The 72,089-nt window shown below is 38.1% G+C and overlaps 1 long non-coding RNA gene across 4 annotated transcripts; it reads left to right on the top strand.

Moving 5' to 3' along the window:
• The first annotated feature begins 30,206 nt into the window (after positions 1–30,206).
• LOC122054760 lies at positions 30,207–59,256 on the top strand. Of its 4 annotated transcripts, none has more exons than XR_006132841.1 (5): positions 30,207–30,342; positions 30,534–30,604; positions 30,690–30,867; positions 30,943–31,028; positions 59,046–59,256. It is a non-coding gene; the product is annotated as an uncharacterized LOC122054760 (long non-coding RNA). The 4 variants fall into 4 exon arrangements; XR_006132842.1 differs by lacking the exon at positions 59,046–59,256 and adding an exon at positions 57,957–58,001; XR_006132843.1 differs by lacking the exon at positions 59,046–59,256 and adding an exon at positions 31,956–32,066.
• Positions 59,257–72,089: the final 12,833 nt, after the last annotated feature.

The following is a 72,089-nucleotide window of genomic DNA, read 5'->3' as shown; positions in this document are numbered from 1 at the left end:
CATAGGAGCCCTAGCGCCGACCCTTTTTCCTCTTTCGAGCGCCGACAGCCGGCCATTCACCTTTGCCCTGGCTTGGATCGCGCTGCCCTCTCCTCCACTGTGTCTTTGCCGGCCTCCGTGGCCTTCTTCCCGATATCTCTGCTTCTGCCCTAGCGCTGGTGCCGCCACCTCTTCCTCTTGTTCTCTGATCGCCAGCCGCCTCCTCTGTGCCAGCCACCGAGTGTCACTCGACCCCTTCTTCACAGGGTCAGCGATCGAGTTTTTCTTCTTCCCCTCTAGGTATTTTCTAGTTTATGTGCCCTAATCACTGCTTGCTGCCACCAGGTTCTGTCGAGCCACAACCAGCCTCTTTTTTGCTTACTGCCACCACCGGAGAAGAGAAAATTAGTTACAGACTTTTTGTACACTTCAACTAGAGATGTGGGTTTTGGTAAATTAGTGCTAGAATTCCTAACTAGTTGTGTTTGGGATTTGTACATGCCAACCGTTCCTGGTTTCCGGTAGTAGATTTCTAGCAGCAAGGTTTTCAGTTGTGCATCAACAGAGAATTCTTCGACCTTGGATCAACAGTGATACATCAGGTGAGTTTTAGAGGTGATTCCATTCTTTGAATTTCATTAGTAGTAATGGATTGTATCAGTTGATTAATTTATATTGGATTGATAAATGAGTGTGTTTGATTTCCCATTTGGATAAGTTAATTGATGATCTAATTAGGGTTTAAAATTAGATTTGGACTTTTGTTAGCTTCTTGAGGATTTGATTTATCTAATTATTCTATATATAATTAGCTAAATCTGGATATCATGTACTACAGGGCTTTGATTCGAGACGGTATCTCGACGAGGGATTTATCTCGTATTGGACTTTTCTTATTGGAGGCGAGTACCTCTTCACTTATCTTTTATGATATTGTCAATTGGATATGCATAGTATTTTATAGCTACAAGCAATGATCATGTTTGCCTTTGGTATGCCACGGTTTGATACCCATAGCATGTTCTATTTTGTTGCTTGTTATGTATCCATTTTTATACCTCGTGATTATTGCCATGAGTACCTTAGTTCCTAGAGTAAGTGACATACCATGCTTTATTGAGTTTAGGACTAGATTCTGGATTTTTATTATCTGGCTTGTGTACCTATATTTTTATATCTTATCTGATCTGTGTACCTAGACCCTTTTGCTTTGATCCATGTATATTGTTGGTACATATTTTATGGAGGTGGATATGTTCATAACCTAGGTTGTTATACCATAGAGGACCTGTATACCCTAGATCTGTGGATTTGACTTACTGGTATTAGGGTACACATTTATATATATATATGGATTTGGTTTAGGATATTGTCATGCTTAGTGTCATGCACCATTCGCATGATTGCATGCTGCGTGATAGGCTACTCCATTATTGTAGAGCATATCGCCAGTTTCATCACTGTTCGGTGCTCCGTTGGTCCGTTCATGGGTAGTGTGATGCAGCGTGGTAGCACGTTAGTTTTGCTCTGTTCGGTGCTCCGTTGGTCCGTTCATGGGTAGTGTGACGCAGCATGGTAGCACGTCAGGGATCCCTCCCCGTCATGGTGTACTGGGAGATGAGAGCATTGCGCTCCCCCATTTATGATTTGGGGTAGGAGTATGTGTGTACTCCGACAGCATCCCGTCAACTCGGTCACTCATCAGGAGTAGTGACGTCAGAGTGCATGATTGTCACAGCCCTACCCACTCGGTCTCACCATTGTGTGTGAGATGGCTGGCTGGCCTCAGGGGTGACCATGACATTGGCATCATACGCATTGATGCATTTATTACTTGTGCTTGCTGCATTTGTTTGCTGCATTTGGTTGGATGCATATGTATGACATGCATACAGGATTTATGACACTCTCGGTTTGACGACCTTTTGTTCTGGATAGGAGTTCCTGGTGAGTACAGTTTCCTCAGTTACCTTTCAGTTTTACATATTTCCTATATATGATTAGGAAGCTGTATTCCATATTTATTGCTGTTAGATATATCTTACTAGGCATGTCTATTGGTATTCGCTAAGTTGTTGAACTCACCCCCGTGGACACTATATTTTTCAGGTACCAGGTTGTTTATGGAGTCGCTTGGAGTATCTTGTCTGCTAGTCCCCATGTCACATCAGAAGATCTATCTTCGCTGTTGTATATTTGTACTTTGGTATTTATGTAGCTAGCTTGTGTTTCGGTTTTGTTTCCGGAGTGTTATGTTGTTGTATTGTGTAAGCTTAGCCGGCTAGCAGTGTTTTGTTTGTTTTGTATGGGCTTGTATTTATGTTTTTTTCTGCTGTGTTGGTTTTGATTTCAGCCGAGTGGGATGATAAAAATATATTTAACTGCGTGGTTGTTGTTATATTTATCCAGCCGTGTAGGCTGAGATTATTAATTGTGTGATTGTATATATATTCCAACCGCATGTGGCTGATGTATATTGTGTTTGTAGAAATGTTTCAGATTGTCGTCGTACAGGGGAGGTGCTGCCGAAATTTCTTCGGACATGGACTTTCCCGGGGCGTGACACATCGATCCGGCTTAGATCCATTGCGGATATCTAAGTCAAAATCGTGACTAGATTCCGGTCTCAAAAAGAGGGAATCTAAGTCATACTCTTGATATTGAATTTATAAACTGTGCTAACACTTTGTTTTGCAGGATACATATTATATATTTGTCTCGGACTAACCTTATCTTGCAGGAGAAGAAATTTCTAGAGAAAGGTGGTCCGAGCGCCCGGAAGGCAATTTCTATCCTGATCGCGTCGTCGCCACGTGGAGCACGCTGGTTGGACCTACTACGTCACACCAGGGCGCCCGGAAGGGATCCGGAGCGCCTCGACCGTCCTATAAAAGGAGGGTTAGAGGTGGAGACTGAAAACAACAACTGACAAGAAGATCTTCTACTGCTTGCTCTGCTACCCTGCTCTCCTGCAACGCTAACGAAGCTCCGACAACGCACTTTTTCCTTTTCGATTTATTCCTTTGTCGGTATTGCTTTTATTTTCATTAGCATTTTCTGTACTTAGTTTGTAATAATTTTTGAATTGCTAGTGATTGTCCACCGAAAGCACTCAACGAGTGCGGGCCTTGGAGTAGGAATCGACACAGGCTCCGATCCAAGTAAAATTGGTTTGTGTTAGCATTGCTTACTTTTTCCACTGCGCTTAACTCTTTTCGAAAGAATTTTCGTAATCGATATTTAACCCCCCCTCTATCGAAACATCATGATCCAACAACTTCTTTAGATCTTCGGCCAAGAAACCTCCTATTGACTTCGATGGGCTACAAGCCTGAGCGTTAAAATACATCCAGGTGAAAGAAGTCCAAACAATGAAAAGAAAAGAAGTCTCAACTCCACCTCTATCTCTCTTCAGTCGGAGCATAAAGTTTCTTTTCTCCCTTTGTGGAATCAAGATTTTTCAAATTGGAGAGGGAAAAAGGTGGTGCAGGTAGTAGATGTAACGCCCGCCCTTCTACTAAACCTTAACTTGCAGGACAAATGTTACGCTTTTCTTGTACATCAAACTTTTCGGCATTCTTACCTATTATATGCTGCTTAGTCCATAGATCTATTCTAACCTATTACGACTGGTAGGACATGACTTGCAGCCAAGTAGGGCTGCAGAGAGTCTGAAGCTTCTAGCGGGTCTGGGTCATGTGGCCTTGACAGGTATTGTACTCCCGACTGGCGCAAGGCACGACCGTGTGAGGGTCGCACGACCGTGACCCTTGGAAGAGGATGGGAGGGGCACGACCGTGTGAACCCACACGGTCGTGTCACCTCGGCCGAGAGAAAGAGAGACACGACTGTGTGGAATCACACAGCCGTGTAGCATTGGCCGAGAGGAGGAAGTGCCCGACCATGTGATTCCACACGGTCGTGTCACCCCGACCGAGAGGAAGAAGGGCATGGCCGTGTGTTTCCACACGGCCGTGTCACCTTGGTCGAGAGGAGGCAGTGCAAGGCTGTGCCAACTCGCACGGCCGTGCCACGAGCCGTGCGAAGGATCCCCCTTCTTTACCGGAAAAGCTTGTTCTCCTCTTTTTCGCTTTCACTTGCCATTCAAAATTCTTCTAAGCCGTCAAATTCATTCTAAACCAATTAGTGCCAGTATTTTAAGTAAAGCGGAGAGAAGAAAACAAACTAAAGTTGTACATGTTCCCCATAATAACAAATTCTCTGATCTCTTTCCATTGTTCCGTCACACACACACCCCCAAGCACTGCTCCTGCTGCCTCCTCCTACTCAAGCTTTCCTTTTCCTTTATCTACAATATAAGAGAATGCAAATCTATAAGAGGATGCTTAGTAAGTACCATCTACTCACAAAATAATACATTAAAAGAGGACATGCTTTCTAAACTACTTGAGGAAAATGCAACCATGTAAACATGCTTTTAAAACTACTGAGGGAAACATAAACATGCACTTGACACTAATTCACATGAAAATCATACTTCAGAAATATGTACGTGACATGCATTTTTAAACCAGTTTGTCATGCAAACCATCAACTTAAAAACCATGCTAATGATGTAAGGAACTCAGGATTCATGGCCTATTAAAGAGTTCATCAATGCTACACAATATAACTCAACTCCTCAACTTACGAAATCTCCACTAAGACAAACCATAAAGTTTTAAAGCATTATAGTACATAATTAGTGAAAATAATAATCAACTTACTTGGGCCCGACATTGTACCACTTTGCGCGCATCTTTAATAAGATCTGAGGTAGCTAATCCCGAACCCATTAAGGTACTATTAGGCGGTCTAGGAGCCTAGGGGCGATCTAGGAGCCCACCCATGGACCTTGTGTCCAGTACATGCCTTTCTAAAGTAAAATACTTCTTTTAGCTATTAATTTCTTGTACTTGCACTTGTTTGACATTTCACCAAACACCTTATGTGCGCTTAATTCCCCCATACTTATAGGGAAGCACTTTAGGTACTTGATTATACTTCTTAGTCCCAAAACTTAATGGGAAGCAAATCAAGATGATCTAAACATTCTCTTAATCCCAAAAACTTTAGAGGACATCTTACATATCATAGCATCTATCTCCTTTAACATGCAATAAGCATATCATAACATGCAACATGCTTTAAAATATATCGTAACATGTATCATCGAAGCTACTCATACTGCAGGTGAGAGATAATTACATCTTTTCGCTAGATCTTACTACTATAAGGTGTAGGGAAGACAATCCTCTCTCTTACCCGCCTTAATCTACAAGCCACCCTTCACTCGCGTACCAATCCTTGCAAAAACTCTCCTCTTAGATCCTCCACTTGAAGAATTTAGAAGCTTGGACCTCGATCTCTTGATCTTGGCTGAAACTTGAAAGGAGGAAGGAGAAGTTTCAGCTAGAGGAGAAGAGGAGATGAAAATTAGATTTTTAATCTCATCCATCTCCTTTTATACTAAGTGAAAGTTGGAGCATATCTTCACATATAATCTACATATAATGAATTGTTTCATATTGTTTATGTGATGCTTTACCACCACCTAATGGCTACTTAAACCAATCTTAACTAAGAGGTCTCGGGTTCAAATCCTAGCCTGGGCCATTTATGCATATATTTTTATTTCTTTTCTCTTCTTCTATTTCTTTTTGCTCTTTGTAAAAATAAGGAAATTTACGAGTGTTACAATTCCCCATACCTTATAAAAGGTTCATCCTCGAACTTAGAACAAGTATGCATACTTCTGTCTCATATCGTCCTCGCGTTCCCATGTTGCCTCTTCATACCTTGACCTTGCTACAGTACTTTCACTAACGGTATTTCTTTGTTCCTCGGCTTCTTAACTCCTCGATCTATTATCTAAATAGGTCGACTTTCATAACTGAGGTTCTCTTGAACTTGTACCGTCTATGGCTCAATCAGTTGATTTGCATCGGGAACATGCTTCTGTTGGTGCAAGCTGCACCAGAATCAAATCTAAGTTTTGATGTTGTCAAAGGTTCAAGTTAAGTCTTGTTATGATCTAACAAGTTGACTGAGTGTGCAGGATGTTTACTCAACCGGGAAAGTCCTAGCTGGAGGCTAGGCAGAGAAATCTTAGCAGATCGTGGAACCCAGGTGCAAGTCCAAGTGGGTCGAGGAGATCCGAAGCTTGGCAGAGTGATCAAGAGGTCTGGAGGACCGAAGATCGAAGGAAAAGTCCTGGGGAGCCGATCAAGGCTGAGTGAAAAGTCCAAACTAGATCTGGAGGATGAAAGTTTGGCAGGTAGGTTGAGGTAAACAAACTGGAGGAGCGACAGTGAGGTCGGGTTCCCGAAGGGAACAACCTTAGGTCGCTGATCCAACTGAAGAAACCGGGAAGGTTTCCAAGTTGAGATCAAGAACAGTTCTACTGTTCTTTTACTTCTCATTATTATACTATTGTGCTAATATATGTGTTGCAGGTTGTTTTGGTCTAACATCTGTGTTGCAGGTTATTTTTAACACTATCTTGCAGGTTAAGTTGGATCGGTCGACGGAACCAGAGGATCGGTCGACCGAACCAAGTAAGATCAACACATAAGTCAGTCCAGATCAGAACTGAGCCAGAATCAGATCAAAGCCTGATCGGTCGACCGAACCGTAAGATCGGTCGACCGAACCATGATGAATCAGCCTAGCTAGTTCATCAACACCGATCAGCAGCAAAGGAAAGATGGGCTGATCGGTCGACCGAACCCAGGGATCGGTCGATCGATCCAATCAACATTAAAGCTGCATTAAATCAAGATCACGGCAGATTCTGACGAACAAGGAAAAGGCTTGTTCGGTCGACCAAAAAAGGGGTTCGGTCGACCGAATCATTAAAGACTAGTAAATGCAAAAGATCGAGCCAGCTTCGAACTTCAGCCAGGAAGGAAGGGAGCGGGTTCGGTCGACAGAACAGTGGGATCGGTCGACCGAACCTCCAGTACATCTATAAAATCAGGCTCGAAGACAGAGGCCAAGGTAACAACTTTCTGATAAAAATTCCTGCTCTGCAAGCAACTCGTCCTCATCCGTGCAGCAAGCTACACCATCCGGAAGTGCCGACCTAAGCTATATCTTCATTTTAAATTGTCGGTAAAATTTATTTTAAGCTTGCTTTTGTATTTCATTTAAGCAAGATAGTAGGGTGTTACTATCTTGCTCCATTGTACGATTCACTTCTTTCCGAGGATTTCGGAAAGAAGGATTATAGTGCTTTGCCCATCGGTGCGGTCAAGGACCGCGGGCCTTCGAGTAGGAGTCGAGCTTGGCTCCGAATGAAGTAACCGAATTGTGTCTCTTTCTTATTTCCGCTGCACGACTTTGATTTCAAAAAGTTAAAAGAAAAAGTTTTGAACTCGCGATATTCACCCCCCCCCCCTCTATCACTTCAAATGATCTATCAGCTTCTTCAGCATTAAGACAGAATACATTATGAATGACTGACATTTCCTGAGGTAGTTCCAGCTCGTAAGCTACCTTGCCAACCCTTCTAGTGATCCGGTATGGCCCCACATAACGTGGACTCAACTTTCCTTTCTTTCCAAACCTCATCACTCCTTTCATAGGAGCTACTTTGAGAAACACTGAGTCCCCAACATCGAATTCTAGTAGTTTATAGCGTACATCCGCATAGCTCTTCTATCGACTTTGAGCAGTTTCTATCCTCTGGCGAATGCTTTGAATGTCTTTGGCGGTGTCCTCGATAAGTTCTATCTGGAGTCTCATTTCTTTCTTTTCACCGCCTTCATACCAGCATATAGGAGATCTACATCTCCTCCCATATAGAGCCTCATAGGGTGTCATTCCGATAGTAGCTTGATAGCTATTATTATAGGTGAATTTTGCTAAGCATAGGTATCGGCACCAGCTCCCTTTGAAATCTAAGGCACAAGCCCGTAGCATATCCTCCAAAACTTGATTTACTCATTCTGTTTGCCCATCTATTTGAGGATGAAATGTTGTGCTAAACCACAGCTTAGTGCCAAGAGCTCTCTGAACACATTCTCAGAATTGTGAAGTAGAGCGATCATCTCTATCAGAAATTATGATTTTGGGGACGCCATGCAATCTGATAACCTCTTTTAACATACAGTTGCGCTAGCTGTTCTATGGAGTAGGATGTTCTGTTAGCTAGAAAATGAGCGGACTTGGTCAATCTGTCCACTATTACCCAAATAATATCGAATCCATTCGTAGTTCTGGGTAGTCCTACTATGGAGTCCATAGATATATCCTCCCACTTCCATTCTGGAATCTGGATAGGCTGTAGAACTCCGCCTGGTCTCTGATGTTCTGTTTTAACCTGTTGGCATGTCAGACAAGCACTGATATATCTTGCAATATCTCTTTTTATTCCTGACCACCAGAAGCGTCCCTTTAAATCTTGGTACATCTTGATGGAACCAGGATGCATAGCATAGGGCGTTCCATGGGCTTCATCTAGAATTTTTTGTTGCAATTCTTCTTGATTAGGGACACAGAGGCGATCACCATAATATAGTATCCCACCATCTGATACTCGGAACTCCCCATTTTCTTCTTCCTGTATTTCCTGCTTGATCTTCTGAATATTCGGATCTTCATCTTGCCCTTTCTGTATATCGTCAAGCAGGGTTGACACTAGTGTCAAGGTAGAGAGCTGCTCGGTAATAATTTCAAGCCCAAAATCTACTATTTCTTTTTGTAGGGGATGGACCATAGCAGACATAGATGACAACGTTGCACAAGATTTCCTACTTAGTGCATCTACCACTTTGTTCGATTTTCCTAGATGGTAGAGGATTTCACAGTCATAGTCTTTGACCAGCTCCAACCATCTCCTCTATCTCATTTTCAGGTCTTTCTGAGTGAAGAAATACCTAAGACTCTGGTTATCTATGTAAATCTTGCACTGAGTCCCGTATAAGTAATGCCTCTAAATTTTGAGAGCGAACACTACCGCTGCCAACTCAAGGTCATGAGTAGGATAGTTCTTCTCATAATCCTTGAGTTGTCTCGAGGCATAAGCGATGACCTTGTCATTCTGTATCAGTACAACCCTGAGTCCCAATTTAGAAGCATCACTGTAAATATTGAAGCTTTCGTTCTTCTCTGGGAGAGTCAGGATTGGGGCACTGGTCAGTCTCCTTTTCAGTTCAGTGAAACTCTTCTCACAACCCTCTGTCCACTCAAACTTTCGATTCTTTCTGGTAAGTGCTGTCAGTGGTGAGGCGATTCTTGAGAAGTTCTCTACAAATTTCCTGTAGTAGCCTGCTAACCCAAGGAAACTCCTGAATTCACTGACATTCTTAGGTCTATTCCAGTTACTCACAGCTTCTATTTTTGTCGGGTCTACCATAACCCCATCCTTGGAAATAATGTGGCCTAGGAAGGACACTTGCTTGAGCCAGAACTCGCACTTGGAGAACTTTGCATACAACTGACTCTGCTGAAGAATCTGTAATACTGTCTTCAAATGTTCAGCATGTTCTTACAGAGTTCTGAAGTATATAAGGATATCATCTATGAAGATGATTACGAACTTGTCTAGATACGCCTTGAATACCCTGTTCATCAGATCCATAAAAGTGGCAAGAGCGTTCATCACTCCAAAAGGCATAACCACAAACTCGTAGTGCCCATACCTCGTTGGGAATGCCGTCTTCGGCACATCATCCACTTTCACTTTCACTTGATGATATCCGGATCGCAAGTCTACCTTGGAAAAGACTGTGGCTCCCATTAACTGATCAAATAGATCGTCAATTCTCGGCAGGGGATACCTATTTTTTATGGTTACTTTGTTTAACGCTCGGTAGTCCATGCACATCCGCATGGACCCGTCCCTCTTCTTTACAAACAACACCGGAGCTCCCCATGGTGAGTGACTAGGGCGAATAAAACCCTTATCAAGAAGCTCCTTTAGTTGTCCCTGGAGTTCTTTCAATTCTGCCGGAGCCATGCGGTAGGGTGCCCTTAAGGCAAGAGCATTTAATGGGCATGTTGAAGGGTTGGGATTCAGATGTATGGCAGGATATATGACAACATAGTCTTTTAGTATAAGTGGGAGATTGTTAGAGTATATACTAAAAGCCTAGCTTTTTGTAAACATTTATTTTGAAATAAAGAATCACATTGGTCAAATGTCTACATATATATGCTAAGTGTAGTTGTTCAATTAATTTATATTGTAGATAACATGATATGTTGTGTTACACACAGAAGATCATGTTATCAGTTCCTTGTAAGTTATAAATAGTAGCTCATGACTAAGATGGATAGGAACAAACCATTGGAATAGTCGTAGTGTAATTTGGTATTAGTTTATCTTTACTATAAAATTATACTAGTGCACTCTGAGTGTATTGAGCATGACCATTTAAGGTAGTTTCTTTTTATACTGACTACATAAAAGAACAAGACCTTTGTTATTATAGAAGTGTGCGCTCTTAATCCTGATATAATAATAAGCGCATATATTTAATATTTATTTCTTTGACTTATCAACGGGTGAGATTTAGCTCGATAAATCAAGAGGCTCTATAAGTTGGGAAATGATATTATTTATAGTGTGTGTTGTTGATTATAGAAGGAAACTGTGTCCTAGTGATCTAGGCTGATGATGTCCCCAAGAGGAGCTCATAAGAATTATCATGTAAACCCTGCAGGTGGGTTTAGTCCAACATGACAATAAAGTTGAGTGGTACTACTCTTGGAGTTAGATATTAATTAAGTGAGTTGTCAGTAACTCATTTAATTAGTAGACATTCGATATCTTAAACACAGGGAGATTAACACACTCATGATAAGAAGGAGCTCATATAGTAATATGGGATTAGTGCAGTAGTTCAATAATAACTCTTTAGTGGTATGAGTTATTATTGATGAACTCGAATTGTGTGTTCGGGGCGAACACGGGAAGCTCAAGTTCATCGGGAGACCAAAACCAATTCCTCCTTTCGGTTCCTGTCTTAACCTCTTATTTATAAAGTGTTATACCCACCCATACCCACCTTCTTACCCACCTTAAGGTGATCGTCCAAGCCTAGCTTAGAGCCCAAGCTAGGGTCGGCCAAACCAAGGTGAGATAGTGGCCGACCCTAGCTTGAATCCAAGCTTGGTGTGGCCGGCCACAATAAATTAAAAGGATTTTATTTTTTAAAATCTTTCTTATGTGGAAGCTATGGTTTTAAAAGAGAGTTTAAAATTTAAATCTTTCCTTTTATAGCTTTCTACAAAAGATTAAGAGAAAGGTTTGATATCTTTTCTTATTTGTAATTAAAAGGAAGATTTTAATTTTTGATAAAACTTTTCTTTTTTTGTAACCATCCTCATGATTTTAAAAGAGAGTTTTAAAATTATAAATCTTTCCTTTTATAGTTTTCTACAAAACATTAAGAGAAAGATTTGATATCTTTCCTTATTTGTAGTTAAAAGGAAGATTTTAATTTTAGAGAAAACTTTCCTTTTTATAAATCATCCACATGTTTTAATAGAGTGATTTTAATTTATAAACTTTTATGACCAACCATGAAGGGAATTTTTAAAAGAGAAATTTTTATTTTAAAAATTTCCGGAAACAAATTAGGGAGTTTTAATTTTGTGTTTAAAACTTTCCTTGTTAGGAGGGATTAAGGTGGTCGACCATATATAGTTTGAAAGAGAAATTTTATTAAACTTTCCTTTCATTGGCAAAGAGAATAAGGATGTTTTAATAAAACTTTCCTTATTTGCCAAGACCAAGGAATATAAAAGAGAGGATAGAGGCGCCTCACCTCATAACAACATATCATCTAGTATTCCTCTCTTCTCTTCCTTGGTGGTGGCCGGCCCTCTCTTCTTCCTCTTCCCCTATTCTTCTTCTTAAGTGGTCGGCGACATCATCTTCTTGGAGAGATCTTGGTGGCCGGATTTTTCTTTGAGACGAAGAAGAGATAGGAGACATTGTTTCCTACCATCCCTTGGAGCTTGGTTGGTGGTCGAAGTTCTTCATCTCTAGGAGATTTTTGGTGGCCGAAACATGCAAGGAGAAAAAGGAGGCTTGGGTGGATTCTCTTCTCGGTAGATCGTCACCCACACGACGTCCGAGATAAGAAGAGGAATACGGCAGAAGATCGTGAGGTCTATAAGCTACAAAAGGTATAACTAGTTATTATTTTCCGCATCATAACTAGTTTATCCTTTTGTTCAGATCTTGAAATACCAAACACAAGAGGCTAATGAATCTAGGTAATCGAATTTATGTTTCTTTTATTTTTCGAACTTGTGATTTGATTGTTCCTTTTGGTTAAACCTAAGGTTACTATAAGGAAATTAAATATTAAATTTCATTGAAAGGCTTTGTCTAGGAAGTGGTGAATGCTCTCATACCCAAGAAGGTCTAGTGCCTCGCCATGTTTAACCTGGAAGCCGATCTCTGAAATTAATATTTAGGGGGCGTTTGGTTTAGGGGAATAGGAGTGGGGAATGGGAATGAGAATCATTGATTGCCATTGTTAATGTTTGGATTATAGGAATAGGAATGCAAATAAGGGAATGAATCCTTGAAATTGGGAAATAACTCATTCTCATGTACCTCCCCTTCAATGAGCTATTACCCTATTTTCATCAATCAAAATATTCCCTTATTCCAAAAATACCCTTGACCTAAAACTAAAATTTTCTCCCTTAATATCAAATATCAAAATATATTTATTTATTTTTTCTTTCATATCACTTCTCTCTCCTTGTTCTCTCTCATCATATTTTCTCTCTCATCATTTATTACACACTTTCTCTCTCCTTAATCTCTCTTATCACACACTCTTTTTTTTTCTCATTACACTTTCTCTCTCATCATACGTTCTCTCTCCTCAATCTCTTCTATCGCACTCTCTTCCTTCTTTTTTTCTTATCATACTTTCTCTCTCCTCAATCTCTCCCATCACACTCTCTTTTCTCTTTTTTTCTCATCACATTTTTGCCCTCATCATATTTTCTCTCTCCTCAATCTCTCCTGTCACACTCCCTCCTTTTTTTCCTCAACACACTTTCTCTCTCCTCAATCTCTCCCATCACACTCGCTGTTCACTTTTTTTCTCATCACACTTTCTCTCTCATCATACTTTCTCTCTCCTCAATTTCTCTCATCACACTCTCTCTCCTCATTTTTTCTCATTACATTTTCTCTCTCTTCATCCTCTCCCATCATACTTTCTCTCACATCATATTTTCTCTCTCATCTTCTCTCATCATGCTCTCTCCTATCACACTCTTTTTTCTCATTTTCTCTCATCACACTTTCTCTCTCTTCATTTTTTTCTCATATTTTCCTCTCACATTCATCTTTCTCTCACATCTAATTTTTTCTCTTATTTTTCTTTAAGGGTAAAACAGAAAATTTTGATTTATTCCGATAGAAAATATGCAACTAACCAAACATTGCTTTTAAGAGTGATATCCATGCTCATACCTATTCCCATTCCACAATACAATGATTACCATTCCGATTCCTATTCCTAGGAAAAAACCAAACGCCCCCTTAATTGAATTTGTAACATGGGTGGATTTGGATCAATAATATTAAGTATCGTTTGTGATCCAAGTCTAAACCTCTAAGAACATATAAGTTGAATTTGGAATCAATAATATTAAGTTCCGTTTGCGATTCCAAATTTAATTTCTAAAGAGCATAATAGGTTGTTAGGAATAGTTCAGGACTTGTACAAAATTTTTGTAAAGGGGAATCGGTACGATATTCCCAGTAGCAACCAATAGTTGCACATACTCGTAACCATTCTAATTAAAGTTTGGTTTCTTCTCTTAGCGACACCATTCTGGTCCGGTGAACTAGGCATGATATATGGAGCAACAATCCCATTTTCTTGAAGAAACTTCACAAATGGACTAAGTGCTTGCCTACTCACAATGTATCTACTATAGTATTCTCCACCTCTATCCATTCTCAAGATTTTAATTTATTTTTCACACTATGTTTCTACCTCGACCTTAAATATCGTAAAGACACTTAATGCTTTACTCTTATTATGAAGCAAGTAAACATACATATTTTATGAGTAATCATCAATGAAAGAGATAAAGTATTTCCGATCATGTATATGTCTGGACAACATATATCTGAATATATGATCTCCAATGTTTCAGTACTTCTCTTGGCACCCTTTTGGATTTGTTGGTTTGCTTTCCCTTTATGTAGTCCACACAAGTCTCAAAATTAGCAAAATCTAAAGTACCAAGTACTTCATGTCCTAATTTCCGATGCCACAAAGTAGAGTAATACTCATTTATAACACATATTTTAATACCCACTCGAATATGCATAGTGGTATTGTTATTATTTTGCAAAGACGTGGAATAAAGATCATCAATCATTGTACCATTTTAAACAAGATTGGATTTATAAAATAAATTCATAGAATTACCTAAAAATTCAAAAAAGTATCTAGCTAGTACAAGTCTTGAAATAGAAATATAATTTCTTGCAAAATTAGGAGCATTAAATATTTTTTCCAACTTCAAAACAAAACCACTATCTAAAGTTAAAATGCATGTTCCAATTGCCTCCACATGTGAGTACATCTTGTTTGCAAAATAGATGCTCTGCTCACTTCGTACTTCTTTTCTTAGGCTTTGCATACCCTACAAGGTATTTGTGATATGGATTGTAAAACTAGAATCAATCCACTAAGTGTTATAAATTGTACTAACCATATTAGATTCATAACAGACAAATAAGATAGGAATACATTTCTTTTCAAACTAATCCTTAGATTTGATGCAATCTTTCTTCATGTTTCCCTTCTTTTTATAGAAGAAACACTTGAATTCCATCTTAATGTCAGGTTGAGGTGGAATCTTCCCTTTCCCTTTTCCCTTAACTATGACTTATTTTTGTGGCTTCCCTTTGCAATTATAAGAACATTCCTCTTGTACACACATGGTCATTGACTCATTGATTGACCACTTATCCTTATGTATATTGTAGAAAATTTTGAAAGGACCATATTGATGAGGAAGAGTGCATAAGAAACGTTTCAGATATTTCCACCTCGAGTGTCTTTAATTGAGCCGCTATATTCCTTATTTTCATGATCTACTCTCGCACACCTTTCATGCTGGTGAGCCTTAATGATAAGAATTTTTATTATTAGGGTGCTAGCAAGGGCCTTGTCTTGACTTTTTCATGCTTCTCAATCGAATTGCTAATAATGTCATCTCCTAGTCACCTGAAAACTGCTCCAATCACCCATACTCTCTGGTTACCTAGACCCTATATGGTTTGTTTAGACCATCAGAAATCTATTCATCGAGAGTTAACACTAGTCAGTTACCCCGAGACTCCATCTAGTTGTCTGAAACCATCAAACATGCTTCACTACAATGGTTACACATAATAAGTATGATATAAAATATAAAGTTACTCGCATTTACTTAACTAGATTTGACTCGTCTAGTTCGGTTTTGCCAAGTAATTAGCTTTCTGTTGATTCCACACATTTGAACTTGATTCACCTAGCACTCGGCTAAAAATTATCTGTCAAGTCTTAATCACTTAGACTTGATTCACTTATCCTTCAGTTAGGAATTTTGTCTGCTAAGCCTTAATCACTTGGACTTGTTTCACCTAGCACCCAGCTAGGAATTTTTTTCCTAGTCTCAACCAAGACTTAGCTAATTCACAACGAAGACTTTAGATGCCTAGATCCATAGTTTGTAGAATCGTGATCCTACGAAGAATCAATTTAGGGCCAGGATCGGATCGTAGAATCGTACGATCCTACCAAAAACCCTTAAAATCTTATCATACATGATTAATAATTAGAAAAAATAACTAAAAAACTCATTCACATATAAATAAATAACTAATTTTGTATATATATGCAATCATTTACACTCAACACCTCAAATTACATTACTACATGTACAAATTTAAATTAACTTGTAATTCAACTACCATTCTCGCATAGTAATAATATTTATATTTTCATATCATAAAATGAAAGAATATAAAATTTTTATTAACACAATAATAATAACACATTCAATGTCAAAAATATTTCCTTGGTTTATAAGATAATTCCATTTAAAAGCCAACAAAGCACCTAACGTATATAACAGAAGCTATTGAATCCTTTGAATCAAATATGAACATCGGAAATAATCTTCTAAAGACTGGTTGATGCTACACAATACTAGACAATAGGCATCCAAAAACTCATTATTTTGGGGAAAAGAAATGACAGAATATTATTGATAAAAAACTAACTCAAAAATAATTAAACATATATTTAAATAATTTAAAACCCTAATAAGATGAAAAAAAAGATAAAATCTTCTAGACATCCAAAAAGGATTTAAATGATATTTTTTGGGTTTAAAATAGGGCGGTTAAGGATAAACTTTAAATTTATTAAAGATCTCTGAATGAGCTTTGATTTGATATATTATAGGCCCTGTGGTTCAATCCAAGTCAAAAGTTATGACCTCTCAAAACTTCCACCGATTCTGCTCGGATCATATTCCGATCCTATCGATTCTGTTCCGATCCTACTGATCCTACCGATCCTACTGCAAAGAGTGATTCTGCATGATCCTGGATCGATTTTAGATTTCCGGATCATAGGATCGTACGATCCTACGATCCGGATCGCGATTTTGCAAACTATGCCTAGATCTACTAGGACTTAGTCACTGCTTAGTTTACAGCCAGGACTTTAACACTATCAAGTAACCTGCACCTGTAAACTTGACATAACTAGTTAGATCACAACTAATCTAATTTTAACTTTAGTCCTATATCAAAATCCTAGGTTACATATTGTGCACCCAACACCAACATTACCAAGTGGTATCAGATCCATGGTCCAAATTGAGCCATGGGTTTAAAAGATGAAAGATATCCATATTAATACGAGACATTTTAGGTAGCGTCTAAAAATTAATTCATGAGGATTTAGGTCCAAAGTGGATAATATCATATTATTATGGAGATATATGAATTATTTTGGTCCTAACAAGTGGTATCAGAGTCATGGTCCAAATTGAGTCGTGTGGGTGGAATAATAACCTTGAACGAAGGAGGTGGGGCTCCTAGAGGAGTGAATTCTAAGCGAAAAGTTTAAACAAGTCAAGGGTACTGATCGGATTCTTAGCAGAAATCCTAGGGGAGTGAACCCTAAGTGTAGAAAAGTTTAAGCAGGTCAAGTGTGACCGGAAGTTAGATAAAAATCTTGGGGAGTGAACCCTAGGGAGTGAAAAAAATATTAAAGAACCAGAGTAGATCAATAGTGACTAGATGGAATGGGGTCATCCCTATCCCCTCACGAGATGTCGTACGATACCATAGTATGTTTAGAAGTTCATCCGCCTACCTTCCTTTGACATGATCCAATTTAATCTCGAGTCCTCGAATGAGCTCTCAATTGACCACCTCAGCAAGCTCATTACTTTGTGGTTGCACTATCAAGGTGAATGCTTGCTAGATGCCAAGCTCTCAGCACCACTTCTGATGCTTCTTCCCCCTAGAACTGCCTTTCATTATCGGGACATCCCAAATCAACACACCATATTTTTCCACAGGAACTTGAGGACAATTTCTTATGTGATTAGAGCTACGGGATCAACTTTCATCCATATAGAGAAGTAATTCATGATGACCAAAAGGAACTTCTTCTAACATGACTCAATTAGAAATGATTCGATAATATACATCCCTCATTGATCAAAATGACAAGAGGTTATCATTGCCTTCAGGAACTTGACCGGGTGGCTAGACAACCTTTAATGTTGTTGGCAATTCAGACATGTGATTAAATGAGCAATATCTTATTCGAGTGTTATCCTCCCAATAGAACCTTTTTTCTTTTTATCATTGCAATAGAAACCCTAGAAGATCGACCAATGCGTTATTTGGGATGAAATCCAACCGCTTTCTTTATCATCGCTATGCAAGTCTCGCCCAAGGCCACGAATGCTTGAGACTGTGCTCGGATGCATGTACGTCTGGTCGAATAAGAATTCTAATGGGAAGTTTGCAATGACTCCTTATGCAACTCCTCAATCTATTGGATTCTCCCAGCCGCATCAACGAGCCTAAAGACACTTGGCCCATAGCCGCTTCAACATCATGGAGGTTGCTCCGTAGCCTAGACATCTTGACTTATAATCCACAATACTCATTAATTGTACTAAAACTTGACAGACACATGCTACCAATTAAACATCTACCAATCGATCAACAAAACGAAATCTTTATAAATAAACAACAACAAATAAATCGAACGAACCGTGTCCACAGTTCACATGCACTGTAAGGTCATACCAAAGTCTTAGTCGATGTGTCGCCTTTTTTTTGTTATTTAGTGAATTATATTTGTGTCCTAAGTGCCCAATTGGTTTACAAGTATGGGATGACACTTATAATCAAGATGATGTTTGTTGTTCCAAAACTCAAATATGTAACTATTTAATTATGGATGTGTTCAAGTTCATCAAACATGTTTTGGTTTAACTAATTGATGAGTTATCGATATATATGATAATAATTCTTTTGTTACGTTGGATAAACTTCTTCGAACATCATCATTGTTATAGTTTTTTTTTAATTGTACTGGTATCAAATTAAGATGATTTTTTTTTTCCTTATTGATTGATTGATAGATGTTTAAAATAGTAGCTTGTTTTTGTCAATTTAGTTGATGTGATGGTGCGACAAAATCAAACCGCCCACTTACGCTCTACTTTGAATTTTTTTTATCAAAGAATATCTCATTTTATTATTCAATCATATATACTTATCCAATTCAGTACTGCTATCTCTCATTTAGTCATTTAAATCACATCTAATTATTCATATTATGTCAAGATCCTCCCAGGATCATCTAATTATTCATTTAGTATACTTATCTATTATATGAATTTGTATTGCGTGGATATTAATTCACATCTAATTATTTATATTATGTTTTTATTAATTTAAATTTATGGTAGAATTTGTTATATATTTTAAAAGCATCAGATCTGCTGTGGATGTGTAAATTTTCAATTCTGGGTTGTATAGTAAAAAATATTTACAATTAATAAAATCTTAAAAACATTTTTTAAAAACAAAAAATTTAGAAAAGGATTTAAGATATTACATTAGATATCAATTTGACTAATAGCCATTTGTTGGCTATAGCATGAAAGGTACACTAAAAGAAAACCGTTATTTGTGAAATTATTTCGCCACTAAACTTATAATTTTGTCGCTAACCAATACCAATATTCGTGGTGAAAAAAATTCGTCACAAGAATCGCTGTAATAAACTTGTCGTAACCCAATTTTTGCGACAAATCTCGATTTATCGCCACTAATCTTAGCGGCGAATTTAATGATTTCGTTGCTAACACTCAAATTCCCCGAAGAAATAGTTAACAGCGAATTTGTTAAATTCGTCGCTAAGTCCAATTTCCTGAATCATAGAGAGGATTTTTTAATCGATTAACTGATTGATTAGAATAATTTCAATCGATCAGGTGATTGATTCAAATAAACATTTAGTGGTGAATTAAATAAATTTATCGCTAACTCTCATTTCCTGAATCACACAGAATATTTTTCGATCAATCAACTGATTGATTCAAATAAACAGTTTGTGACGAATTTAACACATTCGGCACTAAGTCTAATTTTTCTGAAAGCTTTGGCCTCACACAATCAATTAATGGATCGATTAAAAAAAATCGAATATTAACAGCGAATTTGGAATTATTGTTGCTAATCGATGGGGTTAGCGGCGAATTCGGAAATTTCACTGATAATAGATAATGTTAGCAGCGATTAACATGATAAATCGTCGCAAACAAATAGTTTTCATATTACTGCAATATAGTTTCAATAAAGGATGGTTAGTGGCGGCATTAGCAATTTCGCCACTAATAAATGGGGTTGGCGACGAATATTATTAATTTCATAGCTAATCTAGTATTTTTTAACACAGACTTTTCAAATTTACAGCTAGTATCCTGTATACAAATATACACAAATATACAAATATATCTATGAGCACATCAAATTCACAGCATATCACAAATTAACAAATCCACAAAGTTCACAACATTAACATTATCAAATTCACATCTCTAATAACAAGTTCATCAAGTTTATAACATCATCAAGTCTATCAAACTAACAAGATCATAACATCAAGTTATCAAAAGTTCACAACAAATGCATCTAAAATCGAGGAGGATGAGGTGGAAAAGAGCTGAAGAAGAATCAATTATTAGGGATTATAATGCTCCAGGTGTCAATCGATTCAAAATTTATTCAAACATATCTTGTCTCGATTTCACTACTATCAACTTATCTTAGGTGCTTGCTAACTGAACTCGGGTGTTTGTCAACTCTTCTATTGTGCCTTGTAGTTGTTGTTGGGTGGATTGGAGTTGTTCCCACAATGCTATGTTACTTGATCGGGATGAGGTGGAATATGAAGAAGTTAACCTAACTACTTTGGTTCATTTTTAAGTCCTCTAATGTATCTAGAATGAGTATCGAGGACCTATTAATGAACAATCAAAATAGAGAGTGGAGTATTTGAGTTTAAGTTGTCTAAATCAATGAAACACGAGCTACAATAATGAAAATAGTATCTATGATATAACTGCTAATGTATCGATGTCATTTAACATGATTAAGCATAAAATATATCGCTAACCTAATCACAAATAGTATCAACAATTTGGAGTGCATCAATTACATTTTCTGAACTTCCTTGGGTTTGAACAAACTCATCATGAAATATGACCATATCATCCTAGAAATAATAAACATGCTAAAAATATTATCAATATTTAATTATGCATAACATACATATGCAGAATGATTCATCTCCGCAATCCACCTTTTTACCGAGTTATAATGAGTTCTATTAAAGACAGAAATCTGATCTTTTCTCTATGATTGATCGGTCTAAAAAATAACATGTTAATATTTTAATATCAAACAATATACGATAACTATAAAATTAGCACTTACACCATCGTAACTATACTGAATGAATGATTTTGAACCTCCACGATGGTTGTATGGGAGTTTCCCTCTATTTTCAACATTTGTGGCACATCGTTTCTATAATACAAAATATTATATACATAAACATTGGTAATAGAACAAATAAATAAATTGCTTCTTATATACAATGAGTTACTTGAAATGCATCTAATTTAAACAAAGTACACATGTAGTCCCAGTTTTCCTGCACCTCACAAAACTCAATCGACATATATTGTCAGCACTTAACAGGAGGAAGGTGCAATTATTTCTTATAATGTGCATGCATTTTTGTTCGATTGTCTCTATACCTTGAACTCATTAACTGATCGGTCTCCTTTATGACTGATGATTCAACCTCCTGAAAACTTATATCAAACGCAGCTTGAAAAAATAAATTTATTTTGCACGTGATTAGTAATAAAGGAGTAGTTATAAAAATGAAACTTTAGTTGTACTTACTGATAATCTATTGTATATTATCCTTTTATTCTCGACAGTGACTTCCAACTTTTGGCTTGTAAAGTCACAAACTTCTTAACTAACTGACCTAATTCGGTCATAAAAGAATCGTTTGGGCCAATCGGATGCCCATCGCTCTAGTGAAATGTTACGGGTAATTTACCATATTCATTGATCTAACATTGCAGTCGATCAAAATGTGTGCCACGTATCTCCCTACGTAGCGGTCACCTAGTGCCTACAAAAGTGTTAACAATTAACAAATAAAATACTTAAATAAATAGCAAACTAAATAAAATGTATGTAAATAGCAAAAGTGTTAACAACTAACCACTAGGAGAACTACCATCATCAAGTGTCTCCACAACTGGTAGATGTTTAATCCTCTTGGGTGGCATGGCTGTTACAAATTGATCAAATATAGATCAACAATTATGCATCAACAAATATACGCATCTACAAGTAATGAAACATTTGTGCATGAAGTAAAAATGAAGGAAACACATAAATACCATCTAAATAAAAATTATTCACTATCATCATTTGAAAGAGATAAATCATCATCTGCGTCACTATCAATTTCAGTATATTCATCCTCGCCATTAAGAAAATTTTGAATATCCCTAGCCAACTCCACTTGATCATTTGACATATTCAAATGTTGATGCTCAACATCTAATTTACAAAGTTGGAAAATCTCTAAGTCTTCACCAATTATCGAAGTTCCTTCATTAGAAGATATATCTTGGTTAGTCTCAATATTGTCACCATGTTCAGATATTTCATTAACTTCAGTTACTTCATATGTTTTTTGATGTTGAACATTTGACACTACCTTCCATTGGCCTCCACACTTTATGTCATTTATATAATAAACTTGGTTTGCTTTGTTGGCTAAAATGAATGGGTTATCAACATACCATGTTTTAGAAGTGTCAATATATGAGAGATCAAACTCTTCAACCATTAATTTTTTTTTGGATTACATTGGAACCATTCACACCAGAATAATTATACTTTATACCTAAAAGTAAAAAATAGTTGAACAACATCTTTCAAGACTCCAAAGAAATCTAAATTGTCACCATCATCACATGATGGTATGCTAATCCCACTATTTTGTGTAGTTTTATGAGAATCACGGGATCTCGTTTGATATCGAATACCATTTACAATACAAGTATCATACAATTGAACTTCCACATCAGGTACATTGCTAAATAATACAACTCTTGTGTGATCTCTGAATTTGATAAATTCTTTAATTTTATCATCTTATTCTTGAATCACTGTGGAAAATCTCTGTCATGATATTGCAAAAGTTAATTTGCATCAACTTTATATGATAGAATTTATAGATATTCGCTACATAAATAAATAAATTACTATTTTATATTGAAACATAAATAATAAAATTAATTAATGTAAAAACTTACTTCTGATATGGTCAACTTTTCTACAATTGTTTAGAATATACTAATGTGCTTTCTTTTGCAAAGTAAGAGGAAATTTCATATTATGTTAGTTGTCAAACACTCTTACTTGTGAGAAAATACTTAAATTTAATGTGACTAGTTGAACAACTTTATCTATTGAATCTTGTCTCAATTTGACTCATATATAAAGAACTGAATGTCAATGCCTCATTTATAATATATCCCTCTACAATAGATCCTTCAGGTCTTGTTTTATTACGACGTATGTTTTTAGCCTGTCCAAATATCATTCAAAGGGGTACATCCATCATGATGAAACAAGTCCAGCTAACATAACTTCATAGGGTAAATGAATTGCCAAATTAACCATAATGTCAAAAAATAAAAGAGGAAATATGCATTCCATGTTACACAATATGAAGACTATTTCCTCTTTCATTTTACATAAGTCCACTATGTGTAAAGATCTCGCAGTTATCTTTTTGGAAAAAATCATATAACTCAATTAGTGTATCGAATATGTCTTTTGGGAAAAATTTACATATAGCCACATGAAGTAATCTTTGCAATAAGTGTCACGCCCTAGAGGAGACCCTGCCAGACGAAAATCCGATAACATCTCCTTTATACCGATGACAATCTGAAGCATACATACATCCACAAAAATACATCAACTCACACAACTGAAATATATACACAACCACACAATTATATACTCAGCATACTCGGCTGGAATAAAATATCACAACCACGCAATTATAAATATTAAATAGCCCACTCGGTGGTCCTAATATGAAAGAAAAATACAACGGAAAAACAAAAGGAAAGAAAGCCCATACAAGCCAAAAACAGCAAAAACTGTTAGTTGGCTAGGCTTACATAACCACAACAAAACAAATACCACTCCACATAGCAAACTCCAAAACAAAAACTAGCTTATATTACACCAAGTCCACAAATTCGTAAAGCGGGTAAGGTAAGAAGCGAAACCATCCTCGGATGTGACGTAGGGCCGACAGGTAGGATACTCCAAGAGACATTAACCTAAAATAGGAATAAATTATCGGTGTGAGTTCAACAACTCAGCGGATACCGGATAGACATGCATAATAAGATATAACTAACAATAATAATTTTGTGATACAATTTCCTGAACAAAAGTAGGAAATGTAAACTGAAAAGGCTGAAGAAACTGTACTCACCAGAACCTCCTATCCAGAAATAAGGGTCATCAGACAAGATACAAAATATCACCTGTATGCATGTTAATCATATGCAACCACCAAAATACAACATACATAATGCAGCAAGCACAAACAATAAATGCAATCCAATGCATATGATGCAAAAATGACATATGTCACCTGTGACGCCAGTCAACCATCTCACACGCGATGATGAGACCGAGTGGGTAGGGCTATGATAATTGTACACTCTGCTATCACTGCTCCTAAGTGACCAAGTGGACAGGATGCTGTCGGAGTACACCTATCCTCCTACCCCAAACAGAGTGGGGGAGCTCAATGCTCTCATCTCCCTATATCATAGTCAAGGGGAGGTATCCCTGCCCGCTACACATTGCAGTCATCGCTACCCATGAGTAGACCAGCGGAGCCCTGACAGAGCAAACTGCAACACACACCCTGCTTGAAATACCATTAACCCATGAGTGGTTGTGTGTGCGTAGGTCATGTAACTGGAGATGCGCTCAACAATAATGGAACAGACAATCGCTCAGCATGCAATCATGTAAGATGGTGCATGACACTAAACATGTAGATACTGGCAGTATACACCTCCATATAAAATGTACTAAAAAGGAAATAAATTCATACAATGGTCTAGGTAACAATAAACAAGGTACACAAGGCAGACATGTCAAAAACTAGATTACTACACAGTAGGGCAATGCATGCCACTATTTTTATGAACAGGAGTAAACATGACAACAAACAAGAGAATATAAGTATGAATGCATAGCAGATAGGAATATATGCAGCTACAAGAACCAAGAAGTGACATATCAAAGTAGAAGTAAACACAATCATCACTACTAGCTATAAACTACTATGCATATAAAAAATGACCATATCAAGGAGATAAGTCAGAGGTACCCGCCTTTATACATAGATCGTGCTGAAGCTATCCTCAACTCAAAAAACTCATCTCATATTAGTATCCTGCATTACTGGATATAAATATTTATTTTAGCCCATCGTATCATGAATCAAATAACTAAGACAAATCCCAAACCAATTAAAGAACCCTAACCCAAATGATCATTAGTTAACCTTAATTAATGATTAACTTTAATTATCTTATCCATGAATCCTTTAACCTTTCCAATCATACACCAACCCTATTAATCCACCTAAATAGATTAGGTTTTATCATATCATACATCAAATCCAATTAATACAGCATTATCCCATCAAAGCATGAATTCCACTAATCAATTACTTATCATTCAACCCCTATAATCAACAACTAAACATCATCATCAATCCTTCATAATTCATTCACCCCAATTAATCAAATCCATAATTCATTCACCCCAATTAATCAAATATACAATTAATCACCACTACTCATCACACTAATCCAATCCAACATAAAAATGTAATCAACTATAAAACTCACCCAAATCCAGGTGCTCCTTGGTTGTCCCACAACCGAAGAACTTACTGCCGAACATTGTGGCAGGAGCTATGGATCGCCCACGCACAGTGATGACCGGAGAAAGGTAAAAGGTGCTGCCCTCTAAAACAAATAACCCTAAATCACCATGGATCATATATCAACAAAGCTTAGGTTAAGGGATTCATTATCCGGTGCCCCCTCTTCTTCTCCAATGGTTGTTCGCTGCTTCAGCAATGAGTCATGGCGATCGGTGACTCTCCCTCAATTAAATGGTGGCTGCTGTGGTGGTGAACTGGAGCAGAGGGTTGGCGACGGCATAAGGACCTCGAGTGGTAGCCACGGCAGGGCGGCAGTGGATCGACCAGTGGCAGATCATGGTCGCCGTGGCGCTGGTCGCAGCCTGCTCTGGCGAAGGTCAGTGCGGCCAGGCCATCGCCGGTGTCGATGTCGTCGAGATCCATGTGAAGGATCGGGGAAAACATGCGGCGGATTAGCGTCGATCGGAGAGGAAGGGGAAGATCTAGGGCACGGGGTGGTGTCTGCGCCGATCTCGTGAGAAGAAGAGGAGAAGATGGGTGAGGATCAGGTGAGGATCGGGATCGGTGCGAGGAAGAGGGGCGACCGTGGCTCGACATCGCACGAGGAGAAGAGGCGACGAAAGGGATTCGGGAGGAAGAATAAAGAGAAGGGAATAAAAAATAAAAAAAATTAGCTTAGGTTTGGATATATATATAGCAAAGGTTAATTAAATTTATCAACTCCCATTTTAATTGGGATATTCAAACAAATTTACACTTAGCCTATAAATATATCCCCGTAAAATACATCATACGAGTTCCGATAAATTCTCAGAAAATTTCTAAAAATTCTAATAAAATTATTTCTCAAATAATTTTATTATTTAATTATTATTTGGATACCATATTTTATAATAAGACATGACAATCATGTGATTTTAGTCTATATAATTTTCTATCATTTACATTCACATTTCTAGATATACTAGAAGCATATCCATCAGGAAATTTCGCAGACTTTAATAATTGACAAAATTCATACCTTTCTTCCAATGTTAACGTGTAACTTGCATATAGTTTTGTAAATTTGTCTACAACTTTCTTTAAATGTAATTCACTTCTGATCCCCATATCTTACAAGTCTAACTTTGGCTTACAACTTTCTTTAAATGTAATTCACTTCTGATCCCCATATCTTGCAAGTCTAACTTTGGTTTAAATGATTTCATCTATATTAAATAATGTGTCAACCAAAATGTCTTAGATATTTTTTTAATGTACATCACATCTAAATTGTGTCTCAACTTTAAATTTGGTCAATACTTTAACTAAAAAAATATAAACTTCTTTACTGAATTTATATCATCCAAAAATCATTGCCGTTTTTTTACTTAATGTAAGATGCTTACTGAATGTCACTTGGTGTAATACATATAACTGTGCTAAAATCTCATAACTACTAAATCTTCGTGGAGGTCCCTCTTGTTCAGTCTTTCCATTAAAATTCTTATTTCTACGCTATGAGTGCTTCACATTCAAGAATCAAAGGTGGCATGTGTAGCATATTTCATTCCGTAATCTTTGAGATTAGTTTCAGCTGCACATATTGGACATGCTTTATAATCCTTTCTGCTCCATCCAGATACTATACCATATGCTGAAAAGTCATGAATGGCCTACATCACAACAACATGTAATTTAAATACTTGTTCAATCGATGCATCATATGCTTCCACCCCATTATCCCATAGCTCCTTTAGTTCGTTGATCAAAGGTCCTAAATATACATCTATCTCTTTCCCAGGTGATTTAGGCCCAGGAATTAAAAGAGACATAGTCAAGTATGATGACTTTATCATTTTCCATGGCGGAAAATTATAATTCACAAGTATAACAGGTCATATACTATAAGTATTTGACATATTTCTAAATGGATTAAAATCGCCAGTAGTCAACTCTAAGCGAATATTTCGTGGATCACTAGCAAATATTTCATGTGACATGTTAAATTATTTCTATGATTCACTATCTATTGGGTGCCTTAATACACCATCTATTTCAACCCGCTTTTCCGTTTGCCATCTCATATCTTTTTCTGTATGTTTTTCTATAAACAACCGCTTAAATTTGGGCTTCAAAGGAAAGTATCAAAGAATTTTTTTGAGCATTCTTTTTCTTAATCATCCCATCATACTTGTATATGGGCTCCTTGCACACTGGACACTCATCTTTATTCTCGTGCTCACCACAAAATAATACATAATCATTCTTTCATATATGTATTTTCTCATATGTCAATTCTAACTCTTTTAACAATTTATTTTCTTTATAATGAGGGGTTGGTATCACATTCTGTTTGGGAAATGCCTCTTGCAATAATTTAAGTAACATATTAAAAGATTTATCGCTCCAGCCATTTAACACCTTCATATGCATTAACTTGACCAAAAAAATTGAATGTAGAAATGTTAGTACAATTGTGATATAACTCTTTTTGAGCTTCTTTAAACATTGAAGCATAACTTCCTTTGATATCATCTATATTCATGTTTGCATAATTTCATCTAATTGAGGTCCACTAATGTTGATTTTTTGTATTTCTTAAATCAGTAAACATGTTTTGAAAATCATCTTCTTCAAAATCACTACCATTTTCCTCTTCATTAAAAATATTTATATTAATAGATGATGTAGAAGCTTCTCCATAAAAGTTTTAGGTTTTGTATAATTTGTCAAATTCTCATTTATAAAAATGTCCTCGAACATAATTCAACTCATATTTAAACAAATTGCCACACCTTCGACAAGGACAACAAATTTTGGATAAATTAAAACTTATCATATGATTCTCTGTCACCTCTAAAAATTGATTCAACTTATTAATATATTCAGGACTAATTTGATTCTCAATCATTATCCAACTTTTATCTATATCTATAAAACCTAGTTAAACATATAAAATTTAAGAACAAGATAATTTCCAAACACTTTAATTTTAAATAATTAATAATTGAGATATGGAGACAAAAACAAAGAACAAGATAAACAACATGATCAATCAAACACTTCTCTAATTCAAGCATCACAAGATCACAACGAGTTCATAAAATGTTTAAACATGCAAACACCTAATGGAAAGTTATTATCAAGAAACTCATGTAAGAAGTCACCCTATACCTAAACGAAAAATGGTTTCAAGGAATTTAAACCTAGGAAGCAATGTTGCTATGTTGCTACTGCTATAGAAAAATAAACATCCAGTTCATTTGTGTCACTTGCATTGGCAAACCATTTAATGCACAACAACATAATTGCAAAATAAACAACACTTATTAAGTAATCATCTAACTTACACACGTCGGGTCGGAGCAGGAGTCATCGGAGCTGGAGCCCAGGAGGAAAGAAGAGCATGGCCATTGACTCATAGCAGGAGTCATAGTAGCCGAAGTAGGAGGGAAGAAGAGCGCAGAAGCTACCGCCGTCGGGTTGGTGCAGGAGTTACGGGAGCGAAGCAACGGAGGAGAAAAAGCGGAGGAGAAGAGTCATCGGAGCTGAGGCGTGATCGGGCAAGAGTCACCAGAGCGAAGGCACGGTAGAGCAAGTTTCACCTGAGCGGAGGTGTGGCGGAGTTGAAGAAGTGTAGAAGAAAGCAGAGAGGGGGCGCAACGCGGGAGAAAAGGGCAAAATTGACGTATATTAGCAGCGAATTTAAAAAGTTCGCCGCTAATCCCATACGTAACTCTAACCTTAGGAAAATGACATTAGCAGCGAATTAGCAAAATTCACCGCTAATGTTAATGATTAGCGGTGAAATTAGATTTATCGTCGCTAATGCCTTTATTTTTTGCGGCGGCATTTTGTTTCACCGCTAATCAAAGTAACTTAGCAACAAAATTTAAATTCATTGCTAATAATTCATCACTACTTTGGGTATTTTGTGTAATGGTACAAAGTGACAACTCCACTTGCTGGCTGTGTTTTGGAATCATCAAATAGGTTTGGATGGCATAGACTGACTTTTATAGAAGACAAGTTTGAACCAATTATCTTCTTCTCACTTTTTCTCATGCACAATAACAAGGGATGACGATACAGCCACCAGATAAAAATAATTATTACAACTGTATGATAGCCCAATTGCGATGTACATTTTGAAGATTCCAAATAATTTATCGTAAAATTTTTTAAGACTTTAAATAATTTTAGTTTAAATTTTCTTTCCCCATATTATAGCTACCTAACTGTAACTAAGGATTATTGAGTAATTATACATGAGAATGAGATGCCATGAAAAAAAGGCCATCTTATGACTTTTGCCGGATTAAAAAATTATAGATTTTTCTTGAGTGACATTTTTTAACCTGGGAAGAATAATTGAGGTGAGAATTTAAATTCCAGAACGTGCTGTACGAATTGTGTGGATGGATTTATGTAGTTTTATTATACTTTACTTATCTATTATATGAATTTGGATTGCGTGTGGTTATTAATTAATTTACATCTAATTATTTAAATTATATCTTTTCTAAACAACAGAGCCGGTCCTGGGCCAGGGCTACCAGGGCCCTTGCCCAGGGCCCAAAAATACTAAGGGCCCAAGAAAAAATATATAAATATATATTTTTTAATAAAATTTTTATTCTTGATTTCTTTCTCACAATCTCACCCTCGCCGCCTCGCGTTTCTCACTTTCTCGTCGCCCGTTGCCGAACAGCCGAAGCCATCTCTGAAGTTGGAGACTCATCTCGCCCTCTTCGACGACATCCTCTCCAAGGTGCGTTATAGAATCTAGACCTACTTCCACCACCCATCTAATATTTGGAAGGATCGCCGCCGATTTTTTTTTATCACTTCTATTTTTTTCTTCTTCGTATCGCTTAGGGGTGAGGGTTATTTTCCTGATCACGAGTTTGCTTCGGCCTTCGGTGTCGTTCTCTCACGAATGATTTCATGAATCATGTTCAGTTTCACAAATGGAAGCGATCAATCCCTAGCTGAGCGGCAGCGGCTGCTTGAAACAAGTCAAACAACCACAGGTTGGTCAAGTTCCTTTGCTCATCTTATGCTCGACCAAATGCTCTACCCAGTTAAGTTACGCTGTGGACCTGTGGTTGTTTCCAGGTTGCTCACCAGCTCACCTTCGGTCCTTCGCGGCGATTCTCCTTCCTTGGCTGTCATCCGCTGATCCGCACCGACCCTGCGCGTCTCCAGTGCCTTTAAGTTTTAACCTTACCATCGAGAGGATTTCGCCAGCGTCGGACCCGTCGATAACCTCAACGGCTGCTCCTCCAGTCCTCCGGTCAGTAATCGTTTTTTATCAATTAGGGCCATCGCGGTCAAGACTCAAGACCTTCTAAATTATTATTTTGTGCAGTATAATGGTGAACTATATCTTTTAGCTACAGTCCAGATCAGGGGTATTTGAACCAGCCAGTCTTGGTTTGGGAGAAGTTGAATGAGGTATGTCTTTATGACTCATTATCAAGTCCTTTTCTAAATTATTTTACTTGATTTTCTTAATAGTGTTGTTACCTATGCTTTTGAATGTCCAGATGTTTTTTTGTTAATTCCATTTCATTTTTAAAGTAGTTCTGCCATAATTTATTCTCCTTGTACGGATAAGGTCAACGGAGACGCAATCTTCATGACCGGAAACTTTATGGAATTTAAAGATCTTGATTTTTCGCCTAGTTAATTAGGGTTTTGTTGTTTGATTAGGTAATCAATTAGGGTGACTGGAAACTTTATGGAATTTAAAGATCTTGATTCTTCGCCTAGTTAATTAGGGTTTTGTTGTTTGATTAGGTAATCAATTAGGGTTTGTATACTTAGATTTTACCATAATTTCAACTTTTGCTTTTCAATTTGCATCGAAATTATTCTCATTATGCAGATGATTTCTACTTCTTCTTCTTCTCTAGTACCTATATTTTTCCAAATTTGTTACTTTTTTCAAGTCGAATAGAAATGTTCTTATTATCACTAGAAGATGAATTTTCCTTCTTATTCTTTATTACAAATTAAAATATTGTAGTTGGTCACACTTGGTAGGCTCCTGTGTCTTGACCATTTGCACTAATGGCTAGTAGTCACCCGTGATTTACCTCCTCCGTGTTGGCCTAAGGACGGGTTAGCGGGGGCGCTGGGGGCGAGCGAATCGCCTTTTGCCATATGATTAAGAACAACAAGCAGATATAAACAAATGGATTTGTGTGTGTGTGTGATACAAGAACTTTTTTATTGGTTTACTCTAAAAAGCCTTGGCTTCTAGTTGTTTATTCTTTTCAGATGGATTCTTTTAGCTAGTAATATCCGTGACAATACCCGTGATATGTTTTGATTGTGAGATAATATTACTGTTGGAGTCTGATGTTATGGTTTTTAAAGGTGGAGCAATGCATATTTTTTGAAGGGTTGTATATGTGGTTGATTCATTGAGCAAAATTTTATTTGGTGGATTTCTAAAGGTTTTCTTTGCAATTGAGAGTTCGAAAGACATACCCTGTGGTTGTGTTTTATTTTGATCAGAAATTGATATTGATTTGTGGTGTTGTTGGGTTTTGAGCTGCTGACTGAATTTGTTAATGAAGTTTTAATGTGTAAGCTGATTTTTTGGGAGAGTTGGTGGATTTCCTACGTTATGTATTGGTAGTGTGGTGGTGGTTCTGAAAGTTCTATGGTGTTCTGAAAGTTTGGAGATTTGGGTGCGTTTTACATGTTTGGGATTTCGTTTTGCTGAGCGTTCATTGTTGGTGGTTTTATTTCAAGAAAGAGGTTGAAATCTCATGGATTTGTTAGAGTATTTTTGTTAGAAAGTGGGTAAATAAAGTCTATTTTATATTGTGTTCTTGGAATGTAAGTATGGAGAGAATGATTTTGTTTGGAATACATGTAAGTTTGTAGAGTCTTTGTAAATTGTAGTATGAGATCAGATTTGACCTCCTCATTTTGTGGTTCTTTTTTCATATATGATTTTTTTTAGTTAAAGAAAAGTAGTGCTCGTTAGATAAAATTGGGGCATGATTTATAAATTCGCCCAGGGCCTTTGAACAATAAGGACCGGCTCTGCTAAACAATACAATTTTCCAATGGACTTTGTTCTTGGTCTTAAGTTCCTATAACAAAATTAAATGTACTAAATCAAACTTTCATATTTGAAGTTTCTAGTTAGGTTGTATACAGTGGCGTAGCCGGAATTTTAAACTAGGAGGGGTGATTTTTAAAAATTTCAAAGTTTAGTATAGGTCAATTTTCACAATCTAAAATCTAAATTTTGAATTTAAGGAGACAAAAATAAACTTAAATTTAAAATTTTTGGCATTAGTCCTAAGTTCTAGTTGAAACAACAATCCGTCGATCCCAAAAGCTTATCGATGTCTCAAAATCAAAAAATCATTTGTGATATCACTTCCTTATAATATTTAGTATTCCTAAATCGAAGATAGGGTATGACATAACAATGCTGCAGTGTGTAGGGAGAAAAGCATAAAGAGAAAATTTTCTAAAAAAAATACTATAATTTATTTTAAATCGATCAAAAATATTAAATTTGATTCAATCGTAACTTGACCAAATCAACTCCAAATTAATCCTAGTTTAAACCAACATAATCATAATCTCTATGTCTACCCATTGGATTTAGTTCAAATTCAATCTAATTTTAATTTAACACCTTCACTTTGTATTCTACATTTAATTTATTCATTTATTATTATATATTTTATTTTTAAAATTCAATATTTGGCATTCCAAGTCACGGTATTTTCTGATAAAAATGGTACCAATGCATAGCTTAGGTCAAGGATTTTCTAAATATGTGATCAATTTTAATTTTTCGTTGACTAATGGTGGTGAATCAAATAGTCAAAATAGTGTTGAAGACTTTTCAAATATATACTATTAATCTTTTTTCTTAAATTCCAGAGGGGGCGTTCGCACCCCCTCCTCACAATGTGGCCACGCCCTTGGTTGTATAGTAAAAAGTATTTACAATTAATAAAATCTAAAAAAACATTTTTAAAAAACAACAAACTGGGTTTAGGAGATTAGATAGGTTTGGGTGGCTTAGACTGACATTTGAAGAGGACAAGTTTGAACAAATTTAGTTCTCCAAAACTTGTAATATGCAGCAGTAACCAACTATCTTCTTCTCACTATTTCTCATCCACATTAACAACGTAATGATGACTCAGCAACAAGATGAAAACATGGATATATATCATGGCAAAACAGCTACGTACCACTGCACAAGCACATGAAGCCCTAAATTGAGCACGAGTGAGAGTCTGGTAGGCCGAACTGAATACAGGGGAAAGAGCTTGCAATTGCTTCAGAGAAATTACAAGGCATAACATTGGCGTGGCCGTAGCAAGTTCATTCGGCTTGTAGACAGTAAAGATGGCGAATGTTCCCAGACGCTGCAAAAGGAATAGGGACCTTGTTTAAAATCACTTGCATTGTTAAAAGTAAAATTCACAAGGAGAGTGGTATTGAATGCCTCATTGCATGATAGTGAAATACAAGATGTATATGCCCACAGTAGAGAAAGACCAAAATTTCATGACTTTGTCATGTGATAAAGTCTAAAGGTAGCTCTCACCCACACTCTCCCTCTCCTTTATTCTTCCTTCCATTGCTTGTCACGACCCTCTTAGTTATATAACTTAATTGATTAACTTGTCATACCAACTATTAGCCTAACTCAATGGTCCGGCCAAATTACCGTGGATGGTCAAGCAACCACCATTTGAATTTGATGGATATACTTCTGGTATTCAACGAGATAATAGATAAATAATTATAGAAGTAGATACATGTGAAGCAAAATGTCATGTTATTACTTTACCATAAAAGTACTGAAGTCTTTCATCGGTTTGTAACTGGTTCAAAATTGGATACATTTTGAAGTTAAAAAGACTATTACTTCATCGGTCCCGTAAAAATACCAAAGCAATTGATCATATATGACATTATAAGTTATATTAATTGACAAAGTAAATTAGTTATATGACTTTATAGTTTTTGTATTGTGGTGCACTAAATATTTACTTTTACTTTTGTATAATTTAGCTTGATCGAAGTATTTTGTATTGTATTACTATGCTACTATTTAAATTTGTCGAATTCTTTTGTATTGTATTACTCTACCATTTATTTATAGTGTAGAAGTAATTGATCATATTTTACTACAATACAATTTTAATTGAACAAAAGTGCATATCACAATATTGTACCACAACACAATATTTTTCATCACTAAAAATAAATAAATATATCATAAATATCTATCAAATACAATACAAAAATGTATTTACAAAAGACATGTTTAACCAATTTCACTCAAAAACTTTTGTATTCATAAATCTCTAAATACAACCCAAAAGTCTATTCACAAAAGATAAGTTTGACCAATTTCACCCAAAAGATTTTGTATCCATAAATCTCTAAATACAATCTAAAAATTTATATCACAATCGACACTTAGGTACCCACATATAAATAGACGAATTCACTCCATTCACTTCTTATTTTATTATATTGAGATTGAGTGTAATGTTGATTCTTATTTGATGTAGCAAACTAAAATATTACAAGTACAATGCTAATAACTTAGGTTGAGATTTTATTTCAATCAAACAACAGTAAATAAATTAGGATGTATTTAGAATTATAACCTTAGATATAGAAGTTCCGGAAACATTAACGAAGTATGAAAATAATAAATCACTAATGAACCATCATATATAGTTATGACACTAGAAAGCATACCTACCATGCATTGGGGGTTAATTGGTGCATCAATATAAGTGTTAAAATAAATTGTGAGAGCACAAGACAATTATCCATATGATGAAATAGCAAGGAACCAAAGGATCCACAGGGATGGGATCAGTGAGGAGAGAGCATATCGACAGAACCTAAAATTTGAATTCAGATTGCTAAGTTAGATTCTTTTTATTTGGTAGCATCATAGTAATATAGCTTAATCATCTTCTATGAATTCTGATGACACTATTAAAAATTGGAGGTACTTTATCATTAATGTAAAATACCAAAAAAGGGTGAATAATCATAAGAGAAATTTTTGAAATTTTTAGAAATTTTTCGGAAATTTTTCGGAGTTTGTATGACTTAGGTTACTGGGATAAAAATTGTCATGCCCCGGAGGAGTCCCTGTCCGAAGAAATTTCGGCAGCATCTCCCCTGTACGACGGACAATCTAAAACTTTCTACATATCCATATACCTCAGCCACATGCGGCTGGAATAATAACAGTAAATAAACAATCATCCACGCAGTTTAATAGTAGACAAACAGAGCAGTAATAAGATGACTCGAAAACAATCCTACACCACTACACCCATAAAATTCAAATCTGATTTTTCCTACTCCACTACACTCATAAAACACAAATCCGACAAACTCACCTCTTCTGCCGTCCAGTCAGGTATGTAGCAAGACACATCGAATAAAAATCCATCGACAAATACAATCCATACATTATCCAAGTATCAAAATAAACCAATTCTAAACATAGTCAAATAAGAAGAAAAACTAAAAGGTCAATAAGTCCTCATGGTTTGCAGGGGACCAGCAACTGGAACTCTCTCCTGACAGCATCAACCTGAAAAATAACAACAATGGAGGCGGGGTGAGTCCAACACTCAGCAGGTACAACTGATATACAAAGTACGGAAATAACACCTAGCACTAATCATGCGTACAGTCTCCTGATATAAGAAAGATAAAAATGCATCTGAAGTAAACAGGAGAGAAACTGTACTAACCAGGACCTGGGTATAAGGACAAATAGTCCGAGTGATATGGAAATCCTGTATGCATGTCAAACATAGATATCCAAACAATATGCAGCATATAAATGCAGCAAGCACAAATACAAGCAATAAATGCATCATGCATATGATGCCAATGATGCGTCCTGGTCACCCCTGACGCCAGTCGATCATCTCACACATAATAGTGAGGCCGGGTGTGTAGGGCTGTGACAACCGTGCACTCTGTCGTCACTGCTCTTGATGAGTGACCGAGTGGACGGGATGCTGTCGGAGTACACCTATCCTCCTACCCCAAATCATAAATGGGGGAGCGCAATGCTCTCAACTCCCAGTCCCTGCCGGCTAACACGTTGCATCACGCTACCCATGAACGGACCAACGGAGCCAAACAAAGTCCCTGCTGCAACACACACTGCCTGAATCGACCACTAACCCATGAGTGGTGGTGTGTGCAGATCCATGTAACTGGCGATGTGCTCAACAATAATGGAGCGGACTATCGCACAGCATGCAATCATGCAAATGGTGCATGGCACTATCCACAGAATATCCTGAGCTAAACCATGTATATATATAGAAAGTGCACCATAAGTCAATGAATCAAAACAACGGTACACAGATCAGATAAGGTATACAATCTAGGTCCTGAACATGGTGAAGCATGGTATATCACTACCCCTACAAGCATGTATAAACAGGTAAAGTATACATGAGATGCAAACCAAGCAATCAATCAAGCATGTAACAAGTTTTGGGTAGTGATTAACCGAAACAGAATGAGGAACATAATTAATGCAATTTGTTAAATTCACTACTATATATATCAAACGACATAAAGTCAAAAGTACCCGCCTCCAATAGGAATGTCCAAATTCGATATCGAGATGCTCGTCTCGCGTCAAAGTCCGGTATCCAATAGATATACGATTATTTAGCTAAATTCCTATAAATAGCTAAATAAATTCTTTAACCCTAAATTAGGATAAACTCCTAATCACATGACCATCATCCTGTACACAAGAATTAATCTACACATGATCATCTATCTAAAAATAATCGAATCAAAACAATGATCTATAGCATGTATCAAATGCTCTACACCTTACCTTACTTCTCAGCCGTTCTTGCTGCCAGTAAACCTGACCGAAGCGAGGTAAATGGTGTTGCCCTCTAAATCAAATACCCTACATCAATAATCCACACTTAACTAACTTAAAATTTATCACTGCACAGATGCTCACCTTAAAGTATAGCAGTCAATCTGCAACTCACCACCGCAACTCAGAGATCAAGATCTCACTTCTCACCCTCCTCAACTGATACCCAGTCCAGAATGCGACTGCTAGACCAAGAAACAACCCACTACAACCACTTCTCTTCAGGATTCCAGTATACTGTTCTGATCAAAGATAATGGCAAGAGTGGAGACCCCGGATCAGATTTGGGATTCAACCATATTATTCCAACAACAACCTAAATTCAAGAAAATAATTTACTCATCTTACCTCAATTCACAACAGGGACGTTGCTGCCGGAGAAAGGTAGCCGCTGGAAGGTGGCTGTCGGACCCAAGAACAACCCACAGCAACCCTAATTCCTAAACCCACTGAACAGCACAACGTGGAGGCAACCTCCACTAAGAAAAGGGGAAAAAGGGTCAGCGTGTCGCGTGCTCCAGGAGGAGAGGAAGTCGGCCGACTCTTGCTCAAACGCTGGCGAGGAGGAAGAGAGGGGAAGAAGAAGCTTGGCCGGCGTTCGATCGGAGAGGAAGAGGTAACCGCCGGCGCTAGGAGGTTAGGGCACGGGTGAGTTCGGCGGAGGAGAAGAGGAATGGCACGCGGGAAAATGTAAATGAGGGAGAAAAGAAATAAGAAAGGAAAAGTAAATAAATAAAAATCAACTTTTCCTCACTTAAATGGGTAGCCTAAACAGGCTTTCCCGGGCCCCGTTTTTATCCCCGTATACTCATCCATACGAGCTCCGAAAAATTCCCAGAAAATTTCTAAAAATTCCGAAAAATTCCCTTATCATTATTCGCCATATTTTGGTATTTTACATTCTGCCCCACTAACAAAAATTTGGTCCCCAAATTTTGGTATCTACCATCAGCAAATACTAACAACAGGTAAAGCATATAAATGCTGAACAGTAAATTAAATCACATACCTCAAGCGAAAAGGTTGGGATATCGAGCTCGGATAGTATCCTCGAGCTCCCAAGTAGTCTCCTCGTCTGAATGATGCTGCCATCCGACTTTAACCAGTCGGATAGTCTTGTTCCTCAACTGACGCTCCTTTTGGTCCAGAATCCGTACCGGAACCTCCTCATAAGTGACGTCAGGCTGAAGGGAAACTGAGATATCTGTCAACACATATGTCGGGTCGGGTATGTATCTCCTCAGCATAGATACGTGGAATACATCGTGAACATTTGCCAAGGACGGCGATAGTGCCAGCCGATAAGCTACCGCTCCAATCCTCTCCATAATCTGGAAAGGCCAATGTATCGCGGAGCTAGCTTACCTCTGAAGTCCAATCTCTTCACCCCTTTCGTGGGTGAAACTCGCAGAAATACATGGTCGCCTGCAGAGAACTCTAAGAGTCTCCGACTCCGGTCTGCATAACCCTTCTGGCGGTCCTACGCCTCTGCCATCCTCCGTCTAATAGTACGGACCAACTCTGCCTTATGCTAGGCTCTATGAGGTCCCAACAACTGGGCCTCCCCAACCTCATTCAAATGGTGGGTGTCCGACAAGGCCTACCATACAACACTTCAACGGTGGCATTTGGATAGCCGAATGCAAACCGTTGTTGTAGGCGAACTCTACCAATGGCAAATGGTCCTCCCAACTGCCTTCGAAAATCCAATACATAAGACCTCAGCAAGTCTTCTAGAGTCTGAAAAGGTCCGCTCTAACGGTCCATCTGTCTGCGGATGGAAAGTTGTACTGAAACAGAGCTGTGTGCCCAAGGTCTGCTGCAGTCTCTGTCAAAAACGAGACGTGAACCGGGGGTCTCTATCCGAAATAATAGTCAACGGAATACCACGTGATCTGATAATCTCCCGACAAAATAGATCTACCAATCGATCGAGGAAATCAGTCTTCCGGATCGTTAACGAGTCCACGGATTTGGTTAATCGATCAACGATTACCCAAATCGCGTCATGACCTCGTCGTGTCCTCGGCAAACCTACCACAAAGTCCATAGTAATGTGTTCTCATTTCCACTCAGGATTAGGAATCTGCTGAAGTAAGACGGAAGGTCTCTGGTGCTCGGCCTTCACTTGCTGACAGACAAGACATCTAGCTACAAAATTCGCGATGTCTTCTTTCATGTCGTCCTTCATGTCGTTCCACCAATAGAAACACCTCAAATCTTGGTACATACGGGTACCGCCTGGGTGGATAGCAAATCATGAGCGATGAGCCTCCGGAAGTAACTCCTATAAGACCAGATGAGACTGAAGCACGCAAAATCTGCCTCGGTAGTGTATAACACCCTCCTCGTCTCGTGTGAACTCGGTCTGCTGCCCGAAAGCTATTTGGCTGTAAATAAACTGCAAATACTGATCAGCAGCCTATGGCTCTCGTATCCTCGTCCTGATCAACGACTGAGCAACCATGGTAACCAGAGTACCCTACTCTGTCTGTCCTTACCCCTCAAGGCCCAAATCGGAGAAACCTTAAATCAAGTCTGTGACCACAACTCGATGGCAAGCTAAAGTCCCTCCGGACTTCCTGCTAAACGTATCGGCAACCACATTAGCTCTCCCCGGGTGATAGCTAATGGTACAATCATAATCCTTCAGGAACTCCCTCCATCTCCTCTGTCGGAGATTTAGTTCCTTCTAAGTAAACAGATATTTGAGACTCTTATGGTCAGTGAGAATCTCAAATGTAATGCCATATAAATAATGTTGCCAAATCTTCATGGCAAAAATAATGGCGACTTGCTCCAGATCATGTACAGGGTAGTTCTTCTCATGATCCTTCAACCGACGAGAAGCATAGGAGACTACCATATCGTGCTGCATCAGAACAGTGCTCAAACCCTGAATAGATGCATCGGTGTAGAGGACATATCCGTCCTCTCCAGAAGGTAAAACCAAAATCGGAGTCGACACTAGTCGTCGCTTCAGCTCCTAGAAGCTGATTTTGCCATCCTCAGTCCAAGTGAACTTCACGCCTTTCTTGGTCAGGCGTGTAAGTAGCATAGCAATCCGTGAGAAACCCTCAACGTATCTCCGGAAATATCGAGCTAAACAAAGGAAGTTGCGAGCCTCTTCTATAGACTCCGTCTACTCCCAACGGTAACAACCTCGATCTCCTGTGGAACCACGGTATACTCCTACTGGTGACCGTGTGTCTCAAACATCTCACAGAAGACAACCAAAAATACGCACTACTGATCTTCACATCTAGACGTTTCCATCGAAACATCTCTAGAACTATGCAAAGATGATGTGCGTGACTCACCGTGGATTCGAAATAGATCACAACATCGTCAACAAAGACAATGAAAACCGATCCAAACATCCTGGGAATACCAAAATCATCAAGTCGCTGAAAACATCTAAGGCTTCCCAAACCCTAATGGTAAAATCATGACACATAATGTCCGTATCACATACATTTCTAACCATAAGATCCCTGACAATAAGTCTGAAATATGATCACCAACGATATAAATCATCTAATCATAGATCCTCCAGTGTGAGAGCAACGCTCCATCACAGAAAATATCACATATGTGGGAGCAACGCTCTACCACAAGAATCCTCAATATGTAGGAGTAACACTCCACTACAAATAATCCATAACATGTATCTGCAATAGATATTGGAGCAATGCTCCGCTACAAGCAATCCGAAATATGTGGGAGCAACACTCTACCACAACAAACAATAATATGTGGGAGCTCCGCTCCACCACAAACGATCCATAAGTGTCTAAGGCACCTAACCATCCAACTAGAGGCTGCACGAGATCACCCAACCACATATCACTGTGGGCAGCCAAAGGTATAAACAACCTAGTAAATAAATCAAATCCATAGTTAACTCTATCATCATCCTAGTGGGTTGGTCACCCACTAATAGGAGAATTAATTGACAGGGTTATACAACCAATAACATAATGTAGACACTCAGCATTCTACATTCAACAGGTAGAATCATCATGATGCTACCCACTATACACCTGGCACACATGCACACACAACATATGTATGATCGACATAATCCTCCAATTAGTACACACCAAACATACTCACAATATAGACATAAATCATCGTGATACCTCCAACAATGCATACCGAACCCGGGTGCATATATCATCGTAGGTAAAATCAACAATACCCCTCAAAGAACACTCACATGACATATATACACATATGCCAAGAGTATAATTAACATATACTTCCAATAAGGCATACTAAACCCAGGTGCACTCACAAATCACACATAATCAACAAGATACCTCAGATACCACACCAAACACATATGTATATATCACAACACCAATGTAGTCGACAAGATCCCTCCAATATGACACTCAAACACATGTGCACATTTCACAACATAATTTTTAATTGACAAAATTCCTCCAATAACCAATCAGACATGTATGCCTAACCACCCGGGTATAATCTACTAGAAACCCACAATAATCATATGTATAAATGTGTACGACCCAAAAGATAAAGTCAGAATTCAAGAACATCAAGACACTCTCATTTTTATCCTCAAAAATATCAACCCACATAATATCAGATGAATAAGTCTCTACTCCCTATGAGAGCAAGTTAGCATTCAAAACATCAAATCATTATTTATCCACATAGTCCAATATCAGAGGAAGCAAATATCAATTTTATCATCCTGTTAACTAACCACAACTAACCAGATTATTAAAATCTCATAGACACACTCAACCGTAAACTCTCTAGCACCCGATTATAATCTGATCCCAACTATAATCATCAAATCTGTAAATATCATACATGACACTTACAATGTCACCATCAACGACAACCCAAATAATAGATCATCAAAATAGTTATCCACTAATAGATCATCAAAACAACTATCTAGTAATAGATCCTCAGACAACCACAAAAACATCTACTCTCATAAATCATTAGAAATCAACACATCACAATATCCCTCGACCTCAAACCATTCTCAACAATGATCAAACATGATAACTCCCCAAATGAATAATTTTCATCGTAGCGGGTACCCTAATATCCAAAAGATATGAGTATAAAAATGCTATTGGCTAAGTCAACAGGAATATGTAGGTACCATCCATTACCCAGCTAACAATAGCAGAGGCTGGTATATTCCTCCATATCCTACTAGTAGTAACAGAAGCTAAAACTACTGATGGTATGATGTGAAAAATCACCAGAGACTATAATCCTTGATCTCTATTAAGGTCAACCATGCTCAATGGCTAACCCATCACATGTAATATGTGTTACAACAACCAGACATGTACTAAATAAAGAATGCTTATACATGTCATAAACTATAAAATTAAACATTATACCTATATGCCATCTGGAGATGTTCCATCGCTGTCCAGTCCCCAACTTCTGACCTCAAAATTCCGAACATGAAAATCACCGAAAATCCATGTAAATCCGAAACGGAAATCCATAACATATACATAATGGAAAATCCGTGTAATACAAAGTAACTACCCAGTTTGACTCGCAAACTTGGGCTAACCCAAATATCCAGAACACCAAAAGCAAGTAACATAACCCGCTCTGATACCAATAAATTGGTATCAGATAAATCTCGAAAATCTAACACACGGAAATCAAACAAGTATCGCCAACCTGGCGCTCTGATACCAAATAAATTGGTATCAGGTTATCCCAAATATCCAAAATACGAAAACAAAGATCGTAAAACCTAGGCTCTGATACCAAATAAATTGTCACGCCCCGGAGGAGTTCCTGTCCGAAGAAATTTCGGCAGCATTTCCCCTGTACGACGGGCAATCTGAACCTTTCTACATATCCATATACCTCAGCCACATGCGGCTGGAATAATAACAGTAAATAAACAATCACCCACGCAGTTTAATAGTAGACAAACAGAGCAGTAATAAGATAACTCGAAAACAACCCTACACCACTACACCATAAAGCTCAAATCCGATTTTTCCTACTCCACTACACTCATAAAACACAAATCCGACAAACTCACCTCTTCTGCCGTCCAGGCAAGTATGTAGCAAGACACATCGAATAGAAATCCATCGACAAATACAATCCATACATTATCCAAGTATCAAAATAAACCAATTCTAAACATAGTCAAATAAGAAGAAAAACTAAAAGGTCAATAAGTCCTCGTGGTCTGCAGGGGACCAACAACTGGAACTCTCTCCTGACAGCATCAACCTGAAAAATAACAACAACGGAGGTGGGGTGAGTCCAACACTCAGCAAGTACAACTAATATACAAAGTAGGGAAATAACACCTAGCACTAATCATGCGTACAGTCTCCTGATATAAGAAAGATAAAAATGCATCTGATGTCACGCCCCAGAGTAGTCTCTGTCCGAAGAAATTTCGGCAGCATCTCCCCTGTACGGCGGACAATATGAAACTTTCTACATATCACATATACATCAGCCACAGGCGGCTGGAATGATAACAAAAATAAAAACAAACACCACGCAGTTTATAAAGATATTCAGCCTCTGGCTGTCACAACTACGCAGTTAATAATAGTAATCAATAACAATAGGACTCTGACTCAAAATCCACCCTACTCCACTACACTCGTAAAGCTCAAATCCAACGAACTCACCTCTTCTGCCGCCCAGCAGGCACGTAGTAGAATGGAATCCAATATCATATCAAAAATCCATCAAAAGGCATAACTCCATACAATATCCATAGGAAAAATCCAAAGACAATACTAAAACAAAGTCTGATATAGAAAAAGACCAAAATAAAACAAATAACGAACTAATAGAGAACTAGCTCTACGTGCAGATGGGGGGTCAGCGACTGGAACTGCTCCGGACAGCTTCAACCTGAAAATATCAACAATGGAGGCGGGATGAGTCCAACACTCAGCAGGTACAACTGATATGCATAATAAAACAAATAATAGACAACACTAATCATGCGTACAGTCTCCAGAATACGAGAAGGAATAAATGCAACTGAAATGAAATCAGAAGATAACTAACCGGAATCAAGGTACAAAGGTAACAGTCGTCGGACAGAAGAAATAACCTGTATGCATGTCAATCAAATGCATCCATACAAATGCAGCAAGTGCAACAATCACAACAATAAAATGCAATAAATGATATGGTGACTGCACTCGGACATCATCGCCCCGACAAAGGATCGAGTGGACTAATGCCGCTTGAGTACTCCCGCCCTCCGCCCCAAATCATAAATGGGGAACTCAATGCTCTCATCTCCAGACACAACGAGGAAAATGCCGGCTACCACGCCGAGTCTCCGACCAACGGAGCCAAACAGAGTCCACCATCTGCCTACCACGCTGCTACCCTAAATGCCAACGGAGCCAAACAGCATGAACCGCCACCACGCTGAGTCACCTGACCAACGGAGCCAAACAGCAGAACCGCCACACTCCAGCCAGATATACAACTAATCCATGGGTGGTGTGTGCAGTACATGTAACTGGCGATGGGCTCAACCAAAGTGAAGCCGACAATCGCACAGCATGCAAACATGATGCATGATACTAAGCATGACAATCTCATGAATAGCATAGCAAGATCCATACATAAATAAAAGGTGTACCACAAGTCAATGTATCAGATGGAAGGTACACAAACATATAGGGTATCATATAAACCCTAGGTCCTGAACATGATGTATCACATGGTTGGGTCACTACCGAAAGCATGTATGGTCAGATAAATAATAACATGCAGTGCATAATAAATAAACAAACAATATGTAACAGATCATGTAGTGACCAACCGAATCAAATGGAAACACAATTCTTGCTATATGTTAAACACTTTATCATGCATATCAAAAGACATAAGTCAAAGTACCCGCCTCCGATAAAATGGTGCAAATCTGACTCCGAGATACTCGTCTCGCGTCAAAGTCCTGTGTCACATATAAATTAATATATTTTATTTAGCTACAATTTATATAAATAGCTAAACAAAATTCCTAAAACTATTTAGGGCAAAACCCTAAACCAAAAACACAATCATAACCCTAATTCACAATATGTATCACTATCTAGAAATCGAATCACACCATGATCTACAACTAAGATCAATTTCTCTACTCCTTACCTCAATTCAAACCTCTGCTCTTGATCCACCGCCAACTAGAGTTGCTGTCGAAAATTGTTTGCCGAAACTATTGCTGCCACAGATCTGTTGCCGACACTGCAAAGAACTACTACTGTCTATGTGTCAGCATCCCAGTCAAAATCTAATACCAAATATGCCTTACCTGCAACGAAACCAAATTCTTCCTCTCTGCCGGAGACTTAACAGAAGAAGGAACCTAGGGCACGGAAGGAGAAAACAAAGGCTTGGATTCTCTGCACTTGGTCGCAGATCAGCCCGCGTAGGGCAGTGTGGCACAAAGGGAATAGTGGCACAGAGAGCCCATGTAGGCAGATTGGTCGACGATCGGAGGAAAAACAAAAAGGAGTGGTTGGCTGCCGGCGCTAGGGCACTCTTCGGAGGGGTAGCTGACGACGGTGCTAGCGCACGAAGGTCGGCTGTAGTGGCGCGGTCGCTTGACGAAATGGAGGAGCAAGGTGGCGCCGTCGGGTGGAGAAGGCTCAACCGAGAAGATGGCTAGAGCACAGACGAGAAGAGAAGAAGATCGGCTCGGCGTTGCTCTCTCGTCTGCCGGCATCGACTGTGGTGATCGGTGGCGCTGAAAAGGGCAAACCGCGGCTAAATGCGCTGCAAGAAGGAGAAGAAACGAGAATCAGGCGAAGAGGAAGGCTCGGGTGCAAGCTAGGGCAAAGGAAATCGGCGCAGGGATGCTTTGGATTGGAGAAACCGCCGGGGGCGGCAGAGGTTAGGGCAGATCGGATGCGAGGGGAAGAAGGCGCGAGGAACGACGTCGGCTTAAAACGCAGTGAGGAGAAAAAGAAAAAGGAAAGAAATAAAATAAATAAATAAACATTTCCTCACTTAAATAGGGTAGCCTAAACAGGCTTTTCCCCGGACCCCGTTTTCATCCCCGTTAACTCGTCCATACGAGCTCCGAAAAATTCCCGAAAAATTTCCAAAAATTCCGGAAAATTCCTTTATTAATATTCGCCTATTTCCGGTATTTTACATTCTCCCCCACTAATAAAAATTTGGTCCCCAAATTTCATTATCTACCATCAGCAAGTACTAACAACAGATATAAAGTATAAATGCTGAACGGTAAATTAAATCACATACCTCAAGTGAAAAGATGGGGATATCGAGCTCGGATAGTATCCTCGAGCTCCAAAGTAGCCTCCTCGTCCGAATGATGCTGCCATCCGACTTTAACCAGCCGGATAGTCTTGTTCCGCAACTGACGTTCTTTCCGGTCTAGAATCCATACCGGAACCTCCTCATAGGTGACGTCAGGCTGAAAAGAGAACTAAGATTATCTATCAACACATGTATCAGATCGGGTATGTATCACCTGAATCGTGGAATACGTGAACGCCGCCAAGGACGCCATAGTGCCAACCGATAAGCTATCGCTCCAATCCTTTCCGAGATCCGAAAAGGTCCAATGTATCGGAGCTAGCTTACCTCCGAGGTCAATCTCTTCACCCCTTTCGTGGGTGAAACTCAGAGAAATACCTGGTCGCAAATGGAGAACTCTAAAGGTCTCCGACTCCGGTCAGCATAACACTCTTATGCCTCGACATCCTCTGCTTGATAATATGGACCACTTTGCCTCACGCTGAGCTCCATGAGGTCTCAACAACTGGGTCTCTCGGATTCCCGATCGACGATCGAGCAACTATGGTAACAAGAATACCCTGCGCATCCTGTCTCCTCAATGTCTAACTCAGAAATCAATCAAATCGACCACAACCCTGGCAAGCTAAAGTCCTCTGGACCTCTAGCTAAGTGCATCGGTAACCACATTAACTTTCCTCGGTGATAGCTAATGGTACAATCATAATACTTCAGAACTCCATCTATCTCCTTGGTCGAATATTAAGTTCCTTCCGAGTGAACAGATATTTGAGACTCATAGTGAGAATCTCAATGTAATATCATACAGGTACACCGCCAAATCTTCAGGGCAAAATAATAGCGGCCAACTCCAGATCATGAATTTTCTTCTCGGGCCCCTCAACTATCGAGAAGCATATAAGAATACTCTACCGTGCTGCACAGAACAGCACCCATACCCTGAGAGACGCGTCGGTGTAGAGGAAAAGCCGACACTAGTCTCCGCTTCAGCTCCTAGAAGCTGGTCTTGCAATCCTCAGTCCAAGTAAACTTCACGCCTTTCATGGTTACGCGTGAAAGTAGCATAGCTATGCGGAAGCAACCCTCGACGAAAGGTCTGTAATATCCTACGAGTCACAAAAGACTGCGGATCTCCTACACTGATTTCGGCTGCTCCCAACGGTAACAACCTCTATCTCCTGTGGAACCACGGTACACTCCTACTGGTGACCGTGTGTCCCAAACATCATAACAAAAGACAATCCAAACCAGCACTACTGATAATCACATATAAATGTTCTTGTTGAATCATCTCTAGATCTATGCAAAGATAGTGTACGTGACTCACCTCGGATCCGTAATAAATCACAACATCGTCCACAAAGATAATGGACACCTATCCAAACATCCTCAACATACCAGGATCATCGAGTCCCTGAAAACATCTAAGGCACTGTAAGCCTATATGGCAAAAACCAATACACATAATGTCCGTATCACAGACATTTATATTCATAAGATCTCCAATAATAAATCGAAAAATCTGATCATCAATAACATAAATCACCAAAGAATAAATCCTCCAGGGTGAGAGCAACGCTCCATCACAGGAAACACCACATATGTGGGAGCAACACTCCACCACAAATAATCTGAAATATGTATCTGCAATAAATATAGGAGCAATGCTCCGCTACCAGCAATCCGTGATATGTGGGAGCAACGCTCCACCACAAAACAACACCTAAATACCCCAAGGCACCTAACTATCCAGCTAGAGACTGTACAAGATCTCTCTACCACAATTCGCTGTGGTTAGCCTAGGATATAACAACCTAGTAACTAATCAAATCCATCATCAACTCTATTAGCATCCTAGTGGGTCATCCACTGATAGGAAAATTAGTTGATGGGTTAATTCAACAAATGACATAATGCAGTTACTCCACATTCTGCATTCAGCATAAGTAGAATCATCATGCTGCTACCAATATATACTTGGCACACGTGCTCACACAACATATGTATGATCGACATAATCCTCCAATTAGTACACACCAAACATACTCACTACTCAGGTATATTCAATATGATACCTCCAACAATACATACCGAACATGTGTGCAAAATCAATGTAAGTAAAATCAATAATACACCTCAAACAACACTCACATGACATATCTTCACCTATGCCAAGAGTATAACCAACATATACTTCCAATATAGCATACTAAACTCAGGTGCACTCACAAATCAAACATAATCAAAAAGATACCTCAGATACCACACCAAACACATATGTACATATCACAACTCAGATTAAATCGACAAAATACCTCCATCAAAACACCATCGATGTACTTATACTACATCTCGGATTTAATCAACAAGATATTTTCAATAATACCTCCAGATACATACACCGAACTACATATCTATGATCCACAAGGAACTTCCAAACCATATCAGAACATGGATACATATACTACTTGCAAATGGACAGTCTATCATAGGACTCCTACAACACATAACAATCATAATATACATCCAACATAGACATGCAAAATCAGCATACCAGCTCAATCAAAGAGACCAACCTTATGCTACCAACACTCATGGGTTACGGTATATCTAAACAAAATTCATGCATATGTATCAAGCATGAATACATCAATCAAAAGCAACCCTAAATAAAACAGCCTAATCATCCAGTAACAACCCTGCTCCAGGTTCAAGGAACTAATATCGGACAAGAAAGATATACACACCATGGTATAACATTGCAAGTCAATGTCATACCCTACCAAGACCATATCTAATGGGGAAAATTTTATCATCATAAATCCAAATGTACTCTCCCAGTATACACTAGTAACGATTGTATCCCATAAGTGTTAAGCAATTAGCTCTACACTTCCTTACATCAGTAGGGTCACATATCCCAATGCACCCTCTAAGTTATCCCACCAGGTATATACAGTCAACGGTCAAAGTCTTCATAGAATATGATACATCGATCCTCTATAACCTATCCAAGCCGTCAGTGATATATGGCAAAATCAGTCATTTCCACGTCAGTACAAAACATGTAATACCCCGGTTCTAAGATTATGGTTAAGTATGGCTTAAAAGGTTAGATGGTACTATCCATATCACCAAGGTGCACCTTCCTTTTCGGAAGCCCAAACTCAAAGAACTCCAAAGTTAAGCGTGCTTGGCTTGGAGAAATCTGAGGATGGGTGACCTCCTGGGAAGTTTTCGACTGATGGCGTTCCCGGTTCGGTCAGGGTGGGCCCGCCCGGGCCGGGGCGTTACAGATGGTATCAGAGCGACCTTGCGACCGTGAGTGCGTCTGTGGCAGGAGCACCCATGGCACCACCTAGCAAGGGAAATTCTGGGATTTGTCTGTGGTTTTACACAACGAGGACGTTGTGTCTTTAAGTGGGGGTGATTGTAATACCCCGGTTCTAAGATTATGGTTAAGTATGGCTTAAAAGGTTAGATGGTACTATCCATATCACCAAGGTGCACCTTCCTTTTCTGAAGCCCAAACTCAAAAACTCCAAAGTTAAGCGTGCTTGGCTTGGAGAAATCTGAGGATGGGTCGGTCAAAGTTTTCATGGAGTGAGGACACATCGATCCTCTACAACCTATCCAAGCCGTCAGTGATATATGGCTAATTCAGTCCTTTCCACGTCAGTACAAAACATGTACTCAAATGTGCTTTAGATACATAACTAAGCACAACTATCCTAAAGGTTCGAACCTCTAAAAATAGAGTATGGCAATCCTCTACTGATCAACCAACAAAACTAAATCATTCATCTACTAACTAATCAAGAATACCTTAATCCTCCACAAGCAACTAAGGTATATCCAACAACATAATATCATATGTATAAATGTGTACGACCCAAAAGAAAAAGTCAGAATTTAAGAACATCAAAACACTCTCATCTTCATCCTCAAAAACATCAGCCCACACTATATCAGATGAATAAATCTCTACTCCCCATGAGAGCTTATTAGCATTCAAAACATCGATCATTATTTATCCACACAGTCCAATATCAGATGAAGCATATATCAATTTTTATCATCCTGTTAACTAACCACAACTAACCAGATTCATAAAATTTCATGGGCACACTCAACCGTAAACTCTCTAGCACCCAATTTATAATCTAAGCACCAACTATAATCATCAAAACTGTAAATATCATACGTGACACTCATTATGTCACCATCAACGACATCCCAAATATAAATCATCAAAATAGTTATCCACTAATAGATCATCAAAACAAATATCTAGTAATTGATCATCAGACAACCACATAACATTTACTCTCATAAATCATTAGAAATCAACATATCATAATATCTTATATCACAATATCCCTCAACCTCAAACCATTCTCAACAATGATCAAACATGGTAACCCCCAATGACCAATTTCCATCGTACCTGGTACCCTAATATCCAAAAGATATGAGTATAAAACTCTCCTGGCTAAGTCAACAGGAATATGTAGGTATCATCCACTACCCAACTAACAATAGCAGAGGCTGGTATGTGCCTCCATCTCTTACGAGTAGTAACAGAAGCTAACACTACTGATGGTATGATAAGAAAAATCACCAGAGATTATAATCCTTTATTTCTATTAAGGTCAACCATCCTCAATGGCTAACTCATCACAAGTAATATGTGCTACAGCAACCAGACAGGTACTAAATAAAGAATGCTAATACCTGTCATAAACTATAAAATTAAACATCATACCTATATGCCGTCTGGAGATGTTCCATCGCTGTCCAGTCCCCAAAATGACCTCAGAATTCCGTACGAGAAAAACAAACACCGGAAATCCATATAAATCCAAAACGGAAGTCCATAACATAATCGAAATGGACAAATCCGTGCAACCGAAAATAACTGCCCACACCAATATGTCTCGTAACTAGGGCTAGTATAAAAATATCCAAAATACCAAAAGCAAGTATCACACCCTGCTCTGATACCAATGAATTGGTATCAGATAAATCTCGAAAATCCAACACACGGAAATCAAACAAATATCGCCAACTTGGCGCTCGATACCAATAGTATCAGGTTATATCAACTATCCAAATACGAAAACAAAGAACGAAACTTAAGCTCTTAAAATCCGTAACACAAAGCAAGTATCGATACCGCCTCGACATCACTTAATTGTCACGCCCGAGGAGTCTCGTCCAAGAAATTTCAAAGATCTCCTGACGGACAATATGAAACTTTCTACATATCACATATACATCAGCCACAGACTGATGATAACAAAATAAAACAAACACCACGCAGTTTATAAAGATATTGCTGTCACAACCACGCAGTTAATAATAGTAAACAATAACAATAGGACTCTGACTCGAAATCCACCCTACTCCACTACACTCGTAAAGCTCAAATCCAACGAACTCACCTCTTCTGCCATCCAGGCAGGCACGTAGTAGAATGGAATCCAATATCATATCAAAAATCCATCAAAAGGCATCACTCCATACAATATCCATAGGAAAAATCCAAAGACAATACTAAAACAAAGTCTGATATAGAAAAAGACCAAAATAAAACAAATAACGAACTAATAGAGAACTAGCTCTACGTGCAGATGGGGGGTCAGCGACTGGAACTGCTCCGGACAGCCTCAACCTGAAAATATCAACAATGGAGGCGGGATGAGTCCAACACTCAGCAGGTACAACACTAATCATGCGTACAGTCTCCTGAATACGAGAAGGAATAAATGCAACTGAAATGAAATCAGGAGATAACTGTACTAACCGGAATCAAGGTACAAAGGTAACAGGTCGTCAGATCGAAGAAATCATAATCCTATATGCATGTCAATCAAATGCATCCATACAAATGCAGCATATAAGTGCAGCAATCACAACAATAAAATGCAATAAATGATACGGTAGACTGACATCACCGCTCCCGACAAGGATCGAGTGGACGGAATACCGCTTGAGTACCGCCCTCCGCCCCAAATCATAAATGGGGAGCTCAATGCTCTCATCTCCCAGACACAACGAGAGGAGGAAAATCACGGCTACCACCTGAGTCTCGACCAACGGAGCCAAACAGAGTCCACCATCCGGCCACCACCGCTACCCTAAATGCCAACGAGCTAAACAGAGGAATCGATCACGGCCACCACCTGAGTCACCTGACCAACGGAGCCAAACAGCAGAACCGCCACACTCCAGCCAGATATACAACTAATCCATGGGTGGTGTGTGCAGTACATGTAACTGGCGATGGGCTCAACCAAAGTGAAGCCGACAATCGCACAGTATGCAAACATGATGCATGATACTAAGCATGACAATCTCATGAATAACATAGCAAGATCCATACATAAATAAAAGGTGTACCACAAGTCAATGTATCAGATGGAAGGTACACAAACAGATAGGGTATCATATAAACCCTAGGTCCTGAACATGATGTATCACATGGTTGGGTCACTACCGAAAGCATGTATGGTCAGATAAATAATAACATGCAGTGCATAATAAATAAACAAACAATATGTAACAGATCATGTAGTGACCAACCGAATCAAATGGAAACACAATTCTTGCTATATGTTAAACACTTTATCATGCATATCAAAAGACATAAGTCAAAGTACCCGCCTCCGATAAAATGGTGCAAATCTGACTCCGAGATACTCGTCTCGCGTCGAAGTCCTGTGTCACATATAAATTAATATATTTTATTTAGCTACAATTTATATAAATAGCTAAACAAAATTCCTAAAACTATTTAGGGCAAAACCCTAAACCAAAAACACAATCGTAACCCTAATTCACAATATGTATCACTATCTAGAAATCGAATCACACCATGATCTACAACTAAGATCAATTTCTCTACTCCTTACCTCAATTCAAACCTCTCCTGTTGATCCACTGCCAACTAGAGATGCTGTCGAAAATTGCTTACCGGAACTATTACTGCCACAGATCTGTTGCCGACACTGCAAAGAACTACTACTCCCTATGTGTCAGCATCCTAGTCAAAATATAATAACAAATATGCCTTACCTGCAACGGAGCCAAGTTCTTCCTCTCTGTCGGAGACTTAACAAAAGGAGGAGCCTAGGGCACGGAAGGAGAAAACTAAGGCTTGGATTCCCTACACTTGGTCGCAGATCAGCCCGTGTAGAGCAATGTGGCACAAAGGGGATAGTGGCACAGAGAGCCCGTGTAGGCAGATTGGTCGACGATCGGAGGAAAAAATAAAAAAGAAAGGAGTGGTTGGCTGCCGGCGCTAGGGCATTCCTCGGAGGGGTAACCGGCGACGGTGCTAGGGCACGAAGGTCGGCTGTAGTGGCGCCGTCGCTTGACGAAATGGAGGAGCAAGGGTGGCGCCGTCGGGTGGAGAAGGCTCAACCGAGAAGATGGCTAGAGAACAGACGAGAAGAGAAGAAGATCGGCTCGGCGTTGCTCTCTCGTCTGCCGGCATCGGCTGTGGTGATCGGTGGCGCTGAAAAGGGCAAACCGCGGCTAAATGTGCTGCAAGAGGGAGAAGAAACGAGAATCAGGCGAAGAGGAAGGCTCGGGTGCAAGCTAGGGCAAAGGAAATCGGCGCAGGGATGCTTTGGGTTGGAGAAACCGCCGGGGCGGCAGAGGTTAGGGCAGATCGGATGCGAGGGGAAGAAGGCGCGAGGAATGGCGTCGACTTAAAACGCAGTGAGGAGAAAAAGAAAAAGGAAAGAAATAAAATAAATAAATAAACATTTCCTCACTTAAATAGGGTAGCCTAAACAGGCTTTTCCCCGGACCCCATTTTCATCCCCGTTAACTCGTCCATACGAGCTCCGAAAAATTTCCAAAAATTCCGGAAAATTCCTTTATTAATATTCGCCTATTTCCGGTATTTTACATCTGAAGTAATAGAAGAGAAACTGTACTAACCAGGACCTGGGTATAAGGACAAACAGTCCGAGTGATATGGAAATCCTGTATGCATGTCAAACATAGGTATCCAAACAATATGTAGCATATAAATGCAGCAAGCACAAACACAAGCAATAAATGCATCATGCATATGATGCCAATGATGCGTCCTGGTCACCCCTGACGCCAGTCGATCATCCCACACACAATAGTGAGGCCGAGTGGGTAGGGCTGTGACAACCGTGCATTCTGTCGTCATTGCTCCTGATGAGTGACCGAGTGGACGGGATGCTGTCGGAGTACACCTATCCTCTACCCCAAATCATAAATGGGGGAGCGCAATGCTCTCAACTCCCGATACACGATGACGGAGAGGAATCCCTGCCGGCTAACACGTTGCATCACGCTACCCATGAGCGGACCAACAGAACCAAACAAAGTCCCTGCTGCAACACACACTGCCTGAATCGACCACTAACCCATGAGTGGTGGTGTGTGCAGATCCATGTAACTGGCGATGTGCTCAACAATAATGGAGCGGACTATCGCACAGCATGCAATCATGCAAATGGTGCATGACACTAACCACAGAATATCCTGAGCTAAACCATGTATATATATAGAAAGTGCACTATAAGTCAATGAATCAAAACAACGGTACACAGATCAGATAAGGTATACAATCTAGGTCCTGAACATGGTGAAGCATGGTATATCACTACCCCTACAAGCATGTATAAACATGTAAAGTATACATGAGATGCAAACCAAGCAATCAATCTAGCATGTAACAAGTTTTGGGTAGTGATTAACCGAAACAGAATGAGGAACATAATTAATGCAATTTGTTAAATTCACTATTATGTATATCAAACGACATAAAGTCAAAAGTACCCGGCTCCAATAGGAATGTCCAAATCCGACATCGGGATGCTCGTCTCGCGTCAAAGTCCTGTATCTAATAGATATACGATTATTTAGCTAAATTCCTATAAATAGCTAAATAAATTCTTTAACCCTAAATTAGGGTAAACTCCTAATCACATGACCATCATCCTGTACACAAGAATTAATCTACACATGATCATCTATCTAAAAATAATCGAATCAAAACAATGATCTATAGCATGTATCAAATGCTCTACACCTTACCTTACTTCTCAGCCGTTCTTGCTGCCAGTAAACCTGACCGAAGCGAAGTAAATGGTGTTGCCCTCTAAATCAAATACCCTACATCAATAATCCACACTTAACTAACTTAAAATTTATCACTGCACAGATGCTCACCTTAAAGTATAGCAGTCAATCTGCAACTCACCACCGCAACTCAGAGATCAAGATCTCACTTCTCACCCTCCTCAACTGATACCCAGTCCAGAATGCGACTGCTGGACCAAGAAACAACCCACAGCAACCACTTCTCTTCAGGATTCCATTATACTGTTTTGATCAAAGGTAATGGCAAGAGTGGAGACCCCGGATCAGATTTGGGATTCAACCATATTATTCCAACAACAACCTAAATTCAAGAAAATAATTTACTCATCTTACCTCAATTCACAACAGGGACGTTGCTGCCGGAGAAAGGTAGCCGCTGGAAGGTGGCTGTCGGACCCAAGAACAACCCACAGCAACCCTAATTCCTAAACCCACTGAACAACACAACGTGGAGGCAACCTCCACTAAGAAAAGGGGAAAAAGGGTCAGCGTGTCGCGTGCTCCGGGAGGAGAGGAAGTCGGCCGACTCTTGCTCAAACGCTGGCGAGGAGGAAGAGAGGGGAAGAAGAAGCTTGGCCGGTGTTCGATCGGAGAGGAAGAGTTAACCGCCGGCGCTAGGAGGTTAGGGCACGGGTGAGTTTGGCGGAGAAGAGGAATGGCACGCGGGAAAATGTAAATGAGGGAGAAAAGAAATAAGAAAGGAAAAGTAAATAAATAAAAATAAACTTTTCCTCACTTAAATGGGTAGCCTAAACAGGCTTTCCCGGACTCCGTTTTTATCCCCGTAAACTCGTCCATACGAGCTCCGAAAAATTCCCAGAAAATTTCAAAAAATTCTGAAAAATTTCCTTATCATTATTCGCCATATTTCGGTATTTTACAAAAATGGGTTCCCGGGAAGCCTATGTAGGCTACCCCGTTTTAACGAGGAAATGTTTATTTTCTTTAAATCCTTCCCTTTTCTTTTTTTTTCTTTTTATTTCCTCCATTTTTCCTTTTTTTCCCCGCGTGCCCGAACCCTCAATCTCCAGCCGTTTCTCTTCTCTTCCCCCAACGGACGCGCTTGCGCCGACGCCGCCCTCGTACGCATTCCTCTTCCCCTCCGGTACAAAGGTAGTGGCCGAGGGAAGCTGCGAGTCTCTCCTTTCCTCTTCCCCATCTCTGTTTCTCGTCCTCTCCACGCGATCTTCCCTACACCGAGGCTGTGCCCTAGGCTCTCCGCACACCGCTGAGCCCTAGATTTGATTCGCCGGACCTCCCTTCCCTCTGTGCTACCGCCACCTTCTCCGACCACAAACTAGTGTCGAGCTTTATGCTTGATTGATTGTGCCAAGCCGTACCCTAGCCGGATCTTGGAGGTAAGCAACATACCCCATGGGTTGTTGAGATGTTGTGTGATCGATTCATATTTTTCCCTTGCTCACTAGAGGCGTGGATTGTTGAGGTAATCTGGTGGTGGAGTCTTCTTCCGGCAGCAACCATCTATGGTTGAGGATCAACAGAAAGTGGACTGTTGATTTCCTTTAGACCTTACGGGAGGAAGATTCCAGCAGGGAAGCTTGGTTCCAGTGGTGTTTCTTGCTGGCATCACTCAAACCAGCATCACCAGTGGTTTTCGATCAAGAGCAGAGGTTTGAATTTGAGGTAAGGATCGTGTGATTTGATTTCTAGATGGTTATGCATGTTAATGAATTGGGTTTATGTATTGAATTAGGGATAATTGGATAACTAGCTGGTTAATTGAATTTAGAGTAGTACATGTGGTTGATCATGTTTTAGATTCATGTGTAATTGGACTTAGGTTTTGGATTTCTAATCTAATAGGTGATTAGGGATTAGGTAACTAACCCTAATTAACTATTAGATTTTAATAGGTAAATTGAGGTTATGTGATTAGGGTTTTATCCTAAATTAGTCTTAGGAATTTTATTTAGCTATTTTTATGAATTTAGCTAAACAAAATATTTATATGTTGTTTAACGCAGGACTTTGATTCAAGACGAGCATCTCGACGTCGGATTTGGACTGGATTGGACCTTTCTATTGGAGGCGGGTACCTTGACCTATCTATTTTGATACGTCTTGTTGATATGTTTAGTAGATTTTAACAAGTAGTAATAATTATGATTATATCTGCATTGGTATATCACTATTTATTTTTGAGCATGTATTGTTTGTTATCTGTTTATTATTTATGTTATAGAGGTAGTGACATGCCATGCTCTATGATATACTGGGCTGGTTAGATATCCTACTTGACATGTGTACCTAGATCATATTATTTGACCCACATATCTTGGTACACATTATATGGAGAGGGATAGGATCAGAATATTTCTATACTTAGTGTCATGCACCATCTTGCATGATTGCATGCTGTGCGATAGTTGGCTCCATTATTGTTGAGCGCATCGCCAGTTATATGGGATTGCACACACAACCACTCATGGGTTAGTGATTTTTATTCAGGCAGGGTGTGTTGCAGCAGGTTGCTTTGTTTGGCTCCGTTGATCTGCTCATGGGTAGTGTGACGCAGCATAGTAGCCGGCAGGCATCCCTCTCCGTCATCGCGTACCGGGAGATGAGAGCATTGCGCTCCCTCACTATGTTTGAGGTAGGAGGATAGCTGCACTCTGATAGCATCCCGTCCACTCGGTCACTCATCAGGAGCAGTGATGACAGAGTGCACGGTTGTCACAGCCCTACCCACTCGGTCTCATCATCATGTGTGAGATGGCTGACTGACATCAGGGGTGACCAGGACATGTTATTGGCATCATATGCATTATTTGCGTTTATTGCTTGTGGTTGTTGCACTTTATATGCTGCATATTGGATGGATGCATTGTTTGACATGCATACAGGATTTATGATACTTTGGGTCTGACGACCTTGATATCCCTATACCCAGGTTCTGGTTAGTACAGTTACTCCTTATCTTACAGTTTTGCACTTTCTATATGTTATATCAGGAGACTGTACGCATAGTTATTGCTATTTGTTATAGTTTACTATGCATGCCAACTAGGTATTCGCTGAGTGTTGGACTCACACCCCGTTATTACTATTTTCAGGTTGAGGCTGTTCAGGAGGTTCCAGTCACTAGTCCCCCACCACTGCGCGTCGCGACGAGTTCGTACATTACGATTTTCTTATTATGTTAGACTATGTTTTCAGACTTATAGCTTTTGACATATGGATATTGTATGGTTTTGTTATTTGGCGATGGATTTTCATTTGGATGTATGTTGGAGTTTTGTGCTTTATGGGTGTAGTTGAGTAGGATATCAGTTTTGTGCTTTATGGGTGTAGTTGAGTAGGATTTTTGCGATGTTTTCCTTATCTTTATTTTAGTTTAGTTGTTACTACTAAACTGCGTAGATGTTTGCTATATTTGTACTGTTATATATTATTATTGTCCCAGTCGTGTTGGCCGAGGTATATGTGGCCCTGAGGGCATTGTAGGAAATTTCATATTGTCACCGGTACAGGGGAGATGTTGCCGAAATTTTCTCTGGTAGGAACTACCTGGGGCGTGCCAGTTAAGTTGCATGCCTCTTGATTACCAATAAATTTATACAACTAAACCCCTATTGGAATTGAAGTGAAACTCAAATGAAAGCGTACCGTGAGAAGAGGGTATTTTCGTAATGTTTCTATAACTTTAAGAATGATTCTATGGTGACTTTTTTCTCGTACCTAGAGTTAAAATTTGAAAAGAAAGAGCTAAAATCAACAATTCTCAGCCTACAATCTGGGTACTTGAATGCCATAGAGATATTTCTCAACATGCATAAATAACATTTGGTTTGATGTACATGCTTAATAGTAATAATAGAATGTCAAGGCAGATGCTATCGTTGCGGTTAATATTTGGGTGATAGACTTTTGCTCAAAAAGATATTTGCAAGATTAGTGTATTATTTAGATATCATGAAAAGGAACATGAGTCTAGTTGAGATGAAATTCCTTTAATACTATGTTGACTTAAAAGGGAGGAAATAGGAGAGAAGAAATGTAATTAAATTGAAAAGCAACAAATTATATTTTTCTTCTGTCCATTTTATTCATTTGGATGAAACTAAAATAAAAGAAAATGTGTCATGCTTATTGATACGGATTATAGTGAACAGATCTAGAGAATGATGTAGTGGTCAAAGTTAAGGTAAGGTGGGGGTCAAAGTCAAAATGAGGGAGAACTTCTTATATGACTCTGTTGATCACCCCAAGATAAAATTATAGGGTCTTGATCGAGTGGTTATAAAATAGCACGCTCGAATAAAGCCAATTGGCCATAAAGCTGGTCGAATATAAGGGCTCTAGCGTTTTACTCTGAAAATCAGGAAATAATATACTTGATTAGTCATGTAGCTAGTCGAATGTAAGGGAGATTGACCAGGTGAAAATCTGACCGAGCTCTAAGCGCTTAAACTCTCTGAAAACCTCTTAGTGTAAAACTAACTGAGTAGAGGCCGATCAAACATATGACTCTCCATGTACTCCCGAGAGAGTAAAGCTTGGACGGACTTTGAGACATGTGGCCTTATAAAACTCTTAGTATGAGATCGACCGAACAAAGGTCGATTGAACATATGACTCTCCATGTACGCCCGGACAAGTAAAGCCCGGACGGACTTAGAGACATATGCCCTTATAAAACTCTTAGTATGAGATCGGCTGGATGAAGGTCGATCAAACATACGACTCTCCATGTACGCCCGGGCAGGTAAAGCCTGGACGGACTTAGAGACACATGGCCGTATAAAATTCTTAGTATGAGATCGGCCGAACGAAGGTCGATCAAACATACGACTCTCCATGTATGCCCGGGGGGGGGGGGGGGGGGGAAAGCCTGGACGGACTTAGAGACACGTGGCCTTATAAAACTCTTAATATGAGATCGGTCGGACGAAGGTCGATTGAACATACGACTCTCCATGTACGCAGTTAGGGAAACTCTTTCTATGCATGTCTAGGTAGATATGGCTTCGACCTGGTGCATTTAGCTTAGTGGAACTAACTGAAGCTACCCCTTACAAATCCTAACCAGTTAAACCAAAGTTTTGTTATTAAGTTCAGTGGATAGGACTATTTGGAAAACCTCGAAGGTATGGTTACTCAAATGATGTCTAGGTGACTCACCATAGTCCAGAATTTTATCCAAAGACTGCTTATTTGTTGAACCCAAAGATAAACTTGAATCTAACACAAACTTAATCCTCGATTTAGTTAATAAGTGACTCCTACCTTTTGTAGGAAACCAAATGGATATTGGACAGTCGTTATTCCAGACACAAGACTGGAGATCACACCAAGTTCACTCATCTAACATATAAAAGTTTAGGAACAGTTGCATTTGGAAACAATGGCAAACTCAAGGTAATTGGGATAGATAATATCGAACTCAAAACTGACTTTATTATTAAAAAAATGTTATTGGTTGATAACTTCAAATACAATTTACTTATCATTAGTCAACTGTGTGATTCTGGATATAAGGTTAGGTTCCTATCTTCTGAATGCTTAATCAAACACTTAGATAACCCTAACATAAATCTAAAAGGGTTCAAGAAGGACAACATCTATGCAATTAACCTAACTGTCTCTTCACTTAAGTGTCACCAGACACAAAAAGAAGAAACTTGGTTATGACATAAAAGAATATCCCACACAAATTTTAGAAATTTAACAAAATTAAATGGTTTAGTTAGAGGCTTACCAAAATTACCCAACTTAGATTCAACAATCTGTAATGCTTGTCAATAAGGAAAGTAAACCAAATCAACCCATAAATCAACTAATCAAACTCAAACCAATTTAATATTAGAATTATTGTACTTGAACCTATTTGACTCCCATGGAATCAAATCCATAAATGGAAGTCTATATTGCCTAGTAATAATAGATGATTACTCAAGATTTACCTGGGTAAAATTCTTAAAAAATAAAGATAAAATGTTTGAAGTGTTCAGTAAATTTTGTAAATAAACTGAAAATGAAAAAGATCAATAAATCAAAAGAATCAGAAGTGATAACGGAGGTAAATTTAAGAATCATAACTTTAATCCATTTTGCCTTGAAAATGGTTATCATCATGAATTTTCATATCCTAAAACACCCCAACAAAATGGAATAGTAGAAAGAAAGAATAGGACTCTACTTGAAGTCTCTAGGGCAATGCTAAATGAGTATAAACTTCTAAAATATTTTTGGGCAGAAGCTGTTAACACAGCCTGCTATATACAAAATAGAACCACAATAAATAAAACTTATAATAAGACCTTATTTGAACTTTATTATAATAAACAACCTAATATTAAATATTTTAAATTATTCAGATGCCCAGTTTATATATTAAACACAAGAGAACACCTAGGAAAATTTACTTCAAAAATAGAAAATGAAATTTTTGTGGGTTACTCATTAAACAGTAGGAGTACAGAGTATATAACAAGAATACACTAAGAATTGAAGAGACCACAAATGTAAAATTTGAAGAATCCAATCTGAACTGAGAACAAACTCATATTCAACCAATTGACTTTATTAGAGGAATCACTAACTTAGGGGAAGCAAGTGACGAAGAAGAACAACAACCTCAAGAACAACAAACTAGAACCATAAGGGTTAACCCAAACCATCCACTTGACCAAGTAATTGGTGACCCAGACCTAAGAGTCCAAACTAGATCAGCCTTTAGAAACTTAAGTCAAATAGCTTTAATCTCTAACATCAAACCCAAAATAATAGAAGAATCATTAAGTGATCTAGATTGGATCTTAGCCATGCAAGAGAAATTAGCCCAATTTGAAAGAAATAAAGTATGAGATTTAGTTCCATTACCATAAAATAAAATGATAATCGAAACCACATGGGTCTTTAGAAATAAACTAAATGAAAAAGGGAAAGTTGTTAGAAACAAGGCCAGATTAGTAGAAAAAGGATTTAGCCAAATTGAGGGACTTGACTATGATCAAACCTATGCACCAATTTCTAGACTCGAATCAATTAGAATGCTACTGAGTTATGCAGCTCATAAGGGTTCAAATTATATCAAATAAATGTTAAGTCAGCCTTTCTAAATGGGCTAATTAAGGAAGAGGTGTATGTAGGTTAACCCCCCGGGTTTGAACACTTAGAATACCTGAATCATGTGTTCAAATTAAAGAAAGCCTTGTATGGCTTAAAGCGGACTCTTAGAGCTTGGTATGAAAGGTTGACCACATACTTAATCTCAAAAAGCTTCAAACAAGGTCAAATAGACCCAACCCTTTTTGTAAAAGTAATTAATCAAGTTCTATTTATAGTTCAAGTCTATGTTGCTGACATAATATTTAGATCAACGAACTCAAAACTGTTACAAGAATTCATAACGCTAATATAATAGGAGTTTAAAATAAGTCTAGTAGGACAACTAACATTCTTCCTAGGTCTACAAATAAAAAAAACAAATGAAAGTAACTATGTTTATCAACAAAAGTACACACTTGAATTACTTAATAAATTTGGAATGAAAAACTCCAAAGACATTAAAACTCCAATGGCTACCAATACGACCCTAGATAGTGACCCAAGTGGAAAACCTATAGACCTTAAATATTATAGAAGTGTCATATGAAGCCTACTGTACCTAACTGCAAGTTGACCAGATATCTCATTTGTAGTCAGTATGTGTGCTAGGTACCAGACTTGTGCCAAGGAATCACACTTGGCTTGTGTTAAAATAATTTTTTGATACTTAAAAGGTACAACCAACGTAGGAATGTAGTACCCTCGAGTAGGAAATTTTGAATTCTCGGGATACTCTGACTCAGATTATGCCGGCTATAAACTAGATCAGAAAATACAAGTGGTGGTGTCAACTACTTGGATCATCACTTGTCAGTTGGTTTAGTAGAAAGCAGTAATGTGCTACTTTATCTACTACTAAGGCAGAGTATATTGTAATTAGGAGAATGTGTTGCACCACTATTATGGATGATGCACACCTTAGAAGACTACAATCTAAATTTTAAACACACAAAAGTGTTAATTGATAATATTAGTTCAATCAACTTAACAAAAAATTTAGTGCATCATTCAAGAACTAAACATATTGAAATAAAACACCACTTTATCAAGGATCATGTCGCTAAAGGAGATATTGAACTCAATTATATTGAGTCTAAATCCAACTTAACTGACATCTTCACCAAGACACTCCCTGAAAGTGAATTTAGCAACTTACGATGACAACTAGGAATGTGTTTCATAGAATAAACTACTATTTTGTTCCTTTCTTTAAAATAGTTTGAACATTCTAAGGAAAAATCTTTACTTTTATTTTCTTAAAATTCCCATTTCCTTATACTTTCAAAATTAATTTTAGCTTTAGTCTAAATCAAATCCATAGAAAGCATGTTCCTATAGATCTAGGACTTGAGCATCTCACAAACACACTAGGACTCCCATGATTGTGTATTCCAAAACTTAGAATGGTGTGAGATGCGTAGGCCCTTTGCCTAGACTTAAAATGCTTATATTTGTGCATTAACACAAGTCTGGATGAGAAATACCAAATTACAGTGATCAGGTTAAATAATCTATCTTAGTTAAATACTAACTAGATACAAATACTTAACTTGACTAACCAAGTAAACACTAGTATCTTCTGATAGTTAGTTAGTAACTACTAGTCAGACATAGAAGGACACTTTCTAGATGTTTAGATTATTTTTAATATTAGATTCAGGGAGAGCATATTTAAAACCAAATTTCAAAATAATTTTAATACAAAGTGTCTTTGAAAACTACTTTATATATACTCTGAAAAATGTTTTCAAAAACACACGTATACTTTTTAAAAACATTCTTTTTAAAAAATATTACTTTTTAAAATTATGTTGACAACATTTTTTTCTACAAGTGGGTTAAAAAAATATTATACAACCACTATCAAAATCTTAAAAATGTTTTCAAACTCTTGTTTATGATAATTTGAAATTCATTGCACTAAAATTCTTCAAAACTCATTTCAAAATTATCCTTAAAAATCATTTTGTAAAAGTACTTTCCAAACCACTATCTTGCTATGTTTGAAAAATACCTTGAAAAGTATTTTTTCAAAACTATTTCAACTTTAAACTTTACAGTTAGTTTTGTAACAGTTAGCTTTCAAATCTAGTATACAGTTTCTAAACCTTCCTTGCACAAATTCTGGTAATTTCTATAAAATACAAGTATTTTGAAAACTATTTTAAACATACATTGAATGTTGTTTTTACTTTGAAAAGTTTTTTTAAAAAAATGGTTTATAAAATTTTTAACTCCTGTCCCCGGTAATCCTGAAAGTTTCTCTTGTGTTAAATTTTTTTTTTTATTCTCACTAATTATTTGATTCTTATTTATCATTTATCTACTCGTGTTTTTTGATGAATGTCAAAGGGAGAGGGAGAGGGAGAGGGATAGAGGTTAAGTTAAAAAATAAACAAAAATCAGAATAACTTAACCCTAAAAATGATAAAGAGAATGAAACTAACTAACTCATTTTTTTGCTTCTCTTATAATCATTTTGTGTGTATTTTATTTTTTCTTTTTTTTCCTAACTTAACCCAGGTTGTCATCGCATCAAAAAGGGGGAGATTGTTGGTGTGGTTTGCACTAATGGTTTTGCTTAGGTTTTAATGAATGACAAGTGAGTTAAGTTAGGTATTTTTGTGATCTAATTGTGTTACAAAATGTGCAGGAATTAACAAGTCCAATGGATCAAACACCAGGCTGAAATCTAGCTAGGTCCACAGGACTGGATAGCTGGTGTAAAATCCAGATAGGTCAACATGCTGATTGGATTACTAGCAGGAAGTTCGGTTGGGTCCGCGGGATCAGAGAACCGACAGAACTCTAGTTGGGTCTGCTGTAAAATATCACGACAAAATAATAATAAAATAATAAGGTTTAATAGACGAATAACCTTATAAAATTTTTAAGAAATTTTTGGGAATTTTTCAAAATTTGTATGACGAGTTTAAGGGGGGGATGAATTTATAGGCTAAGTGGAAGCCTGTTTGGGTATCCCAATTAAAGTGGGAGTTGATAAATTTAATTAACTTATAGTATATATATCAAAACCAAAGTTTTTTTTATATTTTTATTCCCTTCTCCTCTTTATTCTTCCTCCCGATCCCTTCCGCCGTCTCCTCTCCTCTCGCGACACCGAACCCATCGCGACCTCTTCCCCATCTCATCACCACCCAACGACGCTGATCCAACGCTGCCCTCTCCCGATCTCCTCCTCCCCTCTCCTCTTCGCACTGTCGCTAGCATCGAGAGTGTTGGTTGGTCCTAGGAAGATCATACCGGTTCCACTGTACAAAAATTTTGTACAAGTGTCGAACCTTTCTTAAACAACCTATTGTGTTCTTTAGAAATTAAATTAGGAATCGCAAATGGAACTTAACATTATTGATTCCAAATTTAACTTATCTGTTCTTAATGGTTTAGATTTGGATCGCAAGCGGAACTTAACACTATTGATCCAAATCCACCTATGTTATAAAGTTGATTAAATATTTATTTCTAAAATCGGCTCCCAGAGCAAACATGGCGAGGCACTAGGCCTTCTTGGGTATGAGATCATCCACCACTGCCTCGACAAAGCCTTTAATAGAAATTCAATATTTAATTTCCTAAAATATCATTAGGTTTAACCGAAAAGAACAATCGAATCACAAATCCGAAAAACAAAACAAAAGAAACACAACTTCGAAACAAATCCGAAACTCTAGAATCATATGTCTCTTGTGTTTGGAAATCATACAAAGAAAAACTAGTATGATGCGGAAAATAATTACTAGTTATACCTTCCTTTGTAAGAAAATAACATCTTGATCTTCTACCGTATTCCTCTTCTAATCTTGGACGTTGTGTGGGCAATGATCTTCCGAGACGAGAACCACCAAGCTCCTTCTTCTCCAACCTAGATTCAGCCACCACCAATTCTCCAAGAGAAGTAGAGGTCCGACCACCACCACCAAGCTCCAAGGGATGCAAGAAACAAAACCTCCTTTCTCTCTTTCTTCTCCTAGCTTGAACCGGCCACCAAAGATTCCTTCTTGTGTTGATGCCGCAGGCCAAAAGGAGGAAGAGAAAGGGAGAAGAGCTTGCAATCAATAGCCGGCCACCAAGGAAGAGAGGGAGGGAGAAAAGAATAGAGTTGTCACCCATGAAGGCACCTCTACCCCCTCTTTTATAATCCTTGGTCTTGGCAAATAAGGAAATTTAAATAAAAACTTCCTTAATTCCTTTGCCATGAATAGGAAAATTTAATTGATTAAAAATCAATTTCCTTTTCTTTTTCTACATGGCCGACCACCTACAAGTTTTAAACAAGAAAAGTTTTAATACAAGAATTAAAACTTCCTAATTTGTTTCCGGAAATTTTAATAAAAAATTTCTCTAATAATTTATCCCTTCATGATTGGTTATAAAAGGAAATTTATTTAAATTAAAAACTCTCTTTTAAAACATGTGGATGATTTCCAAAAAGAAAAGTTATCTCTAAAATTAAAATCTCCTTTCAATTTACAAATAAGGAAAGATATCTAATCTTTTCTTAATCCTTTGTAGAAAGTTATAAAAGGAAAAATTTATAATTTTAAAACTCTCTTTTAAATCATGAACATGATTACAGAAAGGAAAGTTTTCACAAAATTAAAATCTTCCTTTAAATCTACAAATAAGGAAAGATATCATATCTTTTCTTAATCTTTTGTAGAAAGCTATAAAAAGGAAAGATTTAAATTTTAAACTCTCTTTTAAAACCATGGAATCAACATAAGAAAAAATTAAAAAAAATAAAATAAAATCCTTTTAATATGATGTGGCTGGCCACACCAAGCTTGGGTTCAAGCTAGGGCCGGCCACACCATCTTACTCATCCTAATTGCTTTAGCCGGCCCAAGCTTGGGTTCCAAGCTTGCTTGGCTGACCCCATTAGAATGGGTATAAGGTGGGTAAGAAGTGGGTATAATTCTCTATATACAAGAGGCTACGATAGAGACCGAGAAGAGGAATTGATTTTGGTCTTCCGATGAAATTAAGCTTCCCGTGTTCGCCCCGAACACCCAACTTAATTTCATCAATAATAATTCATACCACTAAAGAATTATTATTGAACTATCACACCAATCCCAAATTACATTTTGGGCTCCTTCTTATTATGAGTGTGTTAGTCTCCCTGTGTTTAAGATGTCGGATGTCCACTAACTAATTGAGTTACTGACAACTCATTTTAATTAATGTCTTAGTCCAAGAGTAGTATCATTCAACCTTATTGTCATGTCGGACTAAATCCACCTGCAGAGTTTAACATGACAATCCTTATGAGCTCCTCTTGGGGGCATTATCAACCTAGATTACTAGGACACAATTTCCTTCTATAATCAACAACACACACTATAAGTAATATCATTTCCCAACTTATCGGGCCTATTGATTTATCGAGCTAAATCTCATCCTTTGATAAGTCAAAGAAATGAATACTAAATATATGTGTTTGTTATTATATTAGGATTAAGAGCACACACTTCCATAATAACTAAGGTATTGTTCTTTTATTAAGTTAGTACAAAAAGAACTTACCTTAAATGATCCTGCTCAGTACACTCAAAGTGTACTAGTGTAATTTATCAGTCAAGATAAACTAATACCTAATTACACTACAACTATTCCAATGGTTTGTTCCTTTCCATCTTAGTCGCGAGTTACTGTTTATAATTTATAAAGAACCGATAACATGATCTTCTGTGTGTGACATCACACACCATGTTATCTACAATATAAATTAATTGAACAACTACACTTAACATAAATGTAGACATTTTTTACCAATGTGATTCTTTATTTCAAAATAAATGTTTACAAAATCTAGGCTTTTAGTATACACTCTAACAATCTCCCACTTATACTAAAAGACTAAGCTGCCATATCTGCTGCCATACATCTGATTCCCATCCCCTCCACATGTCGATCAAAAACTTTCGCCAGAAGGGCCTTAGTGAAAGGATCTCTCAGGTTATCATCTGATGCAATCTAGGCTGCAACAATTTCTCCTCGTTATACGATGTCTCGTATTGGATGGTACTTGCGCTCTATTGTGTTTACTTTCCTTATGGACTTATGGTTTCTTTGAGTTTGCTACTGCACCACTATTATTACAATAAATCGTAATAATCTTTGGACAAATCAGAAATCATGTCTAGGTCCATCATGAAGTTTCTGAGCCATATAACTTCTATGGCTGCCTCAGAGGCTGCCACATACTCAGCTTCTATGGTGGAGTCCAGAAAAGTATCTATGCTTAACACTCCTCCATAGTTATGGCTTCACCTCCTAAAGTAAACACAAAATCCCGAGGTTAATTTACTATTTGTCCCTATCTGATTGGAAGTCAAAATCTATGTAACGCACAGGGATCAAATTATCTGCCTTGTAAACTAGCATATAATCTCTAGTCCCTCTAAGGTACTTAATATATGCTTTACGACAGTCTAGTGTCCTGGTCCTGGGTTACTTCAATATCTGCTAACTATGCCCTGGGCAAAACAGATATCCAGTCTCGTATACATCATTACATACATTAGGCTTCCGATAGCCGAAGCATAAGGAACTGCCTTCATGTCCTCTATCTATTTTGATGTCTTCAGATACATCTCTTTAGATAAAGATTCTCCATGCACGAAAGGAAGAAAAACCTTTCATGGAGTCTTGCATGCTTAAACGAGCTAGGATAGTATGAAGCTCAGGATAAGCACGACATTCTTTTCTTGTAATCTCTTTGTTCCCGAGAATATGTGCGCACTCTCCCAAGTCCTTCATTTTGAATTGTTTGGACAACCATACCCTTACTTCCAACAACACTTTGATATTATTTTCAACTACCAAAAATGCCATCTACGTATAGTACAAGAAATACCACCACGTTTCCATCACACTTCTTGTATACACAAAATTCCTCCGGTCACTGAATAAATCCATAGGTCTGGATTACTTTATTAAACCGGATGTTTCCAAGACCTTGAAGCTTTACTTCAGTCCATAGACCAATTGAGCTTACATACATGATGCTTTTTGCCCTTTGTAATGAACCCCTCTGGTTGCTTCATATAGATGCTTTCTTCAAGGCTTCCTTTAAGGAAATCTATCTTGACATCTACTTGTAAAATCTCATAATCCATATGAGCAATAATAGATAAAATAATCCGGATAGACTTAAGCATGGCTGCTGATAAAAAGTTTTCCTTTTTTAACAAGCCTTGCTTTGAAAGTTTCAACCTTCCCATCTGTCCTTCTTTTTCTATTGTGGAACTAATGGCTTTTACACCATTTGGTTATTCTATAAGCTCCTAGACTTTATTAGAATACATATATTCTAATTCTATATTCATTACTCTTTGTCAAGATGTTGCATCTTTATCTTGGAGTGCTTCATGTCCGGGGACCAGGTTCATTTTCACCAGGGATCAAGTCTAAAGACTCTCCCAAAACATGAATCTTTCAGGTTGCCTAACAACCCTCCCACTACGATGAGACACTTTGTGCAATTATGTATCATTTGTGATACGTGTTGCAGTTTCTTGTGATATCTCATCTTGTACAGTTGGTACTAGATTAGACGTGTCCTTTATTATTTCCTTAAGAACAAATTTACTTATGGACATGTGGTTCATTACATAGTCCTTTTCTAAAAATCAGGCATTAGTGCTAATAATGATCTTCTGATTTTAAGGACTATAAACCTCCTTTCGTTTCTCTCGGATAACCCATAAACAAGTGAAATCTTGTTCTTAATTCCAACTTATCAGTGTCTCCTTTTAGTCATATGCTGGACTACCCCAAATCCGAAGATGCTTTAGACTAGGCTTACGCCCATTCTACAATTCTATGGGAGTAGAGGGTTCTGATTTAGAAGGTACTATGTTCACTTCCGTTTCCAGAGTATATCCTCAAAATGAATTTGGTAATAACTTATCATCGATCTAATTATTTCTATAAGAGTCGTATACCTTCTTTCTGCCACACCATTCTGTTGGGGTGTACTAGGTGCAGTCAGTTGGGATTTATTCCCGACTTCTGATAAGTGTCTCCTAAACTCTCCTAAGAGGTACTTGCCACTATGATCTCATCGCAGTGTCTTGATACTTTTACCTTGACGTTTCTCCACATCAACTCTGTACTCTTTGAACTTATCAAAATATTTAGACTTGCGGGACATCAAGTAAATATACCCGTATCTCGAATAGTCGTCTATAAAAAAGATGAAATATTCGAAACCATCTCTTTCCTAGATAGTCATAGATCCACACAAATCAGAATGAACCAATTCCAACACATCTTTGGCTCTATACCCCTTAGACTTAAAAAGCTTCTTGGTTATTTTTCCTTCCAAGTAAGACTCGCAGGTTGGAAAGGTTTCCACTACCAATGAACCAAAAAGTTCATCAGCTATTATCCTTTGAATCCTACTCAAGTTAATATAACCTAGCCTTAGATGCCAAAGATATGATTGGTTTATTTCGGAAGGTTGCTTTCTCTTATTAGAATTAGAAGATATGTTATTAATTTCTATTTGTTGCATCGTGGGAGTTGGATTTTAAATTGCCAACCAACGTACCAAAATAGATAACTTTCCTATTTTCTTGATAACAACTTTGTTACTAAAATAGATAGAATATCTATTCTTTAATAGTTTAGAAATCAAAATCAAAATCTTTCTAAACTTAGTACGTAAAGATAATTTCTCAAAATCCATGTTTTATTCCTATTAGAGGATAAACATCTCCCACTGTAACAACTGCTATGTTTGCAGCAGTGCCCATGTTGACGATATTTTCCCTTTCATATAGTTGTCAGGTTTCCTGGAACCCCTACAATGAATTATAGACATGATCAGTGGCTCCCATATCTACACACCATGTACCGGTAGATAACACCACTAAACATGTTTCAACGACTAATGAATTAAATACACTTTTATTGTTCTCATTTCTGAGAGGACAGTCCACCTTAAAGTCCAAGTTTTGTTTCCAATCATAATTGGGACTACTAAGTCTATTCTATAGTATAACAGTTAGGGGATTGAC

The sequence above is a fragment of the Zingiber officinale genome, chromosome 1B (genome assembly GCF_018446385.1).
Source record: "Zingiber officinale cultivar Zhangliang chromosome 1B, Zo_v1.1, whole genome shotgun sequence".
Taxonomy (NCBI): domain Eukaryota; kingdom Viridiplantae; phylum Streptophyta; class Magnoliopsida; order Zingiberales; family Zingiberaceae; genus Zingiber; species Zingiber officinale.
This window is presented reverse-complemented; position numbering and strand designations above follow the sequence as displayed.